Source organism: Phyllobates terribilis, unplaced genomic scaffold (assembly GCF_046119375.1).
Source record: "Phyllobates terribilis strain yellow unplaced genomic scaffold, ASM4611937v1 Scaffold_5__5_contigs__length_657084704, whole genome shotgun sequence".
NCBI classification, from domain to species: Eukaryota; Metazoa; Chordata; class Amphibia; order Anura; family Dendrobatidae; genus Phyllobates; species Phyllobates terribilis.
Window position 1 is genome coordinate 151,375,058 of NW_027362765.1, and position 72,089 is coordinate 151,447,146.

General features: G+C 44.2%; 1 protein-coding gene across 1 annotated transcript; it reads left to right on the plus strand.

The window, feature by feature from the left end:
- The first annotated feature begins 26,865 nt into the window (after nt 1-26,865).
- FZD2 (frizzled class receptor 2) lies at nt 26,866-29,913 on the plus strand. Its single transcript, XM_073683203.1, has one exon. The coding sequence runs from the start codon at nt 27,326-27,328 to the stop codon at nt 28,988-28,990; it is 1,665 nt and encodes a 554-aa protein (XP_073539304.1). The 5' UTR covers nt 26,866-27,325; the 3' UTR covers nt 28,991-29,913.
- Nucleotides 29,914-72,089: the final 42,176 nt, after the last annotated feature.

Sequence of the window (72,089 nt, forward strand, 5' to 3'; positions counted from 1 at the left end):
CAAAATAGGTGATTACTTTCAGATCGGTGGGGATCCAACTCCTGGGAACCCAACTGATGGCCAGAATAAGACAATTATATGCCTGTTGGAGCGGCATTGTGCATTCTTCTCTGCAGCTCCTTTCGTTCCTTAAAGGGGTTTTTCCACGAACAAAAGTTCATTTTAACCCCTTTCTGACATGGGGCGTACCTGTGCCCTGGTACTTTTTGACCAGGGACGCATGGATACGAACCGGCGATTTTGCGCGCACAGGGGCTCTGCGCACACGATCGCCGCTGGGTGACAGCCGATTCTGACAGATGACACCGGGCACTCGGTGCCAGGAGCGGTCCCGCATCGCTCCCGGCACATTAACCCTCGATATGCTGCGATCGAAGTCGATTGCTGCATTTTGAGATCAGACAAAGCAAACAAAGCCCCTCTTACCTTGGATCGGAGACCCCATGACATCATCACGGGGTCCTGATCGTTACCATGATGACGCAATGTTGTCATGATGACATCCGGGTCACCAGCAAGTTAGTTAGATCATGCGCAGTGCATGATCTAACATGCTTGCTTGCAGTGCAGTGCTGATAGCCTGCATAGCTTAGGGATGCTCATGCATCCCTATGCTATACAACTATCAACCTGCAAAAAATTAAAGTCCCATAGTGAGACAAAGTAAAAAAGTGAAAAAAAAATGTTTAAAATATATATATATAAATAATATATAATAAAAAAAATTATATATACACACAGTACAGACCAAAAGTTTGGACACACCTTCTCATTTAAAGATTTTTCTGTATTTTCATGACTTTGAAAATTGTACATTCACACTGAAGGCATCAAAACTATGAATTAACACATGTGGAATTATATCCTTAACAAAAAAGTGTGGAACAACTGAAAATATGCCTTATATTCTAGGTTCTTCAAAGTAGCCACCTTTTGCTTTGATGAGTGCTTTACACACTCTTGGCATTCTCTTGATGAGCTTTAAGAGGTAGTCACCGGAAATGGTTTTCACTTCACAGGTGTGCCCTGTCAGGTTTAATAAGTGGGATTTCTTGCGTTACAAATGGGGTTGGGACCATCAGTTGTGTTGTGCAGAGGTCAGGTGGATACACAGCTGATAGTCCTACTGAATAGACTGTTACAATTTGCATTATGGCAAGAAAAAAGCAGCCAAGTAAAGAAAAACAAGTGGCCATCATCACTTTAAGAAATGAAGGTCAGTCAGTCCGAAAAATTGGGCAAACTTTGAAAGTGTCCCCAAGTGCAGTTGCAAAAACCATCAAGCGCTGCAAAGAAACTGGCTCACATGAGGACCGCCCCAGGAAAGGAAGACCAAGAGTCACCTCTGCTTCTGAGGATAAGTTTATCCGAGTCACCAGCCTCAGAAATCGCAGGTTAACAGCAGCTCAGATTAGAGACCAGGTCAGTGACACAGAGTTCTAGCAGCAGACACATCTCTACAACAACTGTTAAGTGGAGACTTTGTGCAGCAGGCCTTCATGGTAAAATAGCTGCTAGGAAACCACTGCTAAGGACAGGCAACAAGCAGAAGAGACTTGTTTGGGCTAAAGAACACAAGGAATGGACATTAGACCAGTGGAAATCTGTGCTTTAGTCTGATGAGTCCAAATTTGATATCTTTGGTTCCAACCACCGTGTCTTTGTGCGACACAGCAAAGGTGAACGGATGGACTCTACATGCCTAGTTCCCACCGTGAAGCATGGAGGAAGAGGTGTGATGGTGTGGGGGTGGTTTGCTGGTGACACTGTTGGGGATTTATTCAAAATTGAAGGCATACTGAACCAGCATGGCTACCACATCATCTTGGACCATCATTTATTTTTCAACAGTACTATGACCCCAAACACACCTCCAGGCTGTGTAAAGGCTATTTGACCAAGAAGGAGAGTGATGGGCTGCTACGCCAGATGACCTGGCCTCCACAGTCACCATACCTGAACCCAATCGAGAGGGTTTTGGGTGAGCTGGACCGCAGAGTGAAGGCAAAAGGGCCAATAAGTGCTAAGCATCTCTGGGAACTCCTTCAAGATTGTTGGAAGACCATTTCCGGTGACTACCTCTTGAAGCTCATCAAGAGAATGCCAAGAGTGCGCAAAGCAGTCATCAAAGCAAAAGGTGGTTACTTTGAAGAACCTAGAATATAAGACATATTTTCAGTTGTTTCACACTTTTTTGTTAAGTATATAATTCCACATGTGCTCATTCATAGTTTTGATGCCTTCAGTGTGAATGTACAATTTTCATAGTCATGAAAATACAGAAAAATCTTTAAGTGAGAAGGTGTGTCCAAACTTTTGGTCTGTACTGTATATATATATATATTGCACCCAAAAATAAATCTTTACATGAAAAAAACATATATAAACAATAAAAGTACACATATTTGGTATTGCCTGCATACTCAGGAGCAATTGCACAACAAATTGTATGGTGCAATTTCTGGCTCAACATTATAAACTTCTGGGAAGAACCTGGGGGTTCAATATGCTCACCGCACATCTAGATAAGTTTCCTGAGGGGTCTAGTTTCCAAAATGGTGTCACTTGTGGGGGGATTTCCACTGTTTAGGCACATCAGGTGCCCTCTAAACGCAACATGGTGTCGCTAATTATTCCAGCAAATTTTACATTCAAAAAGTCAAATGGCACTCCTTCCCTTCCAAACTTTGCCATGCACCCAAACAGTTGTTTTAGCCCACATATGGGGTATCAGCGTGCTCAAGAGAAATTGCAAATTTTGTGGTCCATTTTTTCCTGTTACCATTGCGAAAATAAAACAAATTGTGTCAAAAGTAAAATTTTTGTGAAAAAAAGTTAAATGTTCATTTTTGATTGCACATTCCAAAAATTCCTGTGAAGCACCTGAAGGGTTAATAAACTTCTTGAATGTGGTTTTGAAAATCTTGAGGGGTGCAGTTTTTAGAATGGTGTCTCTTTTGGGTATTTTCTGGCATATGGACCCCTCAAAGTCCCCTCAATTGTGATGTCCCTAAAAAAATGATTTTGTAAACTTTGTTGGAAAAATTAGAAATTGCTGGTCAACTTTTAGCTCTTCTAACTTCCCAACAATAAAAATTATATTTCAAAAATTGTGTTGATGTAAAGTAGACATGTGGTAAAAGTTATTTATTAATTATTTTGTCTCTGATTTAAGGGCATAAAAATTTTAATTTTGAAAATTGCTAAATTTTCACAATTTTCTGATTTTTTTCACAAATAAATGTAAGTCATATCAAAGAAATTTTACCACTATCATGAAGCACAATATGTCACGAGAAAACAATCTCAGAATCAGTGAGATTCATTGAAGTGTTCCAGAGTTACTACCTCATAAAGTGACACTGGTCAGAATTAAAAAAATTAGCCTAGTCATTCATGTGGAAACAGCCTTCGGAGGTAAAGGGGTTAATCAATAGATCTTTGTGATGAACCTGTAGCCGCCATCTTGGTAATGATAAATCATATCCAGGGATGGCCACACTTCAGCAGCCCCCACCCTTGGGACCTTCTGTTAAAACGTCAACTAGATAGTTTCCCCCCATCCAGGCTCCTGTAAGATAAGAAGCCTACTTAACACTTGAATGCTAGGAGCTTCAAAGACTTCGAGAGGAAACACAGCCAGCAGGGGGGGGTGCTTCGTCTATCTGTACCTGACCATTTGTCCCATAGGACTAGTTTCTTTGTCTGTCCCAAGCATGGAGGCATAAGATATAGAAACATGAAAAGTACACGCATGTTGCATGGGATGGGCCAATAAAAAAATATCACGGCGTCCCGGAGCCATTGCGCACACAAGCCTCCGCGGTAGACGTTTGTACGTGCTCTGGAAGCCAAGATATAGCGCGGAGCCATTCCTGAGGACCGTATGGTATCATAATTGATATCAAAAGGTCGGTTACGGCGGCCCGAATCCATGGGAACCCCTGGGGGTATCATGAGACCATCCCAGAAGAAGTTATTGGGTTCCATAGAATTTGGGCTTCTGATCGAAGTTAGACCTGAGGGTGGAGACTGAGCCAGCTGACCTCACCAGCAGTGGGCGGGACGGGGCAGGTAAGATAGCAGGACAGACAAGAGACAAGTCAGTTTTTGACCCAAGAGTGGTGTGCTGAACATCTGAGCACCAGCTGAGGCCACCAAGGGGAGGAGCAGTTTGACCATGCGGTGGTAGGCCTCAGCCTGTAACAAAGAACCGTGCCTGCGACCGCAGAATCCTCTCCCTGCGTCACAAGAAAATCAAGAAACCGGTAACTGATATGCTGTGGTGATTCTGTGTGTTGTATTCCATTGTTGTATAGTTTAGCCTGACCTTATACCTGTGTATATTTAGTTGTATATCGTGTATCTAGTGTATTATTATAATCAATTACCTCAAGTAATTGTGGGCCTGCCTTTTATTCTGCATAACGAACGCACGTCCGTGTGAGCTCGGCTCAAGCCAAAAACGCTACCCAGGGTTGGTTCCTGACCCGATATAGGCCCATTCACGGACTGGGCGTATATCTAAAATAGGGACTGGTGGCAGCATACCAACTGGGGATTGGGGAAGGCTGGTAGTGACGGTCGGAGGTTCAGATATATATATTCCTGGCGCGGCCAAGGAAGATATATATACCGCCCTCACTACAGAGGGCCCCGATACCCAGTAGGTTACAGGACAGTCTCCCTGGCGACCGCTTATCCTAGGTGCAGTTCCTTGACTGACCTGAGGCTAAGAGGGCGCTAGCGAGTTGTGCTGTGTAGTGACGTTACGGTTTAGTGACGTTGAAGGGATAACACACTACCGTGTTCCCTGCGCTGGTTGCAGCTTCCTGGCACTACTTTCTCTAGGTGCAGTACCTTGACTGACCTGAGAGGTAAGGGGGCGCCAGAGAGCTGCACCCACCGGCCGGCTTTCATCACATTGGTGGCAGAGCGGTGGGATTGCAGAATAATAGTGTTGTGGGACCCCTACTCCCAGGCACTAAAGACTGCCAGTGGTAACTTCCACTGCTGGAGTCTTAAGGTCAGCCCAACATTAGACGGTCAGGCTAAAAGTATAACAAGGTGTGTGCAAACTCAGGGTTGCAGCGGTGTCGGTTACCAAGATGGCAGACGGCACCAGGAGCAAGACCCTGCAGGAGGCTAATGCTACGGTCCGTGTGGCAGGAGGGGAGGACATTGTTACTCATGGCGAGGAGGAGTCCAGCCCGGGCACCTCAGGGAGCCAGTCCCCAGTATACGGTCCCGCAGTGGGCTGCCCACCACCTACCCAGCCCAGCCTGTCCAGATCACAAGCCCTTTTACAAGCGGCTATGGCAAGTCTCCAGTCTCATGGCGATGCCGTCTACAAAACCCTCCTGGCAGCATCAGAGAAGGCAGCGGAGGAGGAGCGCGAAGCTGCGGAGCGCCGGGAGGCTGCGGAGCGTGAAGCTGCAGAGCGCCGGGAGGCTGCGGAGCGTGCAGAGCGAGCTGCGGAGCGCCAGCACCAACTGGACCTGGCCCAGCGGGGGCTTCCGCTAGAGCAACCAACCCATCAGGAGACCAAGTCGTCCAAAGTCCGAGCTGAGGACTTCCCTCTACTGGAGAAGGATGGGGACCTGGACTCCTTTCTGGTGGCATTTGAACGGACCTGTCTTCAGCACCATCTGGCCCGGGATCAGTGGGCCAGATACCTGACCCCCCGTTTGAGGGGTAAGTCCCTGGATGCCTTGGGGGACTTACCTGCCGGGGAGGTACAGAACTACGACTGCATCAAGCGGGCCCTGATCCGGCAGTACAACCTCACTCCCGAGTCGTACCGCCAGAAGTTCCGGAGCCTGCTGCGTGGCCCCAAGGACACCTGGACCGATCATATGCGGGCGCTGTTGAGAGCCGCAGAGCACTGGACCTCGGGTCTAGCGCTTACTACCCGCCAGGAGGTCCAGGAACTGTTCGTCACGGAGCAGTTCTTGTGGAACTGCCCAGAGGACCTCCGACAGTTCCTCCGTGACCGAAAACCAACAGGGGCTTCTGCTACAGCCGCCCTGGCAGACGAGTATGCCAATAACAGGGCGCCTGAGCTGAAGAAGTCTGCCAGCAGCACCTGGAGAGGGGGTAAGCCCAGTCATGCCCCTGTTTCCCCGGCCCCTAGAACACAAGGGGTGTATCCCCCTGTTGCCCTCTCCAGGCAAGGACCAGACGTAAGACGTTGTCATCTATGCAACAAACCAGGACACTTTAGGGCTGAGTGTCCCCAGCGCCAAAAGACCCCATCCCAGTCCCAGAGAGCGCCCAATGTTTTGTGTGTGGGAGGGGGTGGTGGTAGGTCCCTGTACAACATCCAACCCGTCACCATAGGCCGTTCTGCGGTCATGGGACTGCGGGACACGGGCGCTGAACGAACACTGGTACGGCCTGAGGTGGTGTCCCCCCAGGACTTGGTACCAGGAAAGACTCTTTCCGTCTCCGGGGTTGGAGGCGTGGAGCCGGCACTTCCCGTTGCCATGGTGTATTTGGACTGGGGTGCCGGAAGGGGGATGCGGGAGGTGGGAGTAACGCCAAATATTCCCGCAAATGTTTTATTAGGGACCGACTTGGGGCGTCTAGTATCGCAGTATGTACCCTCTGAACCCCCAAGTTCGGCCCCCCAAGAGTGTATTGATTTGTCTGCTGCTAATGCCAACCATGTTGTATGTAGTGTGTGTCCTGCTGAGGAGGAGGGAGTGAAACCTGAGGGTAACACCTGCACAGACACAACACAAACAGGGTTAGTGAAAGCAGGTGGGGAGTGTGGGGATGCCCGCAGAGGTGCTCAGCCGGCGTGCCGTGACCTCTTGTCCTCCGGTGAGGGAGGGGGCGGGCAGGATTCTGTAGAGGGAAGCTCAGGGATGGAGAGGGGGGCAGCTACCGGCAGTGTAGGGCTCCCAGGGGTATCCAGGCTGCTGAGTATAGGCCCACTGCAGGGGGAGGAACAGGCCATGGGAGGTGGGGGTGTCCCAAGAGAGGAGCCGCCAGGTAAGACCCCAGGGCAGGAGTTCCCCACATCCGAGATGTCCAAAGGCCTAGGAAGCCTGCCTGATCGGGCGGCTTGGTCAGAAACAGAGGGGAAGCAGGCACTACCCACGGTCACAGCGGTCATAGCCGCTGTCACCAGGAGTGGGAGCGCCGGAGCCCAAGGAGCCTTGCAGAGGTCCGACGGCTTCCCCACTTCTGACCAAGTGTCTGCCGGGTCAGACAGCGGCCAGTTGACATGCCCGGAGGGGCTGACAGAGGATGTGGCAGTTTCGTCGATTCTGGCCACATCAAGTCAGGAGTTTCAGGCTGCGTTGGAAGCAGACGACAGCCTGAAAGCTCTCAAGGAACAGGCGGCACAGCCTCCCATGGAGTCAGACTGCGAGCGTGTGGTCTGGGACCAGGGACGGCTGTACCGGGTAACGGTCCAGCAGGGTTCACCGGAGGCGTGGCCCAGGGACCGACAGTTAGTGGTACCCTATCCGTTCAGGGCGGAATTGTTGCGGATCGCACACGAGATTCCGATGGCCGGACACCTAGGGATCGCTAAAACCAAGGCCAGGATAGCTCAGCATTTCTACTGGCCTGGGATGGGAGCCGCGGTGGGTGCCTACTGCCGTTCGTGTGACACCTGTCAGAGGGTGGGGAAGGCGGGGCCGCGCCCCAAAGCCCCACTGGTAACTCTGCCAATCATCGAAGAGCCTTTCTCGAGGGTCGCTGTGGATCTTATTGGACCTCTGTCCACTCCCAGCCACTCCGGGAAATGCTTCATACTCACGGTAGTGGACTATGCCACCCGGTACCCGGAAGCGGTAGCTTTGTCGTCCATTCGGGCCGACAAGGTGGCTACCACCTTACTGGAGATCTTCTCCAGAGTGGGTTTCCCCCAAGAAATGCTCACCGACCGAGGGACCCAGTTCATGTCGCGGCTGATGGAGTCCCTCTGTAAGCAAATGCAGGTGCAACATCTGGTGGCCAGCCCGTATCACCCACAGACTAATGGCCTGTGTGAGCGGTTCAATGGCACCTTAAAGCAGATGCTTAAGATGTTGGTCGACTCCCACGGGAGAGACTGGGAGCGTTACCTCCCACACCTCCTATTTGCTTACCGGGAGGTTCCGCAGGCCTCAACGGGGTTCTCCCCCTTTGAGCTCCTGTACGGGCGACGGGTACGGGGCCCCCTGGCTCTGGTGAAGGAAGCATGGGAAGGGGATTTGGCCACCCCCGAGGTGTCGGTCATCGAGTATGTCGTGCGCCACCGGGACAGGATGATGGCCTTGGCAAAGCTGGTGCAGGACAATATGGCCCAGGCCCAGGCCGACCAGAAGCGGTGGTACGACCAGAATGCTTGTGAGAGGACCTACCAGGTGGGTCAAAAGGTGTGGGTACTGGTCCCCGTACCACAGAACAAGCTTCAGGCAGCCTGGGAAGGTCCCTACTTCGTGCACCAGAAACTCAACGCCGTCACCTATCTGGTCACCCTGGATCACGCCCGTGGAAGGAGGAAGGCCTTCCACGTGAACATGATGAAGGCTCATCATGAGCGGGAAGCGACTGCCCACCCAGTGTGCAACCTTCCCGAGGAAGGAGAGGTAGAAACCCTCCTGGATCTGCTCACCCAAGCCAAGGCGGGTGGGTCCATCGAGGATGTGGGGGTTGGCCACCAGCTCACGGAGGACCAACGGTCCCAGCTGGGGACCACCCTGCACCCCTTCCGGGGGCTGTTCAGCAGCCTGCCCGGAAGGACTGAGATGGCTGTCCACGACGTGGACACTGGCGATCACCCGCCGATCCGGCGTTCAGCATATCGGGTCTCTTTCGAGGTGCAGGGAAACATGCGCCAAGAGATAGACGAGATGCTGAAGCTGGGGGTGATCCAGGCATCCAGCAGCGCGTGGGCCTCGCCTGTAGTCCTCGTACCAAAGAAGGACCGAACTACACGGTTCTGCGTGGACTACCGGGGGCTCAACGCTGTAACGGCCACCGATGCGTTCCCCATACCACGCATCGATGACCTGCTCGATCGGATGGCCGGGGCTAAGTACCTGACCATCATGGATCTGAGCCGGGGGTACTGGCAGATTCCTCTGACCCCCGCGGCAAGGGAACGCTCTGCCTTTATCACCCCTTTTGGACTGTACGAGTCCACAGTGATGCCATTCGGCATGAAGAATGCCCCTGCCACTTTTCAGCGGATGGTCAATACGCTGCTTGAGGGACTTGAAGGGTACGCGGCTGCGTACTTGGACGATATTGCAGTCTTCAGTCCCACTTGGGAGGATCACCTAGAGCACCTGCGGCAGGTGCTCGGTCGGATCCACCGGGCAGGCTTGACCATCAAGCCGGAAAAGTGCCAGCTGGGCATGAGTGAGGTCCTCTACCTGGGTCACCGGGTAGGCGGGGGGGTTCTGAAGCCAGAACCGGGGAAAGTGGATGCCATCGCATCCTGGCCCACTCCTAGGACCAAAAAGCAGGTGATGTCCTTCTTGGGGACCGCCGGGTACTATAGGAGGTTCGTCCCACACTATAGCACCCTGGCCAAGCCCCTGACGGACCTCACCAAGAAGAAGCTGCCCGTCGCAGTCGACTGGACAGTCGCCTGCGAGACAGCTTTCGGGGCACTCAAGGCCGCCCTAAGTAGCTCCCCTGTACTGCAAGCTGCCGACTTCGACCGGCCGTTTGTGGTACAGACCGACGCCAGTGACTTTGGCCTCGGTGCTGTGCTAAGTCAGGTCAACACGACAGGCCAGGAACATCCTGTCTTGTACCTGAGCAGGAAGCTACTGCCCCGGGAGGTGGCTTACTCCACGGTGGAAAAAGAATGCCTGGCAATTGTATGGGCCCTGCAGCGTCTGCAGCCCTACTTGTACGGGAGCCATTTCACCGTGGAGACGGACCACAACCCCCTCAGCTGGTTACACACGGTCTCTGGGTCGAATGGCAGGTTGCTACGCTGGAGCCTCGCTCTCCAGCAGTACCACTTCTCCATTCGCCACAGAAGAGGCCGTGACCACGGTAACGCTGACGGGTTATCCCGGCAAGGGGAGGGTGCAGAAGGACGCACGGGGGAACACAGGAATGTGCTACCCCCTCGCGCCCTCGTATAGGGGGAGGTGTGATGAACCTGTAGCCGCCATCTTGGTAATGATAAATCATATCCAGGGATGGCCACACTTCAGCAGCCCCCACCCTTGGGACCTTCTGTTAAAACGTCAACTAGATAGTTTCCCCCCATCCAGGCTCCTGTAAGATAAGAAGCCTACTTAACACTTGAATGCTAGGAGCTTCAAAGACTTCGAGAGGAAACACAGCCAGCAGGGGGGGGTGCTTCGTCTATCTGTACCTGACCATTTGTCCCATAGGACTAGTTTCTTTGTCTGTCACAAGCATGGAGGCATAAGATATAGAAACATGAAAAGTACACGCATGTTGCATGGGATGGGCCAATAAAAAAATATCACGGCGTCCCGGAGCCATTGCGCACACAAGCCTCCGCGGTAGACGTTTGTACGTGCTCTGGAAGCCAAGATATAGCGCGGAGCCATTCCTGAGGACCGTATGGTATCATAATTGATATCAAAAGGTCGGTTACGGCGGCCCGAATCCATGGGAACCCCTGGGGGTATCATGAGACCATCCCAGAAGAAGTTATTGGGTTCCATAGAATTTGGGCTTCTGATCGAAGTTAGACCTGAGGGTGGAGACTGAGCCAGCTGACCTCACCAGCAGTGGGCGGGACGGGGCAGGTAAGATAGCAGGACAGACAAGAGACAAGTCAGTTTTTGACCCAAGAGTGGTGTGCTGAACATCTGAGCACCAGCTGAGGCCACCAAGGGGAGGAGCAGTTTGACCATGCGGTGGTAGGCCTCAGCCTGTAACAAAGAACCGTGCCTGCGACCGCAGAATCCTCTCCCTGCGTCACAAGAAAATCAAGAAACCGGTAACTGATATGCTGTGGTGATTCTGTGTGTTGTATTCCATTGTTGTATAGTTTAGCCTGACCTTATACCTGTGTATATTTAGTTGTATATCGTGTATCTAGTGTATTATTATAATCAATTACCTCAAGTAATTGTGGGCCTGCCTTTTATTCTGCATAACGAACGCACGTCCGTGTGAGCTCGGCTCAAGCCAAAAACGCTACCCAGGGTTGGTTCCTGACCCGATATAGGCCCATTCACGGACTGGGCGTATATCTAAAATAGGGACTGGTGGCAGCATACCAACTGGGGATTGGGGAAGGCTGGTAGTGACGGTCGGAGGTTCAGATATATATATTCCTGGCGCGGCCAAAGAAGATATATATACCGCCCTCACTACAGAGGGCCCCGATACCCAGTAGGTTACAGGACAGTCTCCCTGGCGACCGCTTATCCTAGGTGCAGTTCCTTGACTGACCTGAGGCTAAGAGGGCGCTAGCGAGTTGTGCTGTGTAGTGACGTTACGGTTTAGTGACGTTGAAGGGATAACACACTACCGTGTTCCCTGCGCTGGTTGCAGCTTCCTGGCACTACTTTCTCTAGGTGCAGTACCTTGACTGACCTGAGAGGTAAGGGGGCGCCAGAGAGCTGCACCCACCGGCCGGCTTTCATCACAATCTTGAAATAGTAATAACTTCCACAATTGGTGTTTAAATAAAATGTTCCTGTGCTGAGATAATCTTATAAATGTGCCCCTGCTGTGTACTGTGTAATGGCGGTGTCTGACCGCACAGGGACATGGTCTGATCATACCACATCTCCTGGGCAGTGGAGGAAGCAAAAGAGTATACAGACAGAACAGCATGGGATCACAGATGATTATTTTTCTGAGGCAAAACATTTCACCACCTGTTTTTAAACAATGTTTTACTTCAAAGAAAGAATTATTTGCGGTCCCATGCTGTAATGTCTGTATACTCTTTTGCTTCCTCCCTTGTCCAGGAGTTGTGGTATGATCAGACCGTGTTCCTGTACTGCCAGACACAGCCATTACACAGTACACAGCAGGGCACATTTATAAGATTATCTCAGCACAGGAACATCTTATTTAAACACATCCAATTGTGGAAGTTATTATTATTCCAAGAGCTATTGATTAAAATGAACTTTTGTTTGTGGGAAAACCCCTTTAAGGAACTGCTGGAGAAAGCTGCATTCCGGAAGTTCCATAGAGAATGAATGGTGTAGTGGTCGAGCATGGGCACCGCTGCTTTTTTCTAATAAGGATAAAAGTGCCCTGTTCAGATGATCATTGATGATCCCAGAGGTTATCACCTAGAGGTCATAAATTGTTCCAACTATACAACTCATTTAAAATGGTTGTCTGCCACCTGGATTACCCCTTTTTAAATAAAGTAGCCCCTCTTGTAAAAAATAAATAAATAACAGATACCCACCAGCGCCATTCCATCACTGTCGACGCCGTGTCTGTCTGGGTTCGCATGCACGTGAGCCATGCACCCAATCAGTAGCTGTTATTGGACTGCTGCACTCTTACTTCCAAATGTTGGACTAACGGAAGAAGCTGCTGATTGGCTGCAGGGCTTATGTGATATAAAAAAGCCATGCGATCCCAGTTGCCAACATTGCTGGAACAGGGCCATTGCGTGAGTTGAGCAGCTGTTATTTTTACGACTTAATTTAAAATAGTTTTGTCCAGGTATTGGAAAACCTCTTAAATTAACTAATCTTTTTTTTTACAGTGACTGTCATATCACAACTGTCATATCACAACAGCCCTGAATTATACATTTGGAGAATTTCCTGATACATACTTTTGGGGAATGGCATTGCATAGGCAGAATCTATCACCCATAGGCTCCTATGTTAAGAAAAACAACAAAAATGTTTTGTACAGCCTACTTTGTTTCATTGGATGCCTTTGTATGGATATGTGCAGTCTGTTATGCTTATACTGTCACGGGGATATCGCGACATAGAAGGGTCAGAAGATCACGGAGTCTGGTTACATGAACTCCTGCACTTATTAGAACTGCTTCACCATCTTAAACAGTGCAGGTTTACCTTGTTGTCATGGCAAGGATTAATCACTTCAGTTGATCTCCTGGAGCTCTCCATCCTGAATTGTCTCAGCTGTTCTGTGTTGGCCACTCCCCTCAGGCACTTGGGAGTTGCCAGTGATAGTTCTACTTCCTGGTTTGGTGTTGAAGGAGAAAGTTCAGTGTTTGGAGTTGGCGGTTGGAGTTTTTCTGGAGATTGGAGTTAGTTTGCGTGTTTTTCCTTATCCTCTCACATTGGTTTCCCCTTCCTATACCTCCTCTGTTTCCCACGCTGTTGTTTTGTGAGTGTATTTGTATGACTGTAGTTTTCTTTTATCCCTGTCTGTCTGATTAGTGTTATCTTATACACTTCAGTCCCTCACGTCCCTGGGTGGGGGAGGGATCAGATAAGGGTTAAGTTATAAGCATGGCTAGGTACGAGACCGCGGCTTCCTCACCATCCGGGGTAATACGGGGTGCAGGGATAGACTAGGGTGCCCCTAGTTCGAGGGATCGGCTAAGTGCCCACAATTCCTTGACACTATGTGACATGCAGCATAAAAAAGTACACTGTGCAGTGGTGCTTGAAAGTTTCTGAACCCATCAGAATTTTCTGCATGAATTTGTCCTAAAACTACATTAAATTTTCACATAAGTCTTAGGCTGCGTGCCCACTATGCATTTTTCAAGCGTTTTTGCTGTGGAATTTCCGCAGCGAAAATGCTTAAAAAACGCTTGGTAATACGTGCCCTATGGTTCCCAATGATAATCCGCATGTGCTGTGCACATGCTGCGGAAATTTCCACTGCGGATTATCGTTGAGGAAAAATCCGCAGCATGTCCATTAATTTTGCGGAAACGCGGCGTAATCGCTGCCATTGACTTGCATTGAATCGCATAATATCCACATGAGTACATGTACACATGCGGATATTAAGCAATTCAATGCGCGGATAGTACCCAGGTCTGGAGAAAAGGAGACTCTCCTCCAGACCCGGGTACCATAGTACCTGTAGGTAAAAAAAAATAAAAATAAAAAAAAACATTATACTCACCTTCTGATGGCCCCCGGTCTCCTGTACGGTGCGTCCGGTATCTTGGGCGGCTCACGGTGGTGTAAAAGGACCTTCCATGACGTCATTTAGTCATGTGACAGGTCAAGCGACCGCTGACGTCGGCGGTCGCATGACCTGTCACATGACTAAATGACATTTTGGAAGGTCCTTTTACACCACCGCGAGCCGCCCAAGACACTGGACACACCGGAGAAGGAGACCGGGGGCAATCGGAAGGTGAGTATAATTTTTTTTCATTTTTTACCATTTTTATTCTTTTTTTAACTATTAACTTGGTCACACTATATAAATCCTTACCGGTTGCATGGATTTATATAGTGTGACCAAGTGACAAATGCTTCTACCTGGCAGGAAAAACACATGTAAAATCTGCAGGTGTTTTTTGTGCCAGGGAGATGCAGAAAAAATCAGCAGCATTTCTGCTTCGTGGGCACTTAACCTTAAAAGTAGAAAAAGATAACAAAATCAATCAAAGGAGTCAAAAATATTACACTTTGAATCATTTTCCTCAATAAAAAAAATTATAATGTCACATCTCTGTGAGTGGCAAAAGTAAGTGAAGTTTTAGATTCAGCAGACACAGATAATTTGAAGGTGAAATTAGAGTCTGCTGTTTTCAATCAATGAGATGACAATAAGGTGTGAGTGGGTAACCTGTTTTATTTAAAGGGGTGGTCTGGCACCTAAAATGTTATTTCTAATTATCTATCCTTACACCCTAACCACTTTTGTAATTTGGTTTATTACACAATGTCTTACACTTTTCCCTACCTAAACAATAACTAAGTATGTTTTTATTACTGTACTTCCTGTGATATCTCAAATGTGAGAATGTCACAAGAGGCTGGGTCTGCACTCACTCCGTGAAGCATCCATCACCTCTCCTAGAATGGGATGTCATCAGGGGGTAGCCCTGCAGTTACTAACTTCACTATCCCCTCTGAAGATGTCCTGGATCCTGGGTAATGGACGTTGTGGCAAATGTGAGTGCAGCGCCAGTTCTCTGCATCTATCTCCGCCGCTGTAGCTTCTGTGAAAGAAGACGTCGGCAGAGGGTAGATATAGAAGCAGTCATTGACACCAGTGCCACCCCATAGCTTCTAAAACCACACTCAAATGAATTTTGAGATTGGGCATTGAATTGACAATTGGTGTTGTTATTGGTGTGTCACTTACTTTACATAATAGGGAACATCAGGGTCAGGAGGGACAGCCGAATATCGTATACCAAAGGTGCCAACCTCCGCTGTTAGGCAGGAATACATGAGAGGACAATAGGGTCAGTCCAGGATCATCCCTATTTGCACTGTTTTGTGTGTCTTTCATGTTGTTAGTGTTTTTTAATATATTCAATAAAAGGTATATTTTATATATTTAATTTATTTTTTTCTGGGGTCTTCCTATGTGAGCAAATACTTATAGACCCTGATCTTTCTTAATCATTTATATACAAACATTGAATGACACCAGCGCCCATCGATGACAATTCATTTGCAGCTGCTAGAAACTGCGGGGCAGCGCTGTTATCACTCACTGCTTCGATCTCCGCCCCATGCAGAAATCTTTCACAGTTAGAAGCTACTGCGGCAGCGGAGAAAGTAGCAGAGTGCCAGCGCTGCACTCATCTCTCCCACAGCATCCATCGTTCAGGATCCAGGACATTTTCAGAGGGGGTGACAGTGCAAGAAACTATTAATAACCAAAATTGGACAAAAAAAACCCAAACATACTCAGAAAATAAAAAAAATATTAAATAACTTTGTTTGAGTCCCCAAAAACATATATAAACCTATCAATGACTCAAAGAAATAGAATATAGAAGAATTGAAAAAAAAAAAAATCAATAACACAAATATATCAAAGTTTATTAAGTACACCTAATTATAACATAAATATAAGAAGTGAAAAAACTACTAAAAACACCCTATAAAACCCAAAGAAAAAGGAAAAGGTAGTTTGGTCATTGTTAACTTACACCATGGCAAGACAATAATAAATATAATGAATTAATCATAGACAAAGTGGTACAGTGTCTGCAAAAACATGTAATCAAATAATAATCAGAGGATCAAAGACATAATTCTGCAAATATATAGCATGATGAAAGATGTTCAATTCATAAAAATGATCGTTCAAATAAGCTCTGTGGGGCAATAAACAGATGTAATGCTGTAGTAACAACTGAAATGCAGACATAAGTGCATAATGTGTAATCCTGATAAACCTCAACATTGAGGACAAGCCCCCTCACAGCCAAAGTTCCCATTAAAGTGTAATTGTGTAGGACCGCCCATACCCACCAGCACATGCCATCATAAGTGAACCAGTGAGTAGACCACACTGCCCAGAACCCCAGGCATACACATAATAACCGTTTCAGTGATAGATGCTGCCATCTATTCATTACATCTAGTCCCCATCTACCATATGAATTCTCCCCTGAAGAGTATTATACGAAATGCTTCGAGAGGGACCAATGGGTAATGCCCTAGTCAGGCTGGGATCTACCGGGGTGAACAGGGATGAGCTATTAAATTAGAGCCCTTTAGGGACTGTGGTCCTGCTCCTTAATGCTGTACCCAGAGTTTCCCCTGATGGTCTTTATTATTAAGGGGAAAAAAATCCAAACCTACAGGGTCCTGTGTGAAAGAGTGATTGCCATCTAAACCTAATAACTGGTTGGGCCATCCTTAGCAGCAACAACCGCAATCAAGCATTTGTGATAACTGGCAATGAGTCTTTTACAATGCTTTGGAGAAATTTTGGCCCACTCATCTTTGCAAAATTGTTGTAATTCAGCCACATTGGAGGGTTTCCATGCATGAACCGCCCTTTTAAGGTCATGACACAGCATCTCAATCGGATAAATGCCAGGACTTTGACTTGGCCTCTCCAAAGTCTTAATTTTGTTTTTCTTAAGCCATTCAGAGGTGGCCTTGCTGATGTGTTTTGGATCATTGTCCTGCTGCATAACCCAAGTGCGCTTCAGCTTGAGGTCACGAATAGATGGCCGGACATTCTCCTTCAGGATTTTTTGGTAGACAGAAGAATTCATGGTTCCATTTACCACAGCAAGTCTTCCAGGTCCTGAAGCAGCAAAACAGTCCCAGACCATCATACTACCACCACCATATTTTACTGTTAGTATGATGTTCTTTTTTTGAAATGCTGTGTTACTTCTACGCCAGATGTAATGAGACATATACCTTCCATAAACTTTTGTCTCGTCAGTCCACAGAGTATTCCCCAAAAGTCTTGGTGATCATCAATATGTTTTCTGGCAAAACTGAGATGAACCTTTATGTTCTTTTTGCTCAGCAGCGGTTTTCGTCTTGGAACTCCGCCATGCATGCCATTTTTGCCCAGTCTCTTTCTTATGGTGAAGTCATGAACATTGACCTTCACTGAGGCAAGTGAGGCCTGCAGTTCTTTGGATGTTGTTGTGATTTCTTTTGTGATGAGTCTTGGATGAGTCTTTGCTGCACTCTTGGGGTAATTTTGATCAGCCGGCCACTCCTGGGAAGGTTCACCACTCTTCCATGCTTTCGACATTTGTGGATAATGGCTCTCACTGTGGTTCGCTTGAGGTCCCAAAGCTTTAGAAATGGCTTTATAACCTTTTCCAGACTGATAGATCTCAATTACTTTGTTTCTCATTTGTTCCTGAATTTGTTTGGATCACAGCATGATGTCTAGCTTTTGAGGATCTTTTGGTCTACTTCACTTTGTCAGGCAGGTCCTATGTAAGTGATTTCTTGTTTGAGAACAGGTGTTGCAGTAATCAGGCCTGTGTGTGGCTAGGAAATTTAACTCAGCTTCCCAAAGATGTCATAAACCACAGTTAACTTATGTTTTAAGGGGGGCAATCACTTTTTCACACAGGGCCATGTAGGTTTGGATTTCTTTTTCCCTTAAAGGGGTTTTCCCACGAACAAAAGTTCATTTTAATCAATGGCTGTGTCTGACCATGTATGGAAATTACCACAGCTCCTGGGCAGAGAAGGAAGCAAAAGAGTATACAGACATTACAGCACAGGATCGCAGAGGATTCATTTTGTGAGGTAAAACATTGTTTAAAAACAGGCAGTGAAATGTTTTACCTCACAAAATGAATCTTCTGCGATCCCCTGCTGTGATGTCTGTATTGTCTTTTGCTTCCTCCCCTGCCCAGGAGATGTGGTATGTTCCGTATAGGGTCAGACAGAGCCAATTATTAAAATGAACTTTTGTTTGTGGGAAAACTCCTTTAATAACAAAGACCTTCATTTAACAACTGCATTTTGTGTTTATTTGTGTTATCTTTGCCTAATATTTAAATTTGTTTTGTGATCTGAAACATTTAAGTGTAACAAACATGCAAAAGAATAAGAAATCAGGAAGGAGGCAAACACTTTTTCACACCTTCTCTTTCAGTCATAGGGGTGGCGATTCATTTTCATTCGGTCAGGGGCTCATCATATTGTCGACGCCTACGCACTCTGATTGATGTTTCGTGGTGCGCCGATGTCACGGGAATCTGCTCTAAAATCCCACACTTGCGCGGTGTCGAGCGGCTTCTTTTAACCGTTTCAGGGTCTCCAAATCCTGAAGTGGTTAAAAGAAGTGACATAAAACGGAACATGTGCAAAGTTGTTTGACCTTTCTGTGTGTTATATTCATTTTATTGGGCACTTTTCCAGGCAAATTCCGATCGGAATCTGCACGTAGCTTAGACAAGTACGAGTAGGTTATTTTGATTCTTTGTTGGCTGTCTTTGGCAAAACTTTTTATGATACTGTTAGACATCTTTAATGCAACCTCTGCCCACAGAGGTTTTGGGCTGTGTTCACATCAAGTGTAAATGTTGCATTTTTTTCTGCTACTTCTTTATTAAAAAGAAAAGCTTTGAATCTGTACTTAAAGCAAAATAAGCACACAACTCAATAACATCTTTAAACATAGCGTGGCATGAATTTTCAATATATCACATCCACTTTCCTAGTACATTTAAATGCAGATTTTCTGCACAAATATACAGTATATACTGGAACATCTCACAAAATTAGAATATCATCAAAAAGTTAATTTATTTCAATTCTTCAATACAAAAAAATGAAACTCATATTATATAGAGTCATTACAAACAGAGTGATCTATTTCAAGTGTTTATTTCTGTTAATGTTGATGATTATGGCTTACAGCCAATGAAAACACAAAAGTCATTATCTCACTAAATTAGAATAATTAACAAAAACCACCTGCAAAGGCTTCCTAAGCGCTTATAATATATGAGTTTCACTTTTTGTATTGAAGAACTGAAATAAATTAACTTTTTGATGATATTCTAATTTAGTGAGATGCACCTGTATGCCCATGCACACAAAGCAGAGTGTGAAATGGGATGAGATTAGTGATTAGGGAATTAATTGCTATCATTCCAGTAATAGCACATGATTAGGACTGGAGCAGGCTGCAGGATTAAGATTGAGGCGCAGGCTGCCGGTTTAGGATTGAGGAGCAGGCTGCTGGTTTAGGATTGAGGAGCAGGCTGCTGGATTAGGATTGAGGAGCAGGCTGCCGGTTTAGGATTGAGGAGCAGGCTGCTGGATTGAGGGGCTGGATTAGGATTGAGGAGCAGGCTGCTGGATTGAGGGGCTGGATAAGGATTGAGGAGCAGGTTGCTGGATTAGGATTGAGGAGCAGGCTGCTGGATTAGGATTGAGGAGCAGGCTGCAGGATTAGGATTGAGGCGCAGGCTGCCGGTTTAGGATTGAGGAGCAGGCTGCCGGATTAGGATTGAGGAGCAGGCAGCCGGATTAGGATTGAGGAGCAGGCTGCCAGATTAGGATTGAGGCGAAGGCTGCCGGATTAGGATTGAGGAGCAGGCTGCCGAATTAGGATTGAGGAGCAGGCTGCTGAATTAGGATTGAGTGGCAAACTGCCAGATTAGGATTGAGGAGCAGCGTGCCAGAATAGGATTGAGGAGCAGGGTGCCAGATTAGGATTGAGGAGCAGGGTGCCAAATTAGAATTGAGGCGCAGGCTGCCGAATTAGGATTGAGAAGCAGACTGCCGGATTAGCATTGAGGATCAGGCTGCCGGATTAGCATTGAGGAGCAGGCTGCTGAATTAGGATTGAGGAGCAGGCTGCTGGATTAGGATTGAGGAGCAGCGTGCCGAATTAGCATTGAGGAGCAGTGTGCCAGATTAGCATTGAGGAGCAGGCTGCCGGATTAGCATTGAGGAGCAGGCTGCCAGATTAGCATTGAGGAGCAGGCTGCCAGATTAGCATTGAGGAGCAGGCTGCCAGATTAGCATTGAGGAGCAGGCTGCCAGATTAGCATTGAGGAGCAGCGTGCTGGATTAGCATTGATGAGCAGCGTGCCAGATTAGCATTGAGGAGCAGCGTGCCAGATTAGCATTGAGGAGCAGACTGCCGGATTAGCATTGAGGAGTAGGCTGCCGGATTAGGATTGAGGAGCAGGCTGCTGGATTAGGATTGAGGAGCAGCGTGCCGAATTAGCATTGAGGAGCAGTGTGCCAGATTAGGATTGAAGAGCAGGCTGCCGGATTAGCATTGAGGAGCAGGCTGCCGGATTAGCATTGAGGAGCAGGCTGCCGGATTAAGGAGCTAGATCAGGATTGAGGAGCAGGCTGCTGGATTAGGATTGAGGTGCTGGATCAGGATTGAGGAGCTAGATCAGGAATGAGGAGCAGGCTGCTGGATTAAGGAGCTAGATCAGCATTGAGGAGCAGGCTGCCGGATTAGGATTGAGGAGCATGCTGCAGGATTAAGGAGCTAGATCAGGATTGAGGAGCAGGCGGCTGGATTAGAATTGAGGTGCTGGATTAGGATTGAGGAGCAGGCTACTGGATTAGGAGTAAGGAGCTAGATTAGGATTGAGGAGCAGGCTGCTGGACTAGGATTGAGGAGCAGTCTGCTGGATTAGGATTGAGGTGCTGGATCAGGATTGAGGAGCATGCGGCTGGATTAGGATTGAGGAGCATGCTGCAGGATTAAGGAGCTAGATCAGGATTGAGGAGCAGGCTGCTGGATTAGAAGTAAGGAGCTATATTACAATTGAGGAGCAGGCTGCTGGATTAGGATTGAGGAGCAGGCTGCTGGATTAGGATTGAGGAGCAGGATCAGGATTGAGGAGCATGCTGCTGGATTAGGATTGAGGTGCTGGATCAGGATTGAGGAGCATGCTGCAGGATTAAGGAGTTAGATTAGGATTGAGGAGCAGGCGGCTGGATTAGGATTAAGGAGCTAGGTCAGAATTGAGGAGAAGGCTGCTGGATTATGATTGAGGGGCTGGATTAGGATTGAGGAGCAGGCTGCCGGATTAGGATTGAGGAGCAGGCTGCTGGATTAGGATTGAGGGGCTGGATTAGGATTGAGGAGCAGGCTGCTGGATTAGGATTGAGGAGCAGGCTGCTGAATTAGGATTTAGGAGCAGGCTGCTGAATTAGGATTGAGGAGCAGGCTGCTGGATTAGCATTGAGGAGCAGGCTGCTGGATTAGCATTGAGGAGCAGGCTGCTGGATTAGCATTGAGGGGCTGGATTAACATTGAGGAGCAGGCTGCTGGATTAGGATTAAGGAGCAGGCTGCTGGATTAGGATTGAGGCACAGGCTGCTGGATTAGGATTGAGGGGCTGGATTAGCATTGAGGAGCAGGCTGCTGGATTAGGATTGAGGAGCAGGCTGCTGGATTAGGATTGAGGAGCAGGCTGCTGGATTAGGATTGAGGAGCAAACTGCTGGATTAGCATTGAGGAGCAGGCTGCTGGATTAGGATTGAGGAGCAGGCTGCTGGATTAGGATTGAGGGGCTGGATTAGCATTGAGGAGCAGGCTGCTGGATTAGGATTGAGGCGCAGGCTGCTGGATTAGGATTAAGGGGCTGGATTAGGATTGAGGGGCTGGATTAGCATTGAGGAGCAGGCTGCTGGATTAGGATTGAGGGGCTGGATTAGCATTGAGGAGCAGGCTGCTGGATTAGGATTGAGGCGCAGGCTGCTGGATTAGGATTAAGGGGCTGGATTAGGATTGAGGGGCTGGATTAGCATTGAGGAGCAGGCTGCTGGATTAGGATTGAGGGGCTGGATTAGGATTGAGGCGCAGGCTGCTGGGTTAGGATTGAGGGGCTGGATTAGGATTGAGGAGCAGGCTGCTGGATTAGGATTGAGGGGCTGGATTAGGATTGAGGAGCAGGCTGCTGGATTAGGATTGATGAGCAGGCTGCTGGATTAGGATTGAGGAGCAGGCTGCTGGATTAGGATTGAGGGGCTGGATTAGGATTGAGGAGCAGGCTGCTGGATTAGGATTGAGGGGCTGGATTAGGATTGAGGAGCAGGCTGCTGGATTAGCATTGAGGAGCAGGCTGCTGGATTAGGATTGAGGGGCTGGATTAGGATTGAGGCGCAGGCTGCTGGATTAGGATTGAAGCGCAGGCTGCTGGATTAGGATTGAGGGGCTGGATTAGGATTGAGGGGCAGGCTGCTGGATTAGGATTGAGGGTCTGGATTAGGATTGAGGCGCAGGCTGCTGGATTAGGATTGAGGGGCTGGATTAGGATTGAGGAGCAGGCTGCTGGATTAGAATTGAGGAGCAGGTTGATGGATTAGGATTGATGAGCAGGCTGCTGGATTAGGATTGAGGTGCAGGCTGCTGGATTAGGATTGAGGAGCAGGCTGCTGGATTAGGATTGATGGGCTGGATTAGGATTGAGGAGCAGGCTGCTGGATTAGGATTGAGGAGCAGGCTGCTGGATTAGGATTGAGGAGCAGGCTGCTGGATTAGGATTGAGGGGCTGGATTAGGATTGAGGAGCTGGATTAGGATTGAGGAGCAGGCTGCTGGATTAGGATTGAGGGGCTGGATTAAGATTGAGGAGCAGGCTGCTGGATTAGGATTGAGGGGCTGGATTAGGATTGAGGAGCAGGCTGCTGGATTAGCATTGAAGAGCAGGCTGCTGGATTAGGATTGAGGCGCAGGCTGCTGGATTAGGATTGAGGGGCTGGATTAGGATTGAGGAGCAGGCTGCTGGATTAGGATTGAGGAGCAGGTTGATGGATTAGGATTGATGAGCAGGCTGCTGGATTAGGATTGAGGAGCAGGCTGCTGGATTAGGATTGAGGGGCTGGATTAGGATTGAGGATCAGGCTGCTGGATTAGCATTGAGGAGCAGGCTGCTGGATTAGGATTGAGGGGCTGGATTAGGATTGAGGAGCAGGCTGCTGGATTAGGATTGAGGCGCAGGCTGCTGGATTAGGATTGAGGCGCAGGCTGCTGGATTAGGATTGAGGGGCTGGATTAGGATTGAGGGGCTGGATTAGCATTGAGGAGCAGGCTGCTGGATTAGGATTGAGGGGCTGGATTAGGATTGAGGCGCAGGCTGCTGGATTAGGATTGAGGGGCTGGATTAGGATTGAGGAGCAGGCTGCTGGATTAGGATTGAGGGGCTGGATTAGGATTGAGGAGCAGGCTGATGGATTAGGATTGATGATCAGGCTGCTGGATTAGGATTGAGGAGAAGGCTGCTGGATTAGGATTGAGGGGCTGGATTAGGATTGAGGAGCAGGTTGATGGATTAGGATTGAGGAGCAGGCTGCTGGATTAGGATTGAGGAGCAGGCAGCTGGATTAGGATTGAGGGCTGGATTAGGATTGAGGAGCTGGATTAGGATTGAGGAGCAGGCTGCTGGATTAGGATTGAGGGGCTGGATTAGGATTGAGGAGCAGGCTGCTGGATTAGGATTGAGGGGCTGGATTAGGATTGAGGATCAGGCTGCTGGATTAGCATTGAGGAGCAGGCTGCTGGATTAGGATTGAGGGGCTGGATTAGGATTGAGGCGCGGGCTGCTGGATTAGGATTGAGGGGCTGGATTAAGATTGAGGAGCAGGCTGCTGGATTAGGATTGAGGGGCTGGATTAGGATTGAGGAGCAGGCTGCTGGATTAGCATTGAAGAGCAGGCTGCTGGATTAGGATTGAGGCGCAGGCTGCTGGATTAGGATTGAGGGGCTGGATTAGGATTGAGGAGCAGGCTGCTGGATTAGGATTGAGGAGCAGGTTGATGGATTAGGATTGATGAGCAGGCTGCTGGATTAGGATTGAGGAGCAGGCTGCTGGATTAGGATTGAGGGGCTGGATTAGGATTGAGGATCAGGCTGCTGGATTAGCATTGAGGAGCAGGCTGCTGGATTAGGATTGAGGGGCTGGATTAGGATTGAGGAGCAGGCTGCTGGATTAGGATTGAGGAGCAGGCTGCTGGATTAGCATTGAAGAGCAGGCTGCTGGATTAGGATTGAGGCACAGGCTGCTGGATTAGGATTGAGGGGCTGGATTAGGATTGAGGAGCAGGCTGCTGGATTAGGATTGAGGAGTAGGTTGATGGATTAGGATTGATGAGCAGGCTGCTGGATTAGGATTGAGGAGCAGGCTGCTGGATTAGGATTGAGGGGCTGGATTAGGATTGAGGATCAGGCTGCTGGATTAGCATTGAGGAGCAGGCTGCTGGATTAGGATTGAGGGGCTGGATTAGGATTGAGGAGCAGGCTGCTGGATTAGGATTGAGGCGCAGGCTGCTGGATTAGGATTGAGGTGCAGGCTGCTGGATTAGGATTGAGGCGCAGGCTGCTGGATTAGGATTGAGGGCCTGGATTAGCATTGAGGAGCAGGCTGCTGGATTAGGATTGAGGGGCTGGATTAGGATTGAGGCGCAGGCTGCTGGATTAGGATTGAGGGGCTGGATTAGGATTGAGGAGCAGGCTGCTGGATTAGGATTGAGGGGCTGGATTAGGATTGAGGAGCAGGCTGATGGATTAGGATTGATGAGCAGGCTGCTGGATTAGGATTGAGGAGCAGGCTGCTGGATTAGGATTGAGGGGCTGGATTAGGATTGAGGAGCAGGCTGATGGATTAGGATTGAGGAGCAGGCTGCTGGATTAAGATTGAGGAGCAGGCAGCTGGATTAGGATTGAGGGCTGGATTAGGATTGAGGAGCTGGATTAGGATTGAGGAGCAGGCTGCTGGATTAGGATTGAGGGGCTGGATTAGGATTGAGGAGCAGGCTGCTGGATTAGGATTGAGGGGCTGGATTAGGATTGAGGATCAGGCTGCTGGATTAGCATTGAGGAGCAGGCTGCTGGATTAGGATTGAGGGGCTGGATTAGGATTGAGGAGCAGGCTGCTGGATTAGGATTGAGGCGCAGGCTGCTGGATTAGGATTGAGGTGCAGGCTGCTGGATTAGGATTGAGGGGCAGGCTGCTGGATTAGGATTGAGGGGCTGGATTAGGATTGAGGGGCTGGATTAGCATTGAGGAGCAGGCTGCTGGATTAGGATTGAGGGGCTGGATTAGGATTGAGGCGCAGGCTGCTGGATTAGGATTGAGGGGCTGGATTAGGATTGAGGAGCAGGCTGCTGGATTAGGATTGAGGGGCTGGATTAGGATTGAGGAGCAGGCTGATGGATTAGGATTGATGAGCAGGCTGCTGGATTAGGATTGAGGGGCTGGATTAGGATTGAGGAGCAGGCTGCTGGATTAGGATTGAGGGGCTGGATTAGGATTGAGGCGCAGGCTGCTGGATTAGGATTGAGGGGCTGGATTAGGATTGAGGAGCAGGCTGCTGGATTAGGATTGAGGGGCTGGATTAGGATTGAGGAGCAGGCTGATGGATTAGGATTGATGAGCAGGCTGCTGGATTAGGATTGAGGAGCAGGCTGCTGGATTAGGATTGAGGGGCTGGATTAGGATTGAGGAGCAGGCTGCTGGATTAGGATTGAGGAGCAGGCTGCTGGATTAGGATTGAGGAGCAGGCAGCTGGATTAGGATTGAGGGGCTGGATTAGGATTGAGGAGCTGGATTAGGATTGAGGAGCAGGCTGCTGGATTAGGATTGAGGGGCTGGATTAGGATTGAGGAGCAGGCTGCTGGATTAGGATTGAGGGGCTGGATTAGGATTGAGGACCAGGCTGCTGGATTAGCATTGAGGAGCAGGCTGCTGGATTAGGATTGAGGAGCAGGCTGCTGGATTAGGATTGAGGCGCAGGCTGCTGGATTAGGATTGAGGCGCAGGCTGCTGGATTAGGATTGAGGGGCTGGATTAGGATTGAGGGGCTGGATTAGCATTGAGGGGCTGGATTAGCAATGAGGAGCAGGCTGCTGGATTAGGATTGAGGGGCTGGATTAGGATTGAGGCGCAGGCTGCTGGATTAGGATTGAGGGGCTGGATTAGGATTGAGGGGCTGGATTAGCATTGAGGAGCAGGCTGCTGGATTAGGATTGAGGGGCTGGATTAGGATTGAGGCGCGGTCTGCTGGATTAGGCTTGAGGGGCTGGATTAGGATTGAGGAGCAGGCTGCTGGATTAGGATTGAGGGGCTGGATTAGGATTGAGGAGCAGGCTGCTGGATTAGGATTTGAGGGGCTGGATTAGGATTGAGGAGCAGGCTGCTGGATTGAGGGGCTGGATTAGGATTGAGGAGCAGGCTGCTGGATTAGGATTGAGGGGCTGGATTAGGATTGAAGAGCAGGCTGCTGGATTAGGATTGAGGAGCAGGCTGCTGGATTAGGAGTAAGTGAGCGTGCGTTTGATTGAACGTGCTTTATGATGGAGGCCGCATTGTGCTTGGCAGGACGCGAAATCGGATCCTTGGTGCCTCGCACTTTATGGGATGGGGGTAGGGCTGGAGACGAAGTTCCCTGATCCTATATAGACATGCTCCTGATTATCCAAAAGGGGTGCGTTGTCTCCCCCTCTCTAGACTAAGCGCTGCAGTCTGATTGGTGAAGTGGGATTTTTAGGGAAGGGTTTTGGGACCTGTGGAGGGGGGGCAGGGGCGGTTTCAAGGCAGCCCCTAAATTTTGGCTTGGAGAGAAGGATCTGGTCCCGGGACAGAGGGCGCCTTGAAACTGATTGTTGAGAAGTGACTGGAGAAGCAGAGCACAAAGGGAAAGTGATCCGAATCAGAACCGGAGGGAGAGCGCAGAGCTGCCGGTGCCCAGTGCTGAGACCACCGAATCGCTGCGACCTGAGGAGGGGCCGGAGACCCTACAGGACTGGCTGCTGAGCTCCGGAGATAGCTCAGTGTGGAGTGATCGGCAGGAGCGGTGACAAGCGGAGCTCCGAGGAGGGGGAGGCTGGAGAAGCACAAGCACAACTTTGTCTGATCGCAGCAGATCTGTCCCAGCAAGGACTGGAGTAGACACGTGTGACTTCTGCTGCTGCTCTGGATCCGGTCCTCTGACTTTACCTCTGCACAGGTGACAAGTTCTGTCCTCTCCTCCTCACTAGCCATGCAGGGTGAGCCTACAGCCACCCTTCCCCAAACCCTCTACCCATTGCTTGCCTTGTGTTTACTGGCCAATGCCCAGCTCCATGGTGAAAAGGGCATCTCGGTGCCAGAGCATGGCTTCTGCCAGCCTATCTCCATTCCTCTGTGCACAGACATTGCATACAATCAGACAATCATGCCTAACCTATTGGGACACACTAATCAAGAGGATGCTGGGCTGGAGGTTCATCAGTTCTATCCCTTAGTAAAAGTCCAGTGTTCTTCAGAACTGCGCTTCTTCCTTTGCTCCATGTACGCCCCGGTGTGCACCGTGTTGGAGCAGGCCATCCCTCCCTGCCGCTCTATTTGTGAACGTGCAAGGCAAGGTTGTGAAGCCCTCATGAACAAGTTTGGCTTCCAATGGCCAGAGAGGTTAAGGTGTGAAAACTTTCCTCGCCATGGCGCCGAGCAGATCTGTGTTGGACAGAACCACTCAGAAGATGGAGCTCCAGCATTGTTGACCACTAGCCCACCGCTTCATGGGACAGTTGGACCTGCAATCTATGCCACACCTGATCACCCTTTCCATTGCCCCCGGGTGTTGAAGGTACCAACCTATCTCAACTACAGATTTTTAGGAGAGAAGGACTGTGCTGCTCCATGTGAACCATCTAAGAATGATGGCTTCATGTTTTTCAGTCAAGAAGAAATCCGCTTTGCCAGAGTATGGATTCTTATTTGGTCAGTACTTTGCTGTGCATCAACGTTCTTCACAGTGACCACTTACCTGGTCGATATGCAAAGATTTCGCTATCCTGAAAGACCTATTATATTCTTGTCTGGATGCTACACCATGGTGTCTGTGGCTTACATTGCAGGCTTTGTGCTTGGAGATAAAGTGGTCTGCAATGAGGGCTTCTCAGACGATGGCTATAAAACTGTTGTACAAGGTACCAAGAAGGAAGGGTGCACAATTCTCTTCATGATGCTTTACTTTTTCAGCATGGCTAGCTCAATCTGGTGGGTCATTCTTTCTTTAACATGGTTCCTGGCCGCTGGCATGAAATGGGGACATGAAGCTATAGAAGCCAATTCCCAGTACTTCCATTTGGCAGCATGGGCAGTACCAGCTGTAAAGACCATCACCATTTTAGCCATGGGGCAGATCGATGGAGACCTTCTCAGTGGAGTTTGCTTTGTAGGACTAAACAGCATTGACCCACTGAGGGGATTTGTGCTGGCTCCCCTATTTGTCTATCTCTTCATTGGAACCTCATTTCTGCTTGCTGGTTTTGTATCTCTCTTCAGAATCAGGACCATCATGAAACACGATGGCACAAAGACGGAGAAGCTAGAGCGGCTGATGGTGCGGATTGGGGTCTTCAGCGTTCTTTACACAGTACCTGCCACGATTGTCATTGCATGCTACTTCTATGAGCAGGCCTTTAGGGAGCACTGGGAGCGTAGCTGGGTGAGTCAGAATTGCAAGAGCCTAGCCATCCCTTGTCCACTGCAATACACACCACGCATGACTCCAGACTTCACAGTCTATATGATAAAGTATCTCATGACCCTCATTGTTGGCATCACTTCTGGGTTCTGGATTTGGTCAGGCAAAACTCTACATTCATGGAGAAAGTTTTACACCAGGCTTACCAACAGCAAACACGGAGAGACAACTGTGTGAGGACTGAGATGTTCATTATGGGGCCTGGAACCAACTTGGACTATATGTTCTCCAGACTTTTCTCCCATTTCTTGTTACTCCATGCTGTGTATGTAGATCTCCATACGTTACCTTCAGGCGCATCTTTCTGGAGTTGTAATTATGACTGTACATAGAATTTTTTTTGTAAATTATATATTTCTATTTAAAACATAAGGTTAAAATTGGAGAATCAGAGAAAGGATTCCATGGAATAAAAGACCCTTGTCCTTCATTTCTCAAACATTTTCATTGACTTGACTGTGCCTTGTGAGAAATGGAGATATTTAGACTGCATTTTGTTTGTTTTTGGCTCTTCCTGGATATTATATACAGTATTTTTATTATTTTTTATATGCTGCCCAACATGGAGTTTGTATTAGTTTGCATATAAGCCAACCAAAGAACTTTTAGAAATCATCTTAGTATATGTGTGCGTCTGTTGGTACATCACCACCTTTACACAGATTACTGTGCTGCTGCTGTAGTTTGTCGGTACGACACAACTGGATTATTGAAGGGCGATTGATTTTTCTAATACTTTAATTCCCGGCTCTTTGTCTGAAGTACAACATTTTTTTTATCCTTTTAATTTTAGGTTTTATTTGTGTTTGTAAAGTACAATATATGAGAGGACAGCCAGTCCAGCACACCTCTAAGATGATACCAGTTGGCTGGAGATAATTAGTTGATATACAAGTGTTTTCATGGTACAGTCGACAGCTATCGGTTTTATTATGTGTCGGACATTGAGAGGGACGTATCATTGGTAAACCTTGCTCACTATCTTGGGTTTCAATACGAACCAGCATTCCCTCCAACCTGAATACATAATGATTTGTTATTAAATATGTTGATTTTTACTCATTTTGAAATTAAAAATGACAAATATTTTTGTTAAAAACGACAAAAAAAAAGTATTTTGGTGATTTCCTCTTTTATCCTGTATGGAAATAATTAAATGGACATTCATTGCTGTGAATGAAACCTGCAAATTGTCATCAGATCTGGTGCTTCAAGTCGTAATACAATACAAGCCAATGCTCAGACCTGAGTGCCATAATGGCTGGAGGTCCACCACTTTGGTCTTTCCTTAATATATTTGGATACACTTGTGGCTTTGGCTCAAAAAAGCTGCACTAAAAGCTCCATTAGTGAGATAGGCCTTGGTTACATTTATATACAAGCATTTTAGGCTACGGCCCCACTATCAGTATTTGGTCAGTATTCGGTCAGTATTTTTTCTCAGAAGAGGGAGCCAAAACCAGATGAGGAACAATCAGAGGAAAAGGTATAATAGAAACAAGCGCACTAATTCTGCATTTATCACCCACTCCTGGTTTTAGCTTACAAATAATGATGTGAAGTACTGACCAAATACTGATAGTGTGAACGCAGCCTTAAAGTCAGACTTTGTTCAATCTCTTTTAACAATATCCAAACTTCGTATTACTCTGTGTGAAGAATATGGATACTTGCTATGCTTTCCCAGGAGACTTGAGCAAAAAAACTCAGAAGACCCTGGTCCGGTGGCCACTTTGGTTGTCTGCAAACCTCTTGCTACCGCTTGCCATCCCCAGCATCTCTTCTGATGATTAGGCCCTCTGTAATATCATAATTTTGGTGCGCACAGATCTAATAGAAGAGGCACCAGGGATGCCGGCAGGTAAGAGGAGGTTCGCTGGGTTCTGGTTCATCATCATTAACTACTATCGTGGCTTCTGGACTATGGTCCTGCAAATCTCTTTGCTCAACTCAAATTTCAGGATAAAATGACCACCTAGCTATCTGTTGGGTATTACATAACCGTGGTGGAGGGGGTGACTGTAAACTGTCAGTATAAACTAAAGCGATTGGACACTGCTACTTCCTATTCTTATTATAGTGATTGGGTTGTCGGTGCTATGTGGGACATTCTGACAACTGGGTATTTGTACTCTGACAGAGAAGCAGTGTTTCAGCAAATGCCTGTGTCCTCTGATATAATCTGAGGCTTTTTATTGCTTAGATCAGCTGTCTGTGGGCTAATGCTTTGGTGCATTACCACATTAAACACCATTGCATTCTAATTATAAACAATACTAAATATTTGTCCCTGCACCAAATCCATTGAAAAAGCCTTTAGAAGTCATTACCAGTCATTAGAGTATGTTCACAGGGGGCGGATACACTGTGGACTTTCTCTCCCGGGACTGGAGGTAAAAAAAAAAATCACCATTACAGTGCCAGCACAGCAGACAAGATGTTAACAAATCTCATTCACAGCTTCTGGAAAAGAATCCTTCTCGAAATTGACATGGTGCTGATTTTCACTGCTGATTTTATCCTTTATACTATGGATTTGATCTTTTGCAGTATATGTGTTGAAATCCACTGCAAAGCAACAACAAAATTTGCACACATGACATGCAGATATTTGCCATTGATTTCCACCTGTGGATTCAGGAAACATTTGCCCAGTATGAACATACCCTTGAAGTGTCATTTTGTTGGTACACCACTCCTGAAACTGATAGCTGATTCATACAAATGTTAATAGAGCGATATGCAAACTTGTATAATTGGTGGGAAGGGTAAAATATTCATTTTCATTATGACAAAATCTGTTACCAACATTTTCAAATATTGCAATTAATGTTATTGAAAGGAGATCAGTCTAGATTTATTAACAACTGTACCTGAAATCACAGCTTACCATTTATATACTACAGACAAATATAACTTGTCCTTCCTTGCTAAGTTTATAACTAAAAATACTAGATATACTTTAAAATTACATTTGCATTTCCAGCCACGCACACTGATCCTACAAGAGATTTCCAATAATCTATTGTCCCAAGTAGTAATGTTATTGCGTCAGTGAAAACTTCTAAAACTATCCTAGAACAATTTCTATGCACCTACAGAAACCTATTCCAAGGTTTGTGATAGATCAGTTTAGTGTCAATAGCGTTGTACGGGTTGGCATCAGATTCCTTTACCCTAAGCCCACGGCCCCACTATCAGTATTTGGTCAGTATTTTTTCTCAGGAGTGGGAGCCAAAACCTGGAGTGGGTGATAAATGCAGAATTGATGACTTGTTTCTATTATACCTTTTCTCTGATTGTTCCTCACCTGGTTTTGGCTCCCATTCCTGAGAAAAAATACTGACCGACTACTGATAGTAGGGCTGTGGCCTTAATCTGTGAGAAGCCACCAGCACACCTATTAGATGTGGGAAATAGCTGTACCAGCAAGCACATGAATAAAGATGTCTTCTGGGGCATAGATTCACGTTAGAAGATCAAACAAGTTTCCGTCACTAGACCCCCACCTGTTTGTGTATGACACGCTGGACTTTTTATGTACATTGTACTCACTTCCCTGCAGATCAGCTCTTCTGTGCTAAGCTATGAATCCAATGCACCACAGCACAGCATATCACATAGGCAGCCTGGAGCCACTATCATTTTACCTGCTGGGAACACGCACATTATGTGACCTGTGGCATTCAAGTAACACAGGGTTCAGGTATCTGCCAGGTATAGTAATTTACACAGGATGGAAATGCTGCAGATTTTGGTGCCAGTTTGGGCTACAAAAATCTTCAGCATATTACAATACTAGTCATGGGCATGAGATATGTACACATCCACATGCTGCAGATTTTTTTTCTGGACCTCTGGGGCAGATTCCTAAATCCCCAGCACTTTAATTTCTGTTGCAGATTTTTACTACAGTTTTAGACTTTTTCATTGTAGAGGGGTGAAATCTGAAGCAAATCTTTAGTGAATGATGATGTTACCTCGTTCCTCCTGTTTCTTCTGTGTGTGTTTTAATAGTTAAAGGGATTGTCCACTACTGGGACAATCCTTTCTCAACACCCAGTAAAATAATAACACTTAGGTCAAGGCCTCACTATCAGTATTCGGTCAGTATTTTTTCTCAGGAGTAGGAGCCAAAACCAGGTGAGGAACAATCAGAGAAAAGGTATAATAGAAACAAGTCACCAATTCTGCATTTATCACCCACTCCTGGTTTTGTCTCCCACTCTTGAGAAAACAATGACCAAATACTAATAGTGGGTCCGTGGGCTTATACTCACTCCAGTGCTGGGACAGCTGAAGCTTTGCTAGCACCGGAGGAGAGTATATGTGTTATTATTTTCAAATACGAATTTAGAAGGGGTTGTCAGAGTAGTGGGCAACCCTATTAATTAACAAAGTGACAACCTCATCTACAGGCAGGCAAACATATTGCAAACTACCTAGTGACGGACACCCATGTTTTACAAGTAAGTACACACACAAAAGTAATTGTTGTAATAAGCACACTGAAAATGATGACTCTACCATTAAACCTGGATGTGCGCTGACCCGGCCTGTGCTTTAGGGTGTGTCATATAAGTGATGCCATGTTTAGTCTTAGTCAGGCAGCCCATATAATTGAGTAGTCTATGAACAAATTAAAAAAAAAAAAAAAAACTGGACAAGCTTTAACTCTGAGCTCAGAAGTTAAGTTTCTAGAATAAAATAGCCTAAATGCTGACAGCACAGTCTTTGATACTGTAGATCTCTTTCCAAGGTCTGGCTATTCACATTACATTATAGTCTGTGTGCAGTATTGATGGATTTGTCAGCGATCTATTGTGTATGGGGATGGGCATCAGTCTCTGGCCAATATTGGGGAGCGGGTAAGGATAAATGCGCAGTTTGCATATGTCCAATCGTTTAAACATCAGACACCCCTCCTTCCTCTGAAGTAGTTGTTTTGGCAGCAGCTTGTTCCCCTCTTGCACTAATTGGGGAAGTATAGTTCTACAGACAGGCCACGTTCAGTATTTGGTCAGTATTTTCCATCAGTATTTGTAAGCCAAAACCAGGCGTGGGTGATAAATACAGAAGTGGTGCCTTGTTTCTATTATACTTTTCCTCTGATTGTTCCACTCCTGGTTTTGGCTTACAGATACTGATGTAAAATACTGACCAAATACTGAATGTGTGAATGTGGCTTACTGGTCTAGAACATTTTGTGAAAGCTTTCCAGAGATGGCCATGTATGAGCAGTTCTGGAAGTGTCTGGATGTTTTGACACCTACCGACATCTATGTGATGCTCTAACATGTTTCCACAACTTTACAAAACCATATTTGGTGGATTTCCCCTGTATACTTTATATTGCCATATATCTGCTTTCTTAATATTAGCATAAAGAACACCTGAATAAGTGGATTAAGGAAAATTAGACCATAGCAGAAGTGGCCCCTACGCCCTATTTTACTTGTTTTCCATGCAGTCATCTTTTACAAAGACGTAGACACACACAGAAAAGTATTAATTGTAATGACCACAATGAGACTCGATATATGGTTGTCAATAGAGTTTGTATAAATTGATTTGCAGGCCCCGTTCCATCGGCCACATTAGTAATCTGTGGCTGGCTCTTACCTGATGGCATCTGCAGTTCTTCCTTAGATTAGCCAACCTGGCATGATGGACCTGTATCGTCGGGCCAAGCCAGCAAATCAAAAGAATAGCCGCAGATGCCGTCAGGTAAGAGGCAGTTCAGTGCTCCCGTCCAGTGGCCACAGATTACCGACATGTCTGATGGACCGGGTCCTGCGAATGAATTTGCACCAAGTCTAGTTAACATTATGAAAAGCAAATGGCCCAAAGATGACTGTGGTACAAAAGGCAACTGACAGAGGGGAAGCGGAGCCCATAATGCCTGACGGGCAATTAGAGCACATTCCTTACATGTGCAGATATAATGAAGTATCTTTGCACGGCCTGGGAACTGTACCAGTATATTATAAGTAGAAAATAAACCTCAAAACTCTATATTCTCTTTTGGGAAAATACATGTAAAACAATAATAAGTAATAAAAATATAATAAAGTGTAATATATGTAAGTGCTAAAGCTAATGAGCTTGAAAAGTGGAGTCCTGTAGATCCACTTCCAAGAAATAACCAAAAATGTCAGCAGTTGTGTTCTACTAGTTACTAGTTACCACTAGTTACCACTACACACGCCTGTGACCAGTTGTAAAGTTGTGTCCTTGCATGGTTTCAGCCAGGTAAAGCACTAGGTAAGTTTATTCTCTGTTTCATGTCTTTCTAACATGTTAGATGTATTTGTGATCCATAGCGATATCTCAGATTACTGCAGTTCTGCACATTTATAATCTTTTCCTTTGTACAGATTGTAAAGACTTAATTCATGAGGCTGAATCACCTAATACCCACCTTCTGGCACCATTCTGGCCCTGCCCCCACCCTAGTCATTGAGCCTTGAAATTAAGCTATGTTTTTGCAGCTGTGCTCAATTAAAAGAGCTAAGAACGCAAGTTACTTGTGCGGGAATGTGGAGTGTGTGTGAGCGGAGCGGCTACTTTTTCACGTCAAGGCTACTGGGCCCAAAGTGCTCTTTTTGCGTTGGTTGTGGCAAGACTCAGATCCACACCACAACTGCAAAGTAAAAATGGGTTTTGTGATTGTGGCTTTTATTAAAGGAACGGATGTAGGAATTGCACTTATGGAAAACTGCGGCAATCTATCAGAATTCACACAATTTGTGCCCAAAAAATCTGTCCTTCATAGCTTGCACCAGAAATTACACTCGCCTTGCTATACAAAGTAGCGTAACAACATTGTGTGCAAAGAAATTTACTACAAATTTGGCATATGGGTTGAACTAGTGTTCAATATGTGAAGGAATTTACTCCATTACTACAACGTGACAGTCATAGCAAATTTTCTAAGGCAAATGTGTATAAGTCACTGTGAAAACTGTATCTGGACAGTGCCGGAATAGGACTTCTATTGAAGTGCGTTAGATGCGCTTATAGCTGCTCCATCAGATGTAATATTCCCTAAAATCACTGTTTCTCAGCACCATACGTCAGTAAATTGCCTCGCTGCAGCTCCATAGCATAAAGCTACAGTCGACACGTGTATGAGGGCTTCATTTGAAATTTCAGCTCGTAGCTGAATTATGGTTCACACGTTATTATTCATACAGGGAAAATTCAAAATTTTCAAGAGTTGGCAGAATTATCTGGGAGGGTGCGGAGCTACCATCAGACCAACCAATTTATTGTGAATTGCAACAGAAAATTATCACCCAAATATGTGCTAGTTAAATATATGCCTAAATTTACGTTTGTCATTAGAGCTGCCCAAGATGACTACATTTAGTAAAGGGGTTGTTCACAACCCCTTCTCCAGCCTCATGATTCTCCCTAGTAAAGTAATATCAATTATACCCACATCCTGTGGCGTTCCAGCAGTGTCGGCACTGGCTCTACCAAGGCATACGTGACGTTGTGACGTTACGCAATCCCTCACCCCGCCTTCAGACCTATCACATACATCCAGCTGCAGCTCCAACTTCCTCTGAATGTAAGTTATCTAACCGAACGCGGGGAGAGTGAAGCTAACGTTGATCGGCCGATTGGGATCATGTGACATAATGTCACATGTGCCTTAGGAGAGCCAGTGCCCACGCTGTTGGAACGGGGCAGACACTGAATCTGGGTATAAGTATTTTTATTTTACAAGGGGGAATCATGAGGATTGATAAGGGGTTGTTGGACAACCCCTTTAAGAGTGTTACTCTTTCAATAAAATTTGCATATCTAACTCACACATCGCTTTAAGACTATTGTGGAGAATGCCTGTCTTAATAAATCTCCCCCATTTTGTATTGATTACTTTCTGGACAACTGAGAGTGATTAAGAAGCCCCTCTTATCTAACATATGAGCATGCATAAGGATTTAGATCTCCATGCCTTCTCTTTGTTACTTAGCCCATTTGTACTTTTGCCTATAGTAGATATATACCCTCTTCAACATTGAAATTACAACATCAAGAAGGAAAAGTTATGGAAATCACAGGATGGATAGATGTGTTACTGATATGCAAATGATGAAAAAAACGGAAACAATATTTTCAAAACATCTTAATATGTTCAGTATTGAGTATGAGGGCCAAAACAAGCACTTACATGCCGTGAGCTGTCTTGTCTGAGGAGTTGTGCCACGCTGAATGCAGTTGGGCACGTAAAAAAACTCTGTGCAATTGCCGACCAATGACGCCCCCATAGTGTTCAATGGAAGACAAGTCCAGAGACGCTGAAGGCCATAGAAAAACGTTTAGGCCACACAGGCTGCTCACAGTAGCATGAGTGACATGTGACCTAGCATTGTTTAGAATGGTCTGCCTACCATACATTGTGCCACCCCATATCATAATCCCCAGAGTAGAACCAATGTGACAGTCTCTCATGAAGGCCTCTTCAAAGCGTTGTCGCCTGCTGATGATTGGTCAACCTCATGCAGGGGAAGAAGTACACGCCCCAGTGAAAAATCTCTGGTAACGCCCTCTTGGATTTAAAACAAATTATAACCTAAACAAGCTAATGTCTTTGCAACTTAGAGGAGAAATTAAAAAATAAGCTACGTTTTAGGCCTCGTTCACATGTACGTTTCCAGTATGTGTGGCATCTGTTTTTTTTTTTTTTCACGGGTCACACACGTACCCATTATAGTCAATGGGGCTGCTCACATGTCCCTATTTTTACACAGACCGTGTGTCCGTGCAAACCACATGGAGACATGTCCATTTTTTTTCCAGCAGCACAGATGACAAGGACCAATGTAAGTCTATGGGTCCGTGAAAATCTCGTACAGCACATGGATGCCATTGTTTAACATTGCAAAGTATAAGAAAAGATTTGTAATTTATTTCTTTATCCATACACTGATGGTAAAAACGGACACACATATGCCACTGGTACCTGTTTTTCACAGATTTGTGAAGGAAGCCTTATTCAGCTCTGCAGCCACTATTCCATGATGTGACCAGTTTAACAAGCTCCATCTGGTGAAAGGTGCTCTTTAATTTATGTACATAGACATAGTAACATTTTGAAAAGTAAAGTCTTGCTAAGGCTATGTGCCCAGATGCAGAAATGCTCAGGATTTTTTCCTGAATGTTTCTGCATCTCCCTGGCAGAAAAAACGCATGCGGATTGTACATGCGGATTGTACATGCGTTTTTCCTGCCAGGGACATGTGGAAGTGAAGCGTTCTTCACTTGCATTTCTGCATGCGGGTTGTCAACGCTTTCCAAGCGATTTTAGCATCACTTGGAAAGTGCTTGTCAACTTGGTCACACTATATAAATCCATGCAAACAGCATGGATTTATATAGTGTGACCGAGAGAATGTAAAAAAATAAATGTATACTTACCCTCCGATGGCCCGCGCTGTCTTGCTTCACCGTCCCGGCTGCCGGCAGCGGTGGATTGAAGGACCTGCCGACGTCAGCGTCGCGTGACCCGTCACATGACTCTGACGTTAGCGCAGGTCCTTCATTCCATCGCGAAGTGCCGGGAAGCAAGGAGGAGCGCACCGGGGGCCGCCGGAAGGTAAGTATACATTTATTTTTTATTTTCTTCTTTTTTTACAGCTTTTTTTATGGTACCTGGGTGTGGATGAGACTCTCCTCTCCTCTACACCCGGGTACCATCCACACATTAGAACGCGCCAATTACGCAAGTACAGATGCAGTCTTGCGGAATTGGCGCGTTCTAATGCAAGTCAATGGCGGCGAAGACGCAGCACTTCCGCAAAATAATTGGTAGTGCTGCGGTTTTTTCCGCAATGATAATCCGCAGCGGAAATTTCCGCATCATGTGCACAGCACATGCGGATTATCATTGGGGGACATTGCAGGCCTTCTACCATGCATTTTTTAAGCATTTCTGCAGCGTTTTTGCGGAAACGCTTAAAAAACACATCGTGGACACACAGCCTTAGACTGTATACATGTTATTTCTTTCTTGCCCTAAAAAAATTGACCATTTTTCTCATTGTGTCGGGTCCATTTTTGGTCTATATCTCAGCGTTTACAGTTTGTGTGTATCCATTTCTCTACGATGAAAAAAAAATGGAAAAGGTTTTTCAAAGTTTTCCTAATCCACTTAGACATTGAAAAACGGACTGCATTTGGATGATACGAGGATGACCTCCTAGTGCTATATGTTTTTTTCACAGACCCACTCACATGAAAGAGTGAATTTGATCAGCAAATCGGATTAATAAAATAGGAAATGTCCCCTTTCTGCCTGTTTCTGCAGGTCATCATCTGTCAGAAAAAAAAAGACGTGAATATACCAATTGAATTTGATGTGTCGATGTTATAAAAACTAAATTAAAAAGAAAAAGCGGAAACCATACAGCAAAAACAGAAGTATGAATAAGTCCTTAAGGGGAAAAAAAGTCCCATTATTGTGGACAGTTATGTAGCCTGCCTGACCCCATTGTATTCTTAGACTGAATTGCATGTGAATGAACTGCGTGGACCTTCTGCTCTTTAGTTGCATAATAAACACCAGCAATCAATGGGTGGATTTAGGAATGTGAATGAGCTCATTCTTGTGTTCTTCACTTTGTCAATTTGCTCCTTATCACAATTTACCAGCAGGAAAAAAATAGTTCTAATCATTGCAAATATAATTTCCTAGACTGATGTTTATTGCTTGGAGATGATCATGTCACTAAAGCTGCATTCACACCTGTGTTTTCATGTTCATTTTGTCTATTCTGTTTTAAGGAACAGACATATGGAATGAATGTAAAAAAAATATTTATTGGTTCCATATGTAATGCAAACAGATTCAGAAGGCCCCCACTAATTATTAAGGGATCCATCTTGGTTCTGTTATGTGTCCGTTTTTAGAATGGAAGAAAAAGCACAGCAGCATGTATGATAACCTCCAATTCTGTAGACACTTTTTGGCTATCGTGGCCCACCCACCTTTTGGAGCTGGCATCTTGTCTCAATGACATGCCTCCTACACAAGTGACAAGATCCATTTAGCTGCCAAATGGCATTCCTTTACTCTGCAGGGGTCCATCCTATCTATCTGGAGGGGCTCATTCCTAACACTCTCACTGGTTTCTCACACACATATTGTTGCTGAGCAGAATTGGGCCTATCAGCATGTGTTAAGGCTAAACCTATCATTGAAATTAACATCACAGTAGGAGCCCAACTTGTAGTTTATCTTCATTTATTTCCATGAACAGAGAGATCCCAAACCAAAAATACCCGAGCTTCTCTAAACAGATGATACATTTCTTTTGGCTGACATATTACTTGTAACCAAATTTCCGGGTGGCACTCAAAGCTAGAAGACAGTAATGCACTGTAGTAGCGGACTACCCACCGAACGTTGGTCCACAATTCTACGGCACTCACTTTAATATGCAAGTCAGCATGCGGAAAAAGAAAGAAGGCCAACGTTTCGCTCTGTTCCAGAGCTTCATCACAGCATATTTCCTATGATTCATAGTTAGAACCTGTATCTAATATGAACCAGAAGGCACTGGCTGTGATCAAAGTCTGGGACAGAGTTGGCCGTCCTTTCCATATGCTGACTTACCAGTAAAAATTTTAATTGCATATTCAAGTGAGTGCCGTCGTATTTTGCACTACGACATCACATCTATTTTAATCTTTGAAGATGCAAAATAAAGAATTGATAAAAACCCTGAATTTTCCAGCTGCATCATCATAGCACCACATTTTTCAGGTACCCAATAAGGGTGTGAGCCACAGAGCCCCACGAAGGTGGTTTCACACAAATAGCATGTATTTTAGAAAGATGCAGTGTTTTTCCTCGTGGCTTTCTTTTGAAGCACAATATGCTGCTCCACCTCTCTTTAGACTACAGGGAGACACCTGTAACAATATCTTATCTCCTGCAACAACTAAGGGTTGAGAATGTTGAAAACCTATGTGCCCACTCTTTTCCCCTGACATCTGATAGTTGAGAGTCAGCACACCATCATACATATAAGACAGTATGTCACACTTCTGAAATTGTGGGTTTGGGCTGACTATACTCTAGTGTAGGTACAGTGTAGAGGTCTGCAACCTTTTCTGATCTGAAAGCCACATTGTCACATTAAACTACTCCCAGAGGCTGCAAATAAACTAAAAGGAGTATTACCTTCCCAGAAAGTGTGTTTCAAAAGTATATTCCCTAAATCTCCTAATAGTTGGGAGTCCTGGAATTGAATCTGCACCTACCGAGAAAATTGGGGTACCTTTCTCCCCCAAATATCACTTCATCGAGGAGACTATGGATAAATGTAGCATTAAAGACTACAGGGGTTATCACGATGGCTCAGTGGTTAGCACTGCAGCCTTGTAGCACTGGGGTCCTGGGTTCAAATCCCACCTAGGACAACATCTGCAAGGAGTTTGTATGTTCTCCCCATGTTTGTGTGTGTTTCCCCCAGGTTCTCCGGCTTCCTCCCACACTCCAAAGACATACTGATAGGGAATTTATATTGTGAGCCCCAATGGGGACAGTGCTGATAATGTCTGTAAATTGTCTGAATTGTAAAGCACTGCAGAATATGTTGGTGCTATATAAATAGAAAGATTATTATTATTTACACCAGTGCTGAACAGGGATCAAGAGATACCATTCTTTTTTATATGTGGGAGACCCACAGATTGCTACATAGTGCGCCATTAGTACTTTTTTGTCTTTCCTCCCTTGCTACACCCACAACGCCCTTCTTTCTGACATGAAAACTGCATGTGAGCAGCCACTGAGAAGCATTCTTCTGCCAGCAGATCAGGGGACGAACAGTATTTATTATTTTTTAGCATTATCATAGTTCGTATTGCTTTACAGACGTTATCAGCACTGTCCCCATTGGGGCTCACAATCTGAATTCCCTATCAGTATATCTTTGGAGCGTGGAAGGAAACCCACGCAAAAGTGGGGAGAACATAAAAACTCCTTGCAGATGCTGTCCTTGGCGAGATTTGAAACTGCCAAAAGTTTTGCATATACTATTTATTGATTACAACTAGTGATGATCGAGTGTGTTCTATTAACCCCTTCGGCGAGCGTATTTTGGCGTGCTCGGCATTTCTTTCAATGTCGCCGCGCCTGCAAATGTCACGGCTGTTTGACAGCAGCGACACATGCAGAGATTGCCTGTCAGACAGATTTGTCTTACCTTATCCTGATGAAGAAGTTGGGTAAAACTTTGAAACGCATTGATTTTAACTTGTAACGGACAAAAATTTAATAAAAAGATTTTAAATCTTTTATTGGAACCAGTTCGTATGTCTTTTCCACGTGGACAGCCGGCAACGCAGACAAAACAGTTTGTACTCTGTCGTATTGTTACAATCTTTAGAGGTTGTTCACACGTAACCTTGTTGATGAGTTTTGTTTTTTGCTTGAAAAATTAAGACTATGGCCAAAAAATTACATGCATTTGTTGGTGCTAAGAAAAAAACTGCAGTAAAATGCTAAAAGAATTGACATGCTGATGTTTTTTTAAGAAACGTAGCACAGGTCAAAAATTTCAAAGGAAAAAATGCACTGTGTGAATGAGATTTTAGAAATCTCATTCCTTTTGCATTCTACTGTTAAACATTGCGTTTTTTTTCCGATATGAAAAGAAATGCTTCAGGGCTACTACATGTGAACAAGCCCTAATTTCTAAGAAAAAAAATAGTTCTACTAATCCAATACATTAAGATCGGGCATTTTGGCTCATCCCTATTTCACAGTTTACAGGTTTCTACCCCAACATCCTGTCAAAGACTTTGTAGAGTTGGTCCCTCAACGAAGAGCTTAATCTCTGATGTCTATAATATTTTACAAAACCCCGATGGAAATTCCTTGACCAGGCATTTATATATGCTTAAATGGGAAAGTTATTTGGGTAGAACTCTAAGCGATGCTTGGAGATTTGTATGGTCGAGAGCAGCCATTTTGGCATCTTGTATCACTTAAAAGAAGCAATACACAATCCTCCAATCCTGGTACCACACTTCTGAGTGTCTACATAAATTAGATCCATCTATTTCCCCCTTGTGTTGGAGATGTGCCTTCTAAAAGGATCTATATTCCATCTATTCTGGGACTGCTCCCTGATAAGACCATTCTGGACAAATGTATAAACTTTGATTAAACACAGGTCTTTGATTTAGACCTATCATTAGATCCCCAACACTTTTTACTCAATATTTTCCTGCAAAATATATCTAAAAGAACCATTACATTCTGTGCCCACTATGCGTTTTTTTAAGCGTTTCCGCAGCGGCAATTCCGTAGCAGAAACTCTTAAAAACGCTTGGTAGAAGGCCTGCCATGTTCCCCAATGATAATCCGCATGTGCTGTGCATATGCTGCGGAAATTTCCGCTGCAGATTATCATTGCGGAAAAATCCGCAGCACTACCTATTATTTAGCGTAATTGCGGAGTTTTCGCCGCCATTGACTTGCATTGAATTGCTTAATATCCGCATCACTACATGTGCACATGCGGATATTAAGCGATTCAATGTGCGGATGGTACCCGGGTCTGGAGAATAATATTATTACACCGCTGACGTCGGCGGTCGCCTGACCTGTCACATGACTAAATGACGTCATGGAAGGTCCTTTCACACCTCCGCAAGCCGTACAAGAGACCGGATGCAGTGGAGTAAAGACCGGGGGCCATCAGAAGGTAAGTATAATGTTTTTTTTTTTTTTACCATTTTTAATCTTTTTTTCAACTATTAACTTGGCTACATGATATAAATCCATGCCGGTTGCATGGATTTATATAGTGTGACCAAGTTGACAAGCACTTTCCAAGTGATGCTAAAATCGCTTGGAAAACGCTTGACAACCCGCATGCAGAAATGCATGTGAAAAACGCTTCACATCCGCATGTCCCTGGCAGGAAAAACGCATGTACAATCCGCATGTACAAGCCGCATGTACAATCCGCATGCGTTTTTTTCTGCCAGGGAGATGCAGAAACGCTCAGGAAAAATCCAGAGCATTTCTGCATCGTGGGCACATAGACTTTAGAGTCCTCTTACATAGACTCCTCTTACACATATTGATATCTGCAAGACACGACACTAAGATCAAAGATATCAGAAACTTTGAATGTTCCACTGCTCTTAATGATGAAACGGTCGAGAGATTCAACCTCATTTGGTCCCCATGGGACATCTTTTGGATACTTCTGAATATTTAGAAACCTTACTTGTTAGGTCATATATCCCCTGCCACCCTTCAACGCCTAACACCTTTACTCTTCACCTTATCCCCCTGTCTTTTGCACGTATGTATCACCCTTTATTTTTTAGTTTGTTATACATTTTATTTGAATATCACCATGATATGTTGCATCTATACCACAAAGCTGATTTACTCTGTTTTCATTGTAATCAGCTAATCTTTCTTTTTTCGAGTCCGTTACTTGTTGAACATGAAAATCTTTCAATACAAATTACAATTATTAAAAAAAAAACAACAACCTCTGCTTCAATATTTAACTAGCTAAAATATGGTCATTCGAAGGTTTTGGTGGATATCCTCTTTAAGATGAAATATGCCTGGTCATTTAGGGGTTAGCACGCAGTCTTACTGGTTGCTAGAGGTTACAACACATTTGTGCTATGTACAACATGATCCGGACTAGGTCTTTTAATGCCTTCAATGTTTTAGCAGTAGAGGGGAGAAAATAAACAGCTGTCTTGAGAGACAAATGGACTGGATGGGTGATGGGGTTACAGTTGTCTTCTTGTTTTTTTGCTCTATATTTTCCCAGGCCTTTTTCACAAGTTGGGAAGAAAGTCTCCACCTCCTACATGAATGCTGCCTGTCTGTACTCTGCAACATTCACACTGTCCTAATGGCAAACACTTTCTCTCCAGCTTTCACTTATATTTCCCCTTGTGTGGAATGACACTATACCGTCTATAAAGTCATATGGGAGTGCGCTGTTCCAGGTTATGTCTCCATCAGACAACTCCAAAAATACCATATGTGTGCTGCAGGTATGAGGCATGCGTGCTGGTAAATATCAATGGCGTCAGGCACCAAGCCCTATGGAGATTGCTATGCCTGACTATAAGCTCTCACGATACAATACAATGAGATCTAGAATAAATAATGACGCGCCCCCTGGGCCTGTGTTGTGTAGCGTTGCGCACGCGGGGAATACCCGGAGCCGGATCTGTCGGGGTTAGTAGTCCTCGTGGCGGTGACCCGGTCCGTGCCCAGGGTGTCAAACTAAGTGGCGGAATTTAGCAGAAGATGTTATAGTGTTCGACTACGCCACCCGTTGAATGCGGTTATGAAGCCGCCGCTGCAGGGCAGACCGCTGAGGCCGGTGGTACAGTTGTGCAGCGTGGGTAGTATAACCCCCAACGGGAGGGGTATGGCCTCAGGGCAGCAGACGTGGATGATGGGGATAGCAGAATTGCACGCAGGCACCAGGAACCACTCAGAGACGGTGCGGTGTAGTTCAGGGTCTTTACTGGTGGCAAAGGTAGACCCTCCCGGGAGTACTGGCTAGCGATCGGGGCCTGGTCAGTCCGTGAGCAGATAGGATCTCCCCCGGCCAGGCGGAGTTGTAGGCCTCCTCAACTAATTGTACTCTTCCTGGCTACCTTGCTAGAAGCGGGTAAAAGTAGCCCACGTGCCTGAGTGTACCGTGTGGTGCTCACCCGTATGGCCGGTGACTCGGGGCCTTCTGGTAGCCTCCGCTCCACGACGGCGGTGCTGGTCCCTTGCGTGTGACCGTGCCTTCGGGTTTCTTGGCCAGAGGACCTGAAATCCCCTGCCGGACGGTTTCTGCTGCTGGGTATGGAACAGTCCCCACAGCCTCGGACTCCGTGTCCGGTGAGATCTCTTCAGTCAGGACGAGCTCTACAGCTTCCAGTCCTGGACCCCTTTTATCACTGCTCCCACAGAGCTCCTGATCTTGCTCTCCCTGCATCTGCTCCACTCCAGACCAGACTGTGTCTCTGTCTGGGACTCCTCTTCTTCTCTTCTTTTTTTCTACCTAACCCCACCTCAGCCCCAGTTTATATAGGGGAAGTTCTTCCCCTCCCAGGACTGGGCAGGAGGTGTGGCATGCTTAGGGTTCCTGACCAGGAGACCTCCCACCTGCTCACAGACGTAATATTGCTATTACTGTGGTAACCAGAACCCTGGGGTGCCACAAATAACATATACGTTATTTTCAATGCTTTCATTTTTGTGTTAAATAGCAGCCTACAGGCCACAGACAGTATACTGACATTGCTTCATTCTCTTAAGACCGGGGTCACATCAGCGTATAGCATCGGATGCGATATGCTAAGGACACTCGGCTCAAACTCTGCTGCGAGCGTAAGCCGAGTGTCAGGCTACTGTGATCCGATCCTCTCGCATGCGAGAATTCGATCACAGGTGAGGAGAAGGAGAGATTAAACACTCCATCTTCTCCATCGTCTGTCTCGGCGTATATCGGACTGTACTCAGATGATATCCGAGTGCAGTCAGATGTTTTGCACGCACCCATAGACTTGAATGGGTGCGCACCGTGCAAGATACGCTGCAGAATTGGCATCAGAAAAAAAAATCACAGATCTGCTCTGCCTCATTGAATAACACTGGTCAGAGTGCAAGCAGAGATGTTCTCACATTGCACTCCTCCGTATTATATGCTAGTGTGAGCGAGCCCTTATTGTAGTGATCGGTGGGTGCTCCAGACTTCTTAGGGGCCATAAACAAGTTGTTTTTTATCTTAAAGCACCACTCCAGCATTTTGTTTTTTTTTCAGTGCTGGAATAGTGCTTTAAATGTAAGGCCCCCGGCCCCCATTTTTATACTCACCTTCCGGCAGATTCACCTTTTACCGAGGCCGCTCCGGTCCCGAGGCGCCATCTTGTGCCCGTAACTTCTGGCTGGCTAGAAGTTATGTCACAAGAGCTCAATGCAAGTCTATGAGAGCCAGAACGAGATGTCTTGAAAAGTGACCTCTGGTGCGCTCCATGAAACACTGGAGCTGCCGTCAGGTCACTTTTCGCCGGAGGCGGAGGTTGGAAAAAAAAGGAAGATGGCCACAGGTGAGTATCAGACAGGGGGGCAGAGAATTTACATTTAAAGCACCACTCCAGCGGTGCAATAAACAAAATGCTGGAGTGGTGCTTTAATGACGCTGTGTACGGTATATTCACATGTATGTATTATGCTATGAGTTTTCCATTATTGAAGTGTGTGCGGAAAATCCACAGTAAACTGCAGTATCAGCAATGTTGATGAAATTTTACAAAGCCCCATACTCACGCTGTAGAATCCAGAGCACGTCAATTCATGCTGCAGATTTTCATTGTGCATTATAAAGGGCGAAAGCTGCAGAATTTCTGCAGTAGAATTTGCAAAAAAAACCTTTTAAATTTCCAAAACTTTTCCACAGGCTGTTAATTTTCTGCAGTTTATCAGTGCGTGTGTGTGTGTGAACTTATCCTTCAGCTTTATGGGTTATTTTTTTTCTTGTTGTATACCTTTGCCTAGCGCCTAAAAACAATCTTGTACAATAAATCAAACCCAGAGCAGGATTTCAAGCCTCTGTATCTTTGTTCATTGTGCTCAGCATTCAGCAGACATGTGACTATGGAATGGAATTAGGATTCCCGAGACACTAAACACTGGGGCCCGGCTGCTGCAATGAGTCATGTTACCTGAAGCAGAAAAGCATCGCCTTGCTCTCCAGCCACTTACTGATCCACATATGTAGAAGAAAAAAAAACAGCAACTTACAAACCAAAATAAGTTTATTAATCGTTGATCAAACATAGAGCAAATCACCATCTTCAGCTTATATAAAACATTTCTCTTGTACTAGGAAACAAATCAGGAAAATATAGAACATTGAATTTACCAAATACAAGGTCAAAGTCAACGAGAGTAAGGCAGGATTCATACCAGGTTGGGGGTGAACATCTGCCCCATATACAAGGCAATCAAATACGTCCATAGGCTATCACTAACCAGACATATGCCCAAAGACTGTTTTATGATTCCGACTAATGAAAAGGTAAAATAAAGTGAACCAACCTTCCTAACATTGTAATCTTAGATGTAGGTTACAAAGTATATGAATAGTAGATGCAGCTCCTTGACAATCAATTCACGAAGAAACCATCTGTCAAACAACTAGTGGAATTTAGAAAAATCCTGTCCACTTTTGGCAGCCACATGTATTAGGCCAGCATGGCAACCAGCAGCTCTGCTTGAGTCTGAATGATTGCATTTATTTCTGACTTGTCGCCACATGAAGGACGGTATGGCATAAGCACCTACGTGGGTAGAGCTGTAGCTATGACAGGCAGCTAAAGAGCCCATCAGTAAGAGGGGGTGACTTGTTAGACTCCCTTGCTCCTTTTCATGAGGGTTTCCTATTGTCCTATCTCAGGTGGATCGATTAAAGACACAAATGGCTTTCTTTAGGTTACATTGGCTTTATGGTGACCTGAGGGGAAAGGTTTTGTTCTCTGATATGAGACACCTGTTGTCAGTGATCGTAAATCTAAACTGGCTGTTTGCATCATGGTCTCTTGCTGTTCTACGCTAAACACATCGGCACAACTAAGCAAACTGCTATAGAAAATTGCACAAAATGTATTGGGAAGGCCCCCTAATAATAAAGTACGCCTGCTCTATTTTTTTTTATACCCGCTGGTCCCCTAAAATATTACGTTTTGTTTTTCCTAAATCAGATATACGGATCCGGAGACATGGACCTTTATATTTAGTGCTAACTTTTATGTTCTTTACCAAATGGACTGTGATCTCAGGGTAATAATGAAGAGCAGTCTGAAGACGCCCCCAGAGTCCTGTTAACCATGCCCCCTTGTTAAAATAATAATAAAAATATATATATATATATATATATATATATATATATATATATATATATATATATATATATATATATATATATATATATATATATATATATAAAACAAAATTAGTACTAAAGAAAATGGCGCAGATCTCTGGAACCGTATGGAAAAATAAAAACTAAACAAAAAATAACTAATAAAATAAGAGAAAAAACTGCCCACTTTTGACCTTGTAACAGGTCTTTAAAGAGATGTCTACTACTTTTTCATTGATGATCTATCCTTCGGATAGGTCGGGTCCGACACCCAGCACCGCCTGCCAATCAGCTGTTCTCGGTTTCAGCCGGAACTACTCGACTGCGGAGCTGCTCCGTCTTCTTATAGTGGCCGTGGCCAGGTACTGCACATACGACTCCTATTCAAATCAATAGGAGGCGGATGTGTAGTACCCTGCCGCGGACACTATCAGAAGACGAAGCAGCTCCGCAATCGAGCAGTTCCTGCCAGCGGCTGCCAACACCGAGAACAGCTGATCAGTGTGGAAGCCGGGTGTCGGACCCCGATTAATCAGACATTGGTCATCAAGAAAAAGTAGTGGACAAACTCTTTAGTAAATATGACTACAGATTTGAGACCATACCTGATCGATTTGAAACCATGCTCACTCATGTGTCACAAACATTTATTTTTTTGCCATTTTGGTACATACAATTTCTGACTCTTTTTTTTTCCACAGCTTACACCAAAGCTTACACACTAGCACAGATACGTAGATACATTCTCCAGACATGCCAAAACAAAGAGTAAGGCTGTATACACACAATGAGTTTTTGGTGAATTTTTGACGTTGCGTATTTTTGCTGTGTCATAAACGCAGCGTCTAAGGCTACGTTCCCATGACGAGTTTTTGGTGAGTTTTCTAAGCTGCATATTTTTGAAGAAATGCAAATAACCGATTTTATTTAATGGATGCAGAAAATTTGCAACATCAAAAACTCACCAAAGTAAGGTTACTTTCCCATGATGAGCTTTTGATCGTTTTTGATGTTGCAGAATTTCTGCACCTATTATTTAAATTAGGTTACTTGCATTTTTGTGTGCATTTTTTTAACATGCATTTTTATTGTGTTTTTAACACTGTGTTTTTTGTCTCTGTTTGATGCAGCAAAAACTTTTGCAGCGTCAAAAACGCACTAAAAACTTATCGTGGGAACGTAGCCGTACAGTTCCAGCAAAGTGAATGGGATTTATCGAAATCTCATGCTCTCTGTGCTCTTTTTTTTACACAGAATAAACATCCGCAATATGTCAATTTCTCTTGCTGTTACACTGAGTTTTATGTGCTGATTTTCCCATAGACTTGTAATAGATGAGGGAAAAATGCACATGTGTTTTTAGTGCGTTTCCAACGTATATATACCGAAACGTATAAAAGACACATGTAATGCTACATTTACATACACTCTTTCCCCTCCTAATTCCCTCCCTTTGATATTTCTAATGCTACATTCCAATTTTGAGATTTTGGTGAGTTTTTGATGTAGCATCATTTGAGCACCTATTTTTGCTGCATCAAAAACGCAGCGTCTTACACTTCTTGCAAAGTGGATGGGATTTATAGAAATCTCCTGCCCGCTGTGCTTCTTTTAATGCTGCGTAAACTGACCTGCGGTGCTTTTTTCAAATTCTCAACATGTCAATTTCTCTTGCGGGTACGCTGAGTTTTCTGTGCAGATTTTCCCCATAGACTTACATTAGATGCTGAAAAAAGCAAAAAAACAAAGTATCAAAAATAAAGCAGCTTTATTTAAAGCATGACACACCAAAGAGAGACAAAAAACATAGTGTTAAAAACACAATAAAAGCACATGTTAAACAAATGCACACAAAAATGTAAACGAGGTTACTTGCATTTTTTCATTGCGTTTTTTTACAATAGCTTTTATTGCGTTTTTGACACTGATTTTTGTCTCTTGTTGTGATGTCATGTTTAAACAAAATTGCTTTATTTTTGATTCTTCCTGGTATTTGGCTTTGACAAAACTTTATTCATATAGTCATGTGCGGATTACATGCAGTTTTTACGTATTTTACGCATCTAATACAAATCTATTTGAAAAATCTGCATATAAAACTCAGCGTACTTGCAAGAGAAATTGACATGTTGCAGATTTGAAACACGCAACGCAGGTCAGTTTACACTGAGTAAAAACAAAAACGTAGATTTTTCCCCGGTGGAAACGCATATGATCCATACCTCAGTATTTCAGTAAAGTTTTGTCAAAGCCAAATACTAGGAAGCATAAAAAACAAAGAATGTTTATTTTAAAAATGAAATAGCAACGAAACAAAAAAAAAGCAAAGTCAAAAACGCATGTAAAAATGCAATGAAAAAACGCAAGTATCCTAAATTACTTAATAAATGCAGAAATGCTACAGAAAATCTGCAACATCAAAAACTCATCAAACGCTCATGATGGGAACCTAGGCTAACTGGTGTAAATTAGGGGAATGTACGTATCTTGATGACTGACCTAGTCTGTTTTCTTTTCTCTGTGACTAGTGGCATAACTAATTCATGGTGAACGCGGCACGAACAGCTGTTCCTTACAGTAGACACACACTGGCAGTTTTTCAAATTGTTGACAGAGCAAAAATAGAACAAGTCCCATTTATGGCTGGACATCCTCTTACAATGGGGCTGCTGAGATGGTGACTAAAAACTCAGATGCTTTGCACAAGATATTACCATCTGCTTCAAGAAGAACTAAAAAGTCTATTCACTTGTTTTTGTGAAGCTAAAATTGCATCAAAAATTGCATCGGGAAAACTGCACTGTACCCACATCAACAACCGCTCATAAACCACATGTGTTTTTGTAGAAGCAAATGCAGCGGTTTCTCCAGACACAAAGTCCGATTTGTGTTTTACAGTAGAAGCATTGGGGTCATTCCATGTCAAGTGAACCAATTAATTTTTCCTCTAGATTTTTAACTCTTTTGAGAGTTTGTTCTCTTGTAATAGTGTGTTAGAGAATGCATAATGTGAAGAAAAAAGAATTATATATATACAGGGTGGTCCAAAAGTAGGTGGACAGAAAGTGTAATAAGGTTATGAAGGGGGAGATTTATCAAACATGGTGTAAAGTGAAACTGGCTCAGTTGCCCTTAGCAACCAACCAGATTCCACCTTTCATTTTCCAAAGGGCAACAGAGCCAGTTTCACAGATCTAGTTTTCACAGATAGATCTCCCCCAAATCTGTTTTCTTTTCAGATAATTCAGATAACACATAATGGCAAATAATTAAAATACAGATCAAAGAAAATGGATTTTAACAGAGTATTGGAAATCTCAAAATGCTGAAACCGTTAGAGCAAATTGGGTTGAAACATTTGGTACTGAAGCCCCAAAGAGACAAACCATTTACCGCATTCGTGACAAATTCAATGCCACTGGCTCAATCCTTAATGCTCCAAAAACTGGTCGACCCAAAACAGTCTGTACAGAAGATAATAAACAACTTGTTGCTGAAACATTTGTTCAGAGTCCAAAAAAGTCCACCAGAAGAGCCTCTTTGGAATTGGGAATTTCACGAGCTTCTATCATGCGAATCCTGAAATCTATTGGGTGGAAAGCTTATCGTCCACGTCTAATTCATGGTTTATTGGAGGATGATCCAGAAAGGCGGCTGCAATTTAGTGTTTGATAAATCTCCCCCTTCATAACCTTATTTCACTCTCTCCACCTACTTTTGGACCACCCTGTATATATATATATATATATATATATATATATATATATATATATATATATATTTTTTTTTTTTTTTTTTATTTCTTATTTATTTTTTTTATACATTTTCAAAGTTTTGAAAAAATGTGAATTTCTGTGTTGCATGCCTTTACATTTCTGCTCATAACTCAGGCCAGAAACAGAGAAAACACCATTACGCTTTGAACTGTATAGGCTTTCACTTGATATGTCACAAGAAAATCTTTGTTAATATTTTACCCATGCAGACTGAAACGCAAAATTTTCAAAAGCATTTTCAAAAAAACTATATGATATAAAATTTTCAATAAATTCACATGTGCCTCCTATGCTCCTAGCCACATCTGTACCAAAATTCACATTGGGATCTCAAAGGGATCATACTTAAAAAATACCTATATGAACAGTGTCAATTTGAAAATCTTAGATTCAGATCTGCTCAGCCTGAGGTCTAAAAGTGTAGGGTCTATGATTTCCAAATAAAATGAAAAAAAAAAGTTTCATGATTTGTCCTGATCTTAAACCAGGCAAATCATTAGATAAATCTATAGTGGATACAGTGAAAGGTTTTTACAATAGTGAAGAAGTGAGCCGAATTATACCTGGCAAGAAGGACTGTGTGTCTAGGAAAGTGAACGGTAAGAAAACTCATGTCTATAAGAAGCTGCTTATTGCCAATTTGAAAGAGACCAATTAATTTTTTTTTAAATTCAACTTCTGCCAAAATGTGCTTAACTGCGACCTAATAAATGTGTCCTGGCTGGTGGTAGTGGTGCACACTTTGTATGCGTATGTACAGCACACCAGAACACTAAGCTGATGATTGAAGGAGGTAAGCTGAAAGATAGTCAGCTTGGGGAGTCCAACCTTGGTGATTATAAAGTATGTGTCTCACATACCTAAATATCTGCAAAAAATGTCCTCCAGTAATGGCTCTCCAAGAAAAAATACTAAATCATCTCGAAGAGGCTATGGTAGATATTGTAAACAGGTATCTGGTGAGAGATGGACTTTTGACAATTTTTCTAAAAGCGCAGAAGACTTTGTAGAATGTTTTTGTGACCAGCTGATAGTCCTTAGTCTGAAACCCAAAAGTAAATTTCAATTAATAAATCTTTAAAAACTAAGAACTTTTGTATTTCAAGCCATGGTAAAATTCTCTACCATTCACTCTGTACTTGAACTTAGGGTAACAGTAGGGTTTATATTACCCACTTCCTATGACGATTAGTTTGAGAATCCCCAGTGCATGATGGGATTCTCAAACAAATTGCTATCTGCTGGCAGAAACTGCTGTTACTCCCCTTGCCGCTCTGAAACGAAGCGTCCTCGAAGGGGAGGGGGCTGGGACATCAAGACACTCCCCTTGTTTTGTTTGCTGTCCTGACAAGAAGCATCATCAGTGACGCGGGTTTCAGGGGCTAGTCCCTGCGGTGTCTTCCTTGTGCAATGTGTCCCCTAGCACCCTGTGCGATGAGCACAGAGTCCGGTCTGTTGTCTGCTTAGCCGAATAGTAATAAGCCGGGCCTGCTTACAGTCAGAAGTGAAAACATAGACAGCACGGTGGCTCAGTGGTTAGCACTATAGCCTTGCAGCGCTGGGGTCCTGGGTTCAAATCCCACCAAGGACAACATCTGCAAGGAGTTTGTATGTTCTCCCTGTGTTTGCGTGGGTTTCCTCCGGTTTCCTCCCACACTACAAAGACATACCGATAGGGAATGTAGATTGTGAGCCACAATGGGGACAGTTCCAATAACATCTGTAAAGTGCTGTGAAATTAATGGCTCTATATAAGTGAGTAAAATAAATAAATAAATGCAAAACAAAAAAAAAAAAAAAAATTCAGTGATAAAAACTGACATCCTACCAAGTTTTAGCAAGGTCTATTACTTCTCAGATGGCTCTTCTGCACAGTATAAAAATAGGAAAAGCTTTATAAATGTCTGCCATCACAAGAAAGATTTTGAAGTGGAAGCTGAATGGCACTTTAGGTTTAAGAGGCACCGTGAAAAGCCTTGCACCTTGAGCTAGCCTCCATAGGCCATATTCACACCAAACCTTAATACCCATGCAACTTTTCAACTGGAGTGAGAAAAATATTCCTAACATCCAGTTCATGTAGTGTACAAAACAGGACTACGAAGAATAAGAGAGTTTGTTAAAACATCGGTTTCTGGAAGCAGAACCCATCAAAGGGACTCGGCAATACCACACTGTCATTCCATGTAGGGAAACAGAAATAAAAACAAGGATGAGAGTGGAGTCCATGAAGGTGGCACAAGATTGGCAGTGGATGACATAACTGGTTATGTGACCTGTGAATATGATCGGCACTGCCGGCTAATGTACTCTCCAAAGATTATGACAATGAAGAAGTAGAAGTGACTTTTTTGCACCTTCTAGTCCATCACCGTCCTTTGTGTATCCAAGAAAACCAAACATTAGAAAAGTGAAGAAAAATCAGATATTAAGCCCATAACAGCCGTACATACTCTGACACAAGGAAACGGCCATTGTTAGTAAGAGATTGTGGACAAGATTACATTTCACCTAGTAGAAGGGACAAATTGATGATAAAAGCTCAGTGGAAAGACTTACTATTAATTGTTTAAGACTAGTTCATATTGTTTTATTTTATAGCTTGATGATTTAACTATTGTACTATCCTTTTTAAAACCTTGAAAAAGAACATGTCTACTGACTTAATAATAAAAAATTGTTACATGTATATTTAAAAAGGTGTTACAAATATTGATTCTTCTAATTTAGCATTAAACATATACGATTAGGATGAGACTGCGTTTAGAAAATCACGCTTCAAAATATGATCCTACGGAGATCCTAACTTGAATCCCTGAACAAATGGAAGCAAGAACACAAGTAACTCATATGCATTTTTTGAAAGATTTATAACATATAGTTTTTCCGAAATAGCCCATCAAAATTTAGAATTTGACTCATCGAAAACAAAATATCAACATAGTCATGTGACATATGAAATTAAAACCTGTATAATTCTGAACAAAATCATGCCTCCCCCATCCATCTCTTTTTATCTTAATTGAAGCCCGAGATATGATACCAAATGTAAAGTCATATAAGCCCAAACAACAGTATTTTCAAAACTTTTGGAAATCTATAAAACATTAACTAATGAAGATAAAAATGCAAAACTTTTTTTTTTTAATTCACTAAAGTAGCACTTCAAAGACACCAAAGAAAAGAAATATCCTAAGATATCAGGTAAAATAAATATTCCAGATTTGGATCACTTGAAATGGAATGACCCATTGCAGATGTTATATCCAGGTACTGTGGGTAAGATATCTGCAGCTTGCCAATTTCAGCAGTGGATGTAAAAAGTGTATGGTATTTCTACAGAATTTGCACAATGACAATGGTAGCAACATCCACAGAATTACGCTACGTTCACACGTTCAGTATTTGGTCAGTATTTTCCATCAGTATTTGTAAGCCAAAACCAGGAGTGGGTGATAAATACAGAAGTGGTGACGTGTTTCTATTATACTTTTCCTCTGATTGCTCCACTCCTGATTTTGGCTTACAAATACTGATGTAAAATACTGACCAGATACTGAATGTGTGAACGTGGCCTTAGGGCGGACATTGCTGCTGGCTGCTACAAATTTACAACTATGTCTTGTGTGAACATATTAAGATTCTGTTAAATTTCGGCCAGGTTCACACAACCGTACAAAATAATTGTCAGAGTTTCATTCATAAAACTCCGACGATTTTTTTTCTTACTTGTCATGCGTATACAATCTGTTTTCTTTACAGCAGCTATTAATCATTTTCAAGACTATTTACAATTTCCTATGTTAATGAACTTTAATGTATCCATAAAAAAATGGATTCTATACTGTGGCATCCTTTTTTCTGCGCACCCTAGATCTGAATGTATAAGTCTCATCCGACATATGGAAGAAACTAGAGAATGCTGCAATTTTTTTCACACGCAGATCCGGTCAGTGAAAAGAAATAGCTCATCTGTACTGCCTCATTGAATAACATTGGTATGAGAGCAGTCCACTTTTTTACGGACAGCACTCGGACAAAAAAAACAGTCGTGTGAACGAGCACTAACACAAACCCCCCACACACAGTACAGCTATTTTTTTAAACTGAAGTCGTTTTAGGTCCAAATGTCATGCTTATTATTTTCTCATTATGTCTAACTATAAAACCCCTGCACAGATTGAGTTAAGGAATCCCATTCTGGCTGCCAGCAGAGAGGAATAGCTGGGGTTTAGCAGCTTACTACATATAATTTGCTGACAGAACTCATCAATAACAACACAATGTACACCATTCTAACCTCCCCCTAAGGGCTCATTCAGATGAGCATATTATACATCCCTGTGCTGTCCATGTGCAAAATGGATAATATATGGCCATCACAAAGACCAAAGCAACTCAATAGTGTAGTTCACATGAATGTTCTTACAAACGGACCGGTTGTCTGCATATAAAAAAATCACAGCATGCTCTAGACCACACGTGTCAAACTCTGGCACATGGGATTATATTTGGCCCGCGACACCAGAACCACCACCCCTATGCAGGGCCCATTATACTGTATGGAGGACTATGTGGTGCCCATAATACTGTATGGAGGACTATGTGGGGCCCATTATTCTGTAAGGAGGACTATGTGGGGCCATTATTCTGTTTGGAGGACTATGTAGGGCCCATTATTCTGTAAGGAGGACTATGTGGGGCCATTATTCTGTATGGAGGACTATGTGGGGCCATTATTCTGTATGGAGGACTATGTGGGGCCCATTATTCTGTATGGAGGACTATGTGGGGCCCATTATACTGTACGGAGGACTATGTGGGGCCCATTATTCTGTATGGAGGACTATGTGGGGCCCATTATTCTGTATGGAGGACTATGTGGGGCCATTATTCTGTATGGAGGACTATGTGGAGCCCATTATTCTGTATGGAGGACTATGTGGGGCCCATTATTCTGTATGGAGGACTATGTGGAGCCCATAATACTGTATGGAGGACTATGTGGGGCCATTATTCTGTATGGAGGACTATGTGGGGCCATTATACTATATGGAGGACTATGTGGGGCCCATTATACTGTAAGGAGGACTATGTGGGGCCATTATTCTGTATGAAGGACTATGTGGTGCCCATAATACTGTATGGAGGACTATGTGGGGCCATTATTCTGTATGGAGGACTATGTGGGGCCCATTATACTGTATGGAGGACTATGTGGGGCCCATTATACTGTATGGAGGACTATGTGGTGCCCATAATACTGTATGGAGGACTATGTGGGGCCATTATACTGTATGGAGGACTATGTGGGGCCATTATACTGTATGGAGGACTATGTGGGGCCCATTATACTGTATGGAGGACTATGTGGGGCCATTATTCTGTATGAAGGACTATGTGGTGCCCATAATACTGTATGGAGGACTATGTGGGGCCATTATTCTGTATGGAGGACTATGTGGGGCCATTATTCTGTATGAAGGACTATGTGGTGCCCATAATACTGTATGGAGGACTATGTGGGGCCATTATTCTGTATGGAGGACTATGTGGGGCCATTATACTGTATGGAGGACTATGTGGGGCCCATTATACTGTATGGAGGACTATGTGGGGCCCATTATTCTGTATGGAGGACTATGTGGAGCCCATTATTCTGTATGGAGGACTATGTGGGGCCCATTATACTGTATGGAGGACTATGTGGGACCCATTATACTGTATGGAGGACTATGTGGGGCCCATTATACTGTATGGAAATCTACGTAGGGCCATTATACTGTTTGGAGGATTATGTGGGGACCATTATTCTGTGTGGAGGACTGTGTGGTGTCCAATATTCTGTATACTGCTTGGCCCGCGACTTTGTCCAAGTTTTTCATTTTGGCCCTCTGTGTGTTTGAGCTTGACATGTGTGCTCTAGTCGGATTCATTTTTCGGAACAAAACTTGTCCATTAATATAAATGGGCTCATTAAAAACAACAGATGCCAACTATCTGGCATTCTTTTTTTTCCAAATCCAATACAATTAATACAGAAAACTGAATTTGGACTACCATTATATTTTAAATAGCCTGAGTGAGAGCACAGATTCAACAAAAAGTCTATGATCTCTATACATTATAGAATTTGCGCATGTTTTTTTGTTGAGTTTTTAGTGTTTTGCACCTTTGTTTATGCCAGATTCATCTTTCCATATGAGCCTTTTTTAGGGTTCCCTTACACTGGCATATAAAAATAATCGGTCCCATTCTCATCCAGGAGAGTAAGACGATTTTTTTTTCTTACTTGTCATATGTGTGTTTTTTCTACTCAGCAGCTATTAATATTTTACAAGACCATTTAGGGTATGTGCCCACGATGTACATTTGAAGCAGACATTTCCTGAGAACGCATGCCGATTTTACATGCGTTTTTTCAGCGTTTTTACATACGTTTATGCATGCGTTTTTTTCAAACGTTTTTCCAAGTGATTTTGAGCATCACTTGGAAAAGGGCTTGACAAGTTGGTCACACAATATAAACCCATGCAACTGGCATGGATTTATATTGTTTGACCAACTTAGAGGAAATTTCTACTATCAAATGCTGCATCTAAAGTAAAAAAAAAGAATTAAAAAGTAAAAAGAAATAAAAAACCTTATATTCACATCAGCGGTGGCCTCCGGTCTCCTCCCGGCCGCTTCCTCTCTCCTCGGCGGCCCGCGGTGTACTGGCAGGACCTGTGGTGACGTCATTTAGTCAGCTGATGGTCACGCGACCGCTGTTGTCAGCGGTCAGGTGACTAGATGACGTCACCACAGGTCCTGCCAGTACACCAAGGGCCACTGAGGAGAGAGGATTGCCACTGGGAAAAGACCGGGGTCCGCCGGAGAGGTGAGTATGAATAATTTTTTTTATTTTTTACTATAGAATTCTCTTTTTACTTGCAGGTACCATGGTACCCAGGGTGGAGGAGAGTCTCCTCTTCTCCAGACCTGGGTACCATCCGCGCATTGAACCGTATAACATCCACATGTGTACATGCAGATATTATGTGGTTCAATGGGCGCGATTTCACCACGAAATCGCGCCCAAATTGGTAGTGCTGCGGATTTTTCCACAATGATAATCTGCAGCTGAAATTTCCACAGCATGTGCACAGCACATGCCGATTATCATTGGGATATATCCCAGATCTCTTAACAAGCGATTTTAATGTGTTTCAGCGGCTGAAATGCCGCCGTGGAAACGCATTAAATCCGCATTGTGAGCACTCAGCCTTACAGTTTGCTATGCTACAGAATTCTAATATATCCGTAAAAATCGGATGCCACTCTAATGGTCCGTATAACATCCGATTTTTTTCTCACACCTATCAGACTTTGGAGTGAAATCGCAGAATGCGAGAAAAAAATATGCAGATCTGCACTGCCTCATTGAATGACGTTAGTCCGAGTGCAATCCCTTTTTATTCCTTGCATTGCAATCGTCCAATTTATACACCAGTGTGAGTGAGCCCTGAAAGTCACTTTTTTATATGTGTCTGTTTTTTCTTTTAATTTTCCACTATGGGCAAAGTTTATGGTTTCTATATGTTTTGGCTTTTTTTAACTTTTCTTCTGATATCTGAGAAATTAAAGAAACTCATCCACAACTACCACAAAAGACTTCAAGCTGTCGTTGATGTTAGAGGGGGCAATACACGGTATTAAGAACTGGGGTATGTGAACTTTTGATCAGGGTTATTTGGATGTTTTTGGTTGTCATTAAGATTTAAAAAGAGAAAACACAGTAGTTTGACAATAAATGGCTTCACCCAACCAATAACCATGAGTGGAGAAAAAGTTTTTTTATCATCATTCATATTCTCTGAAACAAGGCCAAGGAAGGAAAAATTCTGCCGGGGTATGTAAACTTTTGAGTACAACTGTATTAGACAAAACTAGTTTAAAGGGGACCTGCCATGTCCCCAAATGCTATTAACCTGCAGATATGCGGTTTATCTGCAGGTTAATAGCGTTTTAAAGCTGTGGGGCCGCTGCGCTGAAGGCCCAGCTACCGAGAGGAAATTAACTTTATTCCTCCCAGCAGCCTCCAGTTTTCAGTCATAGAGGTGAGGCTTAAGTTGCCGCTCAGTACATAAAGGTGGCTGTAACCACGCCCCGGCACTGACTGACATCCGGCTTAACAGTGTATCAGTGCACAGCCAGTTGTCAGTCAGTGCCTGGGCGTGATTACAGCTGTTGCTCATTATGTATTGAGCGGTGACTAAAGCTGCATCTCTATGACTGAAAACTGGAGACTGCTGGGAGGAATAAAGTTTTTCTACTTCTGGTAGCTTCACCTAGAGTGCAGCGGCTGCATAGCTTTAGAACATTATTAACCTGGAGATTAACCCTATATCTGCAGGTTAATAGCGTTTTTTGACATGACAGGTTCACTTTAATGGTTGAACAACAATTGACTGAACAATTGTGCGGTGTACAACTATTGCGCAGAGTCAACCATGCACATTTTAGCCTATATTAGCCAATTCAGTCATTCAACCTGGCTGTGTCACGCTGTGACTGTAGGAATTCCGGGGGAAGAGGGACCCTATACTGTCCCTAATCTAGGGAAGCTCTACACTGTGTGCAGAATTATTAGGCAAATGAGTATTTTGATCACATGATACTTTTTATACATGTTGTCCTACTCCAAGCTGCATAGGCTTGAGAGCCAACTACCAATTAAGTAAATCTGGGGATGTTCATCTCTGTAATGAGGAGGGGTGTTGTCTAATGACATCAACACCCTATATAAGGTGTGCTTAATTATTAGGCAACTTCCTTTCCTTTGGCAAAATGGGTCAGAAGAGAGATTTGACGGGCTCTGAAAAGTCCAAAATTGTGAGATGTCTTGCAGAGGGATGCAGCAGTCTTGAAATTTCTAAACTTTTGAAGCGTGATCATCAAACAATCAAGCGTTTCATGGCAAATAGCCAACAGGGTCGCAAGAAGCGTGTTGGCCAAAAAAGGCGCAAAATAACTGCCCATGAATTGAGGAAAATCAAGCGTGAAGCTGCCAAGATGCCATTCGCCACCAGTTTTGCCATATTTCAGAGCTGCAACGTTACTGGAGTATCAAAAAGCACAAGGTGTGCGATACTCAGGGACATGGCCAAGGTAATGAAGGCTGAAAAATGGCCACCTTTGAGCAAGAAACATAAGATAAAACATCAAGAATGGGCCAAGAAATATCTTAAGACTGATTTTTCAAAGGTTTTATGGACTGATTAAATGGGAGTGACTCTTGATGGGCCAGATGGATGGGCCAGAGGCTGGATCAGTAAAGGGCAGAGAGCTCCACTCCGACTCAGACGCCAGCAAGGTGGAGGTGGGGTACTGGTATGAGCTGGTATCATCAAAGATGAACTTGTGGGACCTTTTCGGATGTAGGATGGAGTGAAGCTCAACTCCCAGACCTACTGCCAGTTTCTGGAAGACAACTTCTTCAAGCAGTGGTACAGGAAAAAGTCGGTATCGGTATTATTTTCATGCAGGACAATGCTCCATCACATGCATCCAACTACTCCACAGCGTGGCTGGCCAGTAAAGGTCTAAAAGAAGAAAAAATAATGACATGGCCCCCTTGTTCACGTGATCTGAACCCCATAGAGAACCTGTGGTCCATCATAAAATGTGAGATCTACAGGGAGGGAAAACAGTACACCTCTCGGAACAGTGTCTGGGAGGCTGTGGTGGCTGCTGCACGCAATGTTGATCGAAAACAGATCAAGCAACTGACAGAATCTATGGATGGAAGGCTGTTGAGTGTCATCATAAAGAAAGGTGGCTATATTAATCACTAATTTTTTTGGTTTTTGTTTTTGCATGTCAGAAATGTTTATTTCTAAATTTTGTGCACTGATATTGGTTTACCTGGTGAAAATAAACAAGTGAGATGGGATTATATTTGGTTTTTATTAAGTCGCCTAATAATTCTGCACAGTAATAGTTACCTGCACAAACAGATATCCTCCTAAGATAGTCAAATCTAAAAAAAAAAAACACTCCAACTTCCAAAAATATTAAGCTTGGATATTTATGAGTCTTTTGGGTTGATTGAGAACATAGTTGTTGATCAATAATAAAAATAATCCTCTAAAATACAACTTGCCTAATAATTCTGCACATACTGTAGTCTATCCCTAACCCCAGGGTTACTCCTGAAGGTGGAGATGCCCGGTTCTCGTACCTCTCTGTGCTGCTAAGAAATCCTATGCAGCTCCCACCCTCCCCCCAGGGAGGAAAGGGGCAGGAGTAAAAGGGGTAACACTGGTTGGACAGACAGGGGAAAACTAAGGCACAATCAAACAACAGGCACACAGGATAAGGGAAGATGGGAGCACAGTAACGAGGCAGAAAAGCAACACCAAAAAGGGAAAGGAAGAGGTATTCACAGCAAACAGCATACCATAATCTCAAGAACAACAAAAGCAACTCTCCAGAACACCTTCTCCAGTACAGCCAAAAACAGAATGAAGATTCTATTGCTGGCATGGAGGGAAGCCAGACACAGGTTTATATAATGGAAGGGTGTAGTTCCAATAAGCAGCACAGCCAATAGACCACTAGGAACTCTAAACCCTTTCTATCCTACAAAAATCTATTAACTCATGAATGGACATGTAGATTTAAAGAGGATCAGTGCTCCGCTAAACGCTGTGATCTTAATGTCTGTAAATTGTCTGAATTGTAAAGCGCTGCGGAATATGTTGGCACTATATAAATAAAAAGATTATTATAGATTATTATTATCTACTAATCTTAGATGTGCCACAGTTCCCAGCAGAAAGCGGCACATTCATAACAGGCCGTACATGTTCAATGACACCAAGCGAAGGAGGAATGAACTTTCTGGGAACATTCTTTGAAACAACATTTGCTGAATGACAAATCTATCATCTGAAGAAAAATCAAATATGACCGGCTTTATTTCTAGGACTATGAAGTTCATTCGTTTTTACGTTTTACATGACAAAGACTCGTTTGGGTTAATAATGTTCATATTCATCAATTAAAGTCCAAGGTCCATGAACATTGAACCTTAAATAGCTAATCTGCAAAAACAACATGTGCATGAATACTTTTTCAGAAGAATCTGCGAACAGGCAAGTGGTTTATAAATATTGGATATTTGTCCCTTTCCTTTCTTTTCCCATGATTTAAAAATTGTTAATAAAATTATTGAAACATAAATATTGGATAATAAATAGAAGATAAAAGAACGCTTCATTCTGTACTTGTAACCACAAACACATTTCTAGGTCATGTCTCGGGAACACAGATTTGTACACATTCCTGCGTCTCCCCCCCTCTTCTCCATTGCTTGAGCCAAAGATAAATCAGGTTTTGTGCTTCCTGCAGTGGAATCCCCTGAGGGTGAGGTTTTCTTCCTGGGAATCCCTCTTGACATCACCTCTACGAAGTGTAACAACTCCATAGCTAAGAGCTTGTCACAGCTGCCTGAGTCTGTTATGTGTCACACAAGCAAAGCTACTACAAGTATACAACGGCCAATGCAACCATGACTGAAATCATGTAAGGTTAATAATGTTCACATTGTTTCATATATGGATGAATACAATTTATTATCCTGCTATCTCAAACTTTAGAGAGAACTATAGAATTATATCTGCAGCTACAGTATGATCACTAATATCTGACACGTTAAAGAGTAAAAGAGAAAGCTGTTTTTCTCCATAAAGTGGTGAGCTGTGCGTAAATATTGCAGTTTTGCCCAATTCAAGTGAATTAAGCCAATATTTACATTTTTCTTTGACCCTGTCATATATACTTTTAATAATCTCCATTAAAACATTCACTGCTTGAAAAGTAGACTATATATAGTTTAAGGGCTTGTGCACAAGACCGATTTTCTCATCCGACTGCTATCTATGGTTTACACGGGTAGCACTCATACCTATGACATTCTATGGAGCTGTGCACATGTCCGATTTCCTCGGAGAGAGTGGTCCACAGAAAAAATCTGAGACATGTCCGATTGTGATCCAAGTGTCGGATCAAAATCCGCAATGCAAGTCTATGGGCCGCATGTCCAAAACTCCACCGACAAGCTGTGGTTAATGACTACAAGGTTATGAAAGAAAATCGCGTGGGCAACCAATCACCTCGGGTAGATGAAGGTTTGACCGCGTGGCTAGCTGCATCGATTGGTCTCATCCTTAGGCAGCACAAATGTAAAAATCTCTGCAAGTTCTAGAAAGTTTTAATTTCAGCACCTTTCTTTAATTTATTTGCAATTGTACTAATGTCTTTTATTCCTGTGTACACCAGACTTTTTCTCATCCACTTTGTCACTCACTCAGCCGCAATTGATAATATTACTCTGTATTTCACCTTGTCCGGTTTCTTGTCTAGCACTGAACTGATGTATTGTTTAGTAAGAGTATGGACCTGGCCTTTAAGTAGGGGCAGTTTGAACTGTGACCTCCTTGACAGAGGCATAGAGTTGTTGTACAATTTACTTCCTTTCTATATAAATGAGCAGTGTTCACATTTGGAAATGTTACTTATGGGTAATTCAAAATGTTGGCTACTAACTCCCATTGTAAAATAAAAGTGTCAACTCTGTGCATGTATACTTTTTGTGGAAACCCCTTGTATTTAATAAAAATGAGGACCTTCACGCACATAAAGACATAGGATGTTATAAAATTAAAACTGAGCACCAGAATGTAACAATGAACTTAATGATTGTATATGGACCTTTAGTTAATTACCGTATTTTTCGGACTATAAGACGCAACTAGGTTTTAGAGGAGGAAAATAGAAAAAAATTGAAGCAAAAAATGTGGTCATGACTCACTGTTATAGTGTGGGGATCTGCTGCTGACACTGTTATGGGGTAATATCCACCAATTCTGCACTAATATCCCCAATCCTGCTATATATATGTCCCCATCCTGGTATTTATGCCCCCTATCCTGATATATATGTCCCCATCCTGGTATATATGATCCCCAGCCTGGTATACATGGCCTCCCATCCAGGTATATATGGCCCCCCATCCAGATATACATGGTTCCCCATCCAAATATACATGCCCCCCCCATCCTTGTATACAAGGCCCCCTCATCCTCATCCTGGTACACATGGCCTCCTCATACCCATCCTGGTATACATGGCTCCCTGATCCCCATCCTGGTATATATGGTCCCCTCATCCCTATCCTGGTGTATATGGCCCCCTCATCCCCATCCTGGTATATATGGCCCCCTCATCCCCATCCTGGTATACATGGCCCCCTGATCCCCATCCTGGTATACATGGCCCCCTGATCCCCATCCTGGTATACATGGCCCCCTGATCCCATCCTGGTATACATGGCCCTCTCATCCCCATCCTGGTATACATGATCTCCTCATCCCCATCCTGGTATATATGGCCCCCACATCCCCCTCCTGGTTTATATGGCCCCCTCATCCCCATCATGGTATATATGGCCCCCTCATCCCCATCCTGGTATATATGATACTGGTACTGTTCTGATGCCAGCAGCTCATCTTAGCGTGTAAGCAGCTCATGACGTCACTGACATGTGCTCCCACACACTGAGATCAGCTGCTGGAATATTCACTGATTCCCACGCCGTGACTATGGGTGTGGGGAGCAGTGAATATTAATTTTCTTTAATATCGGGCACGGTGTTAGCCGCAGCCGCGGCTCCTGCAGCGGCTGGGCAATCAAATGTGCCTGCTATTAAAGAGAATGAATATTCACTGCTCTCCACTCCCTTTTGGGCTTGTGGAGCTGTGAATTTTCATTCTCTTTAATAGAGGGCACAGGTGATCGCCCAGCTGCTGCAGGAGCCGCGGCTGTGGCTAACACTGTGATTGTTATTAAAGAAAATAATATCCACTGCTCTCCACTTCCATAGTCCTGCCCACCTCTGTGCGCTGGCTTCAGTGAATAGAGGTGGGCGGGACTATGGGCATGGTGAGCAGTGAATATTAATTTTCTTTAACAGCACGCACATGTGTTAGCTGCAGCAGCAGGCCACTGCCTATTTGACCCGCTCCTCTACCTCTACCCTACCCATCCACAGCCACAGCAGGTACATCCAGAAGATGCACCCCCCCCTTTCCTCCACAATTTTGGAGGAAAAAAGTGCATCTTATAGTCCGAAAAATACAGTAATCAGTTTTCAAATTTGACACAGTAATTTTATTGCTGCATATACATTAGATGGAAATATATTCAGGACTGCAGAGCAGGAGAAAGACTTGGAAATTCTGGTTACAAGTAAGCTGAGCAGCAGTACTCAATGTCAGGCAGCAGCTGCATAAGCAAACAAGATTTTAAGTTGTATAAAAAAAAAAAGAGATATCAAATCCTGTGATCTCAATGTATTATTACCACTCTAAAAATCACTTATAAGACCACATATACAATATGGGATCCAGTTTTGGGCTTCACATTTTAAGGCCTCATTCAGGTGTCAGTGTTGCACATACGTATTCTATCTGTATTTTTCACGGAGCACGTTCCCATTATATTTTTGCGCTGCTATTCACAAGTTGGGTTTTTTTGTGGACCATGGGTCTGTGCAAAAATCACAAAGAGATGTCAGTTTTTTTTCTGGCAGCACGGATGAAAAGTGCCACTACAAATCTGTGGGTCTGTGAAAAATACGTACAGCACACAGATACCATCTGTATGCAGTTGTCCGTGATTGCAAAGGAAAGGAGAAACTTTGTAATTTATTTATTTATCCATACGTGAAAATCACAGATAAAACACTGGTGACACAATAATCCAAAACACTTATGACACACAAACCATTTTTTTTGCATATGTGAAAAACACTGACATGTGAATGAGGCCTAAAATGGATACTCGGAAGTTAGAGTCAGTTCAAGGGTGGACAGATAGATTGTTACAAGGGATGGAAGGGCTTTCCTACAACGAGAGGTTAGAAAAAAACGCCTCAGAGGAGATCTCATTATATGTATAAATACATGTGTGGTCAACACAAAGGACTTTCATTTGACTCATTCCTACCAAAGGACCATGGTTGATTCCATGTGGAAGAAAGGTGATTCTGGCAGATAGATAGGAAAGGATTCTTTGCAGTTAGAGCAGTCAGACTGTGGAATGCACAACCACAAGAGGTAGTAATGACAGACACTATGACAGCATTTAAAAAAGGCCTGGATGATTTTCTCACAACAAATGGCATTGTGGGTTATAAATAATCTAGCGATAGAGAATGTATAACTGCCGGAGAAAGGTTGAACTTGATGGATCTGTGTCTTTTTTCTATCTGTATAACATGTCACTTTATGTGGTAATAGCGCTGAAATGTAGTGAGCATTTTGAACCCACTGTTGCCTCACTGAATTGTATAAGATTGTGCTTTGAGAGTAACAAACAATATCTTATAAAATTCTCTAAGGCACTGAATTCCTTGAGCAGTGTAGTCTCCAAAATAAGGTCACTAGTGGGGGCTTTCTGCTCATCTGGCACCTCAGGGGCTCTGCAAATAGCCCCCACAATCAATTCAAAGAAAACCTGCATTCCAAAAGCCAAATGATGCTCCTTCCCTTCTGAGCCTTGTCATATGGCTAAACTGTAGTCTATAACCACGTGTAGGGTATCACCGCGTTGGGTAGAAATTGGGTAACAAATTGTGGTGTACAGTTTCTCCTATTACCCCTAGTGGAAGTTAAAAATTTGCAGATAACATTTTAGTGGTAAAAATGATTTTTTTTTATTTTCACAGCCCTTTTTCATCACTTAAATTTTATATTGAGCTGCATATTTTTCATTTTCACAAGGGGTTATAGGAGAAAATTGACTCGAAAATTTGTTATGCAACTTCTACCACACGCGGTAATAGTCACGTGTTGTCGGAAACTACTGTTTGGCCTCATGGTAGGGCTTAGAAGGAAAGAGTGACATTTTACTTTTGGAACGCAAATGTGTCACCCTGGCCTGGATGCCACAAACATAATAAAGCTGTGTCTGAGAGCAGGGGGGAGGTTCTCTGGTCAGGGGAACATTAGCATGCAATACCTCCTGTCTCAGGCCAGTAGGGGGAGCAGGCTGACCCTATAAAAGCTGGAACTGGATGCAGGGTTAGGGAGAACTGGACAACCTGTCTCTGGATAGAGAAGTGTCCCAGAGCAGTGAGAGACAGTTGTATTGCACCCTAAGAGGACGTGTGGCAGTAGGAGAGCCACAAGCCAGGGACAAGAGGTAAAGTACGCCTGTCCTGGCAGATAAAGAATCAAATTTACCAGACTTTGGCGTCTGAGGCTGTGAGGATTCCACGTCCTACAGCAGATAACCAGTCCGCAGGGGACTGTACGTTCCTTGGCCTAAGAAGCCCGGAGGCTCCGCCACAGCAGAAGGGACCAGCAGAGCCATACCAGGCCGGGAGTAGAAAGGAACCCACGTTGCAAACCATATGGGCGAGAGGACACGGTGAGCTCAGGACCGTGGGCTGCTACCCTACCAGGAGGAGATAGCCAGAAGGAGCGCAGAAAGCACGGTAGACCTACACCCTCACCCTGACCAGGGCCAATTTCCCGTTTGCTCTCAGACGTCCAGGCCCCCTCCTAGCCGGGCCTGTTTGTGGGTCAGTTCACCTGTTCTAGTAAAGACCCTGGACTGCAACCTGTTGTCTGTGTGCTCCTTGCTCCTCCAGCACTAACGGTACTGGGATGTCCTGCACCATCACCCCCATCTTCCATTATACTGCCCTGGGGCCGCACTCTTCCCGTGGCGAGTCACACTATCCCAGCTGCATACATCATCAGCCCCAGCGGTCTACCTGGCAGTGGCGGTCCGCACTGACCGCAATCCACGGGTGGCGTAGTTGGAGACATCAACAGCGCGTCGCAGACTACCAATGGTTTGACCACCCTGAGCCACGGAACCGGGTTGCCACTACTACCCCCATCGTTTCCCGATTGCCCGGCTCTGAGTGCCCCACGGCCCAGGGGGCGAGTCACAGACTTTGCAGAAATAGTTTGTGGACACCATTTACTAAAGTGCCAGAGCAGCAAAATATCCCCAAAGTGACCAATTTTGGAAACTAAACCCCTCAATAAATTAATCTATGGGTGAAGTGACGTTTGGCTCCATGGGATTTTCCAGAAAAAGAGGGAAAATTGCAAATATCCCAGCTAAGTGGCTAATACATTGTGCTCAGCTTGTGTTTTTTTTATTTATTTTAATGTATAAGTAATGTGACAGTTTTAGGCCAGGTTCACACATTCAGTAATTGGTCAGTATTTTACACCAGTATTTTTAAGCCAAAATCAGGAGAGGAACAATCAGAGGAAAAGTATAATAGAAACACGTCACCACTTCTGTATTTATCACCTACGCCTGGTTTTGGCTTACAGATACTAAGGTAAAAAACTGACCAAATACTGATTGTGTGAATGTGGATTTATAATTTGAGGTGTTCAGGAGGTGGAGATACCAATCAAAAAGTGTTTTTATCTTTGTTTTTACACAAACGCTGCATTTTTTAATGGCAAAACAGTTTTTCACTTTTTTTTATTTTTAATATCTACACATTTTATTTAACTTTTTTTTACATTTTTACTTAATCCCACTATGGGACTTGAATATTTTGCACTTTGATATAGTTTTCATATACTGCAGTGCATGAGACTTGTTAGTTTCACAATGAAACTGCCTGTTAGATCTTGGCAGGGCCTAACATGCCACCATACTTCGAGGACAGTACTTGGCCTTGGGGTGTCATGGCAACTATCAGGACCCGCAATTGTGGGGTGTCCTCTGTTAACCATCTAGATGCAGCTGTCATAATTAAACCAATTATAGCCGATGCAGCAGAGTAAGCTGTTCTATACTGCTGACATCTGTAGCTTTTTTGCCCGTCCGAGGGACTGTTTTCTTAATTGTCAGCACAGCAAAACAAGCGGTGCTGAAGATTAAAGCCCCTTAATGACTGCCATTTTAAAATGTATTGCCGGTTGTTGAGGGCTTAAAGTGGACCTCAAAAAATATCAATTTTCACATTTTAGAAGAACTAATTTCAGTCATACCGGTTTACTATTGTTTATGTTCTCACACAGTCCCTTGAGCTGCTCCACACAACCCTGCCTCTCTAGTAGAAACGATGGCTTCTGCATTTACATAATACAATCATCTGTGACGGACATCAGATGGGCTAATTTGGCTTCCATTTTTAGGCAAGAGTATCCCATGGCATACTCCAGGCATGTTGACGAACAAATGGATCCATTATTTTGACCTCCTTCCCCCTAAAATCTTTGTCAACAAAGTCTACCATTTACAAAGAGGGATTGCCCACTTTTTTAAGATTCTTTCATGTGAACTAACTGCCACAGATTAGCTCTTTTCTAAATACTTTGCTTTCCCAAAATTGTTTTGTAACCTGAGATGCCCTCCTGGACACATGATGAAAATCTCCTGACTCCCTGTGATATCACCCCAGATTCTCAGTGAGTTTCCAGAATCTGATTTGACAATTTTATGTGACTTTCCTACTGAGTGGGTGGGGGCTTCATTCACCAGAGCTCATTGCTGCTGTGCATGCTACTGAAAACATCCCCCAGAGCTCTCCCTTGTATCTGTATGTATACCACAGAGTGTGTATAAATGTACACCCAGTTCTCAACCCTGTGTAATACATACATACACATATATACAGTACAGACCAAAAGTTTGGACACACCTTCTCATTTAAAGATTTTTCGGTATTTTCATGACTTTGAAAATTGTACATTCACACTGAAGGCATCAAAACTATGAATTAACACATGTGGAATTATATACTTAACAAAAAAGTGTGAAACAACTGAAAATATGTCTTATATTCTAGGTTCTTCAAAGTAGCCACCTTTTGCTTTGATGACTGCTTTGCACACTCGTGGCATTCTCTTGATGAGCTTCAAGAGGTAGTCACCGGAAATGGTTTTCCAACAATCTTGAAGGAGTTCCCAGAGATGCTTAGCACTTGTTGGCCCTTTTGCCTTCACTCTGCGGTTCAGCTCACCCCAAACCATCTCGATTGGGTTCAGGTCTGGTGACTGTGGAGGCCAGGTCATCTGGCGTAGCACCCCATCACTCTCCTTCATCGTCAAATAGCCCTTACACAGCCTGGAGGTGTGTTTGGGGTCATTGACCTGTTGAAAAATAAATGATGGTCCAACTAAACGCAAACCGGATGGAATAGCATGCCGCTGCAAGATGCTGTGGTAGCCATGCTGGTTCAGTATGCCTTCAATTTTGAATAAATCCCCAACAGTGTCAGCAGCAAAGCACCCCCACACCATCACAACTCCTCCTCCATGCTTCACGATGGGAACCAGGCATGTAGAGCCCATCCATTCACCTTTTCTGCGTCGCACAAAGACACGGTGGTTGGAACCAAAGATCTCAAATTTGGACTCATCAGACCAAAGCACAGATTTCCACTGCTCTAATGTCCATTCCTTGTGTTCTTTAGTCCAAACAAGTCTCTTCTGCTTGTTGCCTGTCCTTAGCAGTGGTTTCCTAGCAGCTATTTTACGATGAAGG

What these genes read in the sequence shown, in the direction of transcription:
- FZD2 (XM_073683203.1), top strand. Translation starts at nt 27,326, where the DNA reads ATGCAGGGTGAGCCTACAGCCACCCTTCCCCAAACCCTCTACCCATTG.